General features: G+C 36.3%; 1 protein-coding gene and 2 non-coding genes across 3 annotated transcripts; 1 reads left to right on the forward strand and 2 right to left on the reverse strand.

Moving 5' to 3' along the window:
- Positions 1-31,745: 31,745 nt before the first annotated feature.
- Trnaq-cug (transfer RNA glutamine (anticodon CUG)) lies at positions 31,746-31,817 on the reverse strand. Its single transcript has one exon. It is a non-coding gene; the product is annotated as a tRNA-Gln (tRNA).
- An 8,001-nt stretch (positions 31,818-39,818) lies between these two features.
- On the reverse strand, positions 39,819-39,891 carry Trnav-cac (transfer RNA valine (anticodon CAC)). The gene has a single exon. It is a non-coding gene; the product is annotated as a tRNA-Val (tRNA).
- A 3,250-nt stretch (positions 39,892-43,141) lies between these two features.
- Positions 43,142-60,527, forward strand: LOC120428627 (uncharacterized). The gene is made up of 7 exons (XM_052711164.1): positions 43,142-43,304; positions 45,410-45,726; positions 50,128-50,367; positions 51,313-51,552; positions 54,958-56,267; positions 56,334-56,475; positions 60,361-60,527. The coding sequence occupies exons 1-6, from the start codon at positions 43,142-43,144 to the stop codon at positions 56,359-56,361; spliced, it is 2,298 nt and encodes a 765-aa protein (XP_052567124.1). The 3' UTR covers positions 56,362-56,475; positions 60,361-60,527.
- The last annotated feature ends 11,562 nt before the right edge of the window (positions 60,528-72,089 follow it).

The following is a 72,089-nucleotide window of genomic DNA, read 5'->3' on the forward strand; positions in this document are numbered from 1 at the left end:
ATCACTGAATATGTTTTTGAAAAATTAAATCAGAAGTGCCTACCATCTTGCCCACATGACATATAAGGCTTGGTCTTATATCTGATTCGAACAAAGGCTCTAAAATTTTAAATCATTAAATTTTACAGATCTTTGTATTTGTTGAATATGTAGAATAGTTGAAAAGCATAAACGACTGCACACGAAACATAAGAAACAGCAAAAAAAAATCACATTCACTCGATTGATATTTACGACCGCTAGACAAAAATGACAAAAATGACAAAAATGAAAAAAATGACAAAAATGACAAAAATGAAAAAATGAAAAAATGAAAAAATGACAAAAATGACAAAAATGACAAAAATGACAAAAATGACAAAAATGACAAAAATGACAAAAATGACAAAAATGACAAAAATGACAAAAAATGACAAAAATGACAAAAATGACAAAAATGACAAAAATGACAAAAATGACAAAAATGACAAAAATGACAAAAATGACAAAAATGACAAAAATGACAAAAATGACAAAAATGACAAAAATGACAAAAATGACAAAAATGACAAAAATGACAAAAATGACAAAAATGACAAAAATGACAAAAATGACAAAAATGACAAAAATGACAAAAATGACAAAAATGACAAAAAATGACAAAAATGACAAAAATGACAAAAATGACAAAAATGACAAAAATGACAAAAATGACAAAAATGACAAAAATGACAAAAATGACAAAAATGACAAAAATGACAAAAATGACAAAAATGACAAAAATGACAAAAATGACAAAAATGACAAAAATGACAAAAATGACAAAAATGACAAAAATGACAAAAATGACAAAAATGACAAAAATGACAAAAATGACAAAAATGACAAAAATGACAAAAATGACAAAAATGACAAAAATGACAAAAATGACAAAAATGACAAAAATGACAAAAATGACAAAAATGACAAAAATGACAAAAATGACAAAAATGACAAAAATGACAAAAATGACAAAAATGACAAAAATGACAAAAATGACAAAAATGACAAAAATGACAAAAATGACAAAAATGACAAAAATGACAAAAATGACAAAAATGACAAAAATGACAAAAATGACAAAAATGACAAAAATGACAAAAATGACAAAAATGACAAAAATGACAAAAATGACAAAAATGACAAAAATGACAAAAATGACAAAAATGACAAAAAATGACAAAAATGACAAAAATGACAAAAATGACAAAAATGACAAAAATGACAAAAATGACAAAAATGACAAAAATGACAAAAATGACAAAAATGACAAAAATGACAAAAATGACAAAAATGACAAAAATGACAAAAATGACAAAAATGACAAAAATGACAAAAATGACAAAAATGACAAAAATGACAAAAATGACAAAAATGACAAAAATGACAAAAATGACAAAAATGACAAAAATGACAAAAATGACAAAAATGACAAAAATGACAAAAATGACAAAAATGACAAAAATGACAAAAATGACAAAAATGACAAAAATGACAAAAATGACAAAAATGACAAAAATGACAAAAATGACAAAAATGACAAAAATGACAAAAATGACAAAAATGACAAAAATGACAAAAATGACAAAAATGACAAAAATGACAAAAATGACAAAAATGACAAAAATGACAAAAATGACAAAAATGACAAAAATGACAAAAATGACAAAAATGACAAAAATGACAAAAATGACAAAAATGACAAAAATGACAAAAATGAAAAAAAAAAATGAAAAAAATGACAAAAATGAAAAAAAAATGAAAAAAATGACAAAAATGACAAAAATGACAAAAATGACAAAAATGACAAAAATGACAAAAATGACAAAAATGACAAAAATGACAAAAATGACAAAAATGACAAAAATGACAAAAATGACAAAAATGACAAAAATGACAAAAATGACAAAAAATGACAAAAATGACAAAAATGACAAAAATGACAAAAATGACAAAAATGACAAAAATGACAAAAATGACAAAAATGACAAAAATGACAAAAATGACAAAAATGACAAAAATGACAAAAATGACAAAAATGACAAAAATGACAAAAATGACAAAAATGACAAAAATGACAAAAATGACAAAAATGACAAAAATGACAAAAATGACAAAAATGACAAAAATGACAAAAATGACAAAAATGACAAAAATGACAAAAATGACAAAAATGACAAAAATGACAAAAATGACAAAAAAATGACAAAAATGACAAAAATGACAAAAATGACAAAAATGACAAAAATGACAAAAATGACAAAAATGACAAAAATGACAAAAATGACAAAAATGACAAAAATGACAAAAATGACAAAAATGACAAAAATGACAAAAATGACAAAAATGACAAAAATGACAAAAATGACAAAAATGACAAAAATGACAAAAATGACAAAAATGACAAAAATGACAAAAATGACAAAAATGACAAAAATGACAAAAATGACAAAAATGACAAAAATGACAAAAATGACAAAAATGACAAAAATGACAAAAATGACAAAAATGACAAAAATGACAAAAATGACAAAAATGACAAAAATGACAAAAATGACAAAAATGACAAAAATGACAAAAATGACAAAAATGACAAAAATGACAAAAATGACAAAAATGACAAAAATGACAAAAATGACAAAAATGACAAAAATGACAAAAATGACAAAAATGACAAAAATGACAAAAATGACAAAAATGACAAAAATGACAAAAATGACAAAAATGACAAAAATGACAAAAATGACAAAAATGACAAAAATGACAAAAATGACAAAAATGACAAAAATGACAAAAATGACAAAAATGACAAAAATGACAAAAATGACAAAAATGACAAAAATGACAAAAATGACAAAAATGACAAAAATGACAAAAATGACAAAAATGACAAAAATGACAAAAATGACAAAAATGACAAAAATGAAAAAAATGAAAAAAATGACAAAAATGACAAAAATGACAAAAATGACAAAAATGACAAAAATGACAAAAATGACAAAAATGACAAAAATGACAAAAATGACAAAAATGACAAAAATGACAAAAATGACAAAAATGACAAAAATGACAAAAATGACAAAAATGACAAAAATGACAAAAATGACAAAAATGACAAAAATGACAAAAATGACAAAAATGACAAAAATGACAAAAATGACAAAAATGACAAAAATGACAAAAATGACAAAAATGACAAAAATGACAAAAATGACAAAAATGACAAAAATGACAAAAATGACAAAAATGACAAAAATGACAAAAATGACAAAAATGACAAAAATGACAAAAATGACAAAAATGACAAAAATGACAAAAATGACAAAAATGACAAAAATGACAAAAATGACAAAAATGACAAAAATGACAAAAATGACAAAAATGACAAAAATGACAAAAATGACAAAAATGACAAAAATGACAAAAATGACAAAAATGACAAAAATGACAAAAATGACAAAAATGACAAAAATGACAAAAATGACAAAAATGACAAAAATGACAAAAATGACAAAAATGACAAAAATGACAAAAATGACAAAAATGACAAAAATGACAAAAATGACAAAAATGACAAAAATGACAAAAATGACAAAAATGACAAAAATGACAAAAATGACAAAAATGACAAAAATGACAAAAATGACAAAAATGACAAAAATGACAAAAATGACAAAAATGACAAAAATGACAAAAATGACAAAAATGACAAAAATTTCAAGAATTATCAAAATTACCAAATCGAAAAAAATAATATGGAAATATTTTAGAGTTTGTTTTTTTGTTCAAAAATGACAAAAGTTACAAAAATGAGAGCCTCAAAAGTGTTTTGAAATAGTAACAATTAGAGCGTGACGAGCGGGAATTTCCGGGAAATCGATCATTTTTGGACCCCTCGATTTTCGGGAAATTTGGTCGAGACTCCCAGGAAATTTTATTCTCATAAATATGAAAGCCAAATTATATAAACTAATCAGAAAACCATTTGAAAAATCGAAATTGTCCAGAACATTGAGTGTTCAATGATCGATATTTAAGTTCGAATAAACTAATGTTTTTATAATCTTCTTATTTAGAAAGTGTAAATTTTAACTTCTCAAAAAATTCTTATAACTATAATTGAGTGTAAACAAAAGTTACATTGAAGCATACTTTGCAGGTACACCCCAGAAATGAAAAACTCAAGTTTTTTTTTTAAATATTATTTCAATTTCTAAGAAGGAAAAGCATTTTTAAAATAAGTTCATTTTCTATATCATCTCTCGAGCATAGCAAACCTTATAATTTTGTTTTTTTTTATTCTAAGTAAGTTAATTTCGCTGTATCAAGGTAAATTCCTTTTTGATGTCAACAGTAGTATTGGGTTTAGCATCAACCTCAATATGTATTAAATAACATTTTGCAAAAATAACTCTGCATCTCTTTGTAATGTTTAGGTCCGCCAATTGTTAAAATTCTGGTTTTCCGGATGACTGTTAATATTTCTTCATTTAATATTTACAGTTGGCCCAAGAAGGAAAAACAATTTTAAATTGTTGTTTTGAGTCGTTATTTATAAAATTGCAAAAATAAAGATACTGGGAAATTATATATTAGCTAATTTTAAATTTTTAAAAATCTAATAACAAGTTCACGCAAAAAGCTTCAGAATTCAGAAAAAATATATCAAAATTTAGAACTGTGAACTATAAAACGAGGCTACTTAAATTAACGTTTCATTGAATAATTTTGAATTAATTGTAACTGAATTAGTTTATAACATAACATGTTACTAAACAAATTTAATACATTTCTGTTAAATTATTGGCATTATTGCATAGTTTAAAAAGAACTCCCGGGTCCCGGGAATTCCCGGGAAATAGCAAAATACAACTCTCGATTCCCGGAAAATTGAAAATCTCGAGAATCGTCACCCTCTAGTAACAATGATTTAAAGATTGTTGTTTATTCTTGGGTGCAATTGATTCGTATGGACTTGAGCAAACAAAAATTCCAACAGTTCCGTTCTACTAACTATTTAACTTTTTAAACCATCCCATGGATGGTCAGTTCCCGTTTCATATGCTGCGTCCGATCGTCCACGGAAAGGTGATCATCTTTCTCATCTTTCCATGAAAAGACAGGCGCTCACCCTCTGCTTCCTTCATGTTAGTGTGTGGAGTGTGGGTCATCTCATTCATGGTCCAGCCAGAGAGACCCAGGAACCTGTCCAGGTACAGTAGTAGTGTTGGAGAGTTTAGAGAGATTTATGCTTGCTTTGAACGATCGATCTTGTGGTCGTAGTTGAGCGCACACGCCTCTTCTCCCAGATTTTGACCAGGAGGGTAGAACGTGGTTGGGGCCAGAGATGATGGGCTGAGAGAGTGATTTCACAGTTCGTGGTCGGTTGAAGAAATTAGAGGTACCGTTTTATGTTTGTTCCATAACCTTGATGGGATTAGAATGTGTTAAGTCGAAACGCGTTTTCGTCTAGGTTGTTTTTGGTTCTTTTTTTCTTCTGCTTCTAGGTCTTCGGCTTGAACTTGTCTTCTTTGGGCAGAGCTGGGATGGGGATCGCGGTTGTTTGGTGGGCAGTCAGTCAGTCATCTTCCGCGTTGCAGATGATGGTCATGAAGACTATGATGATGATGTTGGCTCGATGATTTGAAAGCGCGTAAGAAAGAAGGCACCGATTAGGGGCGCTCGCTTGGGGAGTCCATCTCACTTGGCTGATCTTGGACAGTAACTGAATACGAATGGACCCTCGCCGGCTACGGTGGATAAATGGACACAAACGGTCAACGTTTAGTGGAACAAGCGTGAGTGGGAGATTCCAAGGTGTTGGGAATGGAAATCAAGTTGTTTTGAAGGCGCGCGATCGCTGATCTGGGACGCTGACCCTTTTAATGCTCACAAGAATAATAAAAAGAAATTCTAACTAAGATGCCATCTGGTATCTCAAATCGAAAATTAAAATAATAAAAACCTTTCGCTAAATTGGTCACAGAGATTGCCGTTCCAATCTTTCAACCGAGTCCAAAAATCATTCAACAGCTTACAGTCTAATCCCACGAAAGGAGTCGTTTAGCCATAATAAATTTGTTTTGATAGTTTATAATGAAAACCACGGGATTTTAGTCCGCCTTCCTCCTCCACTCAGGAGCAATGGTTCTGTTTTGTTTTCTTGGTCACCACCGAATAGCCAACAACGAACGGAATGGTGTTCGAGCATTCTTCCCGCGATTCGGATTCTAACCCACACGATGATTATGATGCCAAGAGGACGGAGAGAGAGAGAGATGCTGATGATTTAGTGGTGGCGGCCTTCCCAGATCGTCGTCGTTGCGGCCATCGATCCTCGTGGGTTTCGCCCGCCCCGCGTGGTTGAGGGTGACCATTTTTGACGAGTAGTGACCACATATAAAAAAATTGTGTCTGCTCTCTGTCCACTTCTGGAGGTTGGCCCGCGAATGGTGATGTCTTCTTTGGCGTGGAGATTTGTCGGTGCTCTTCGAAGAAGAAGATTTGTACCGGAGTGCGACATTTAAATTATTCGGTGGAAGTTTAGAGGCTTGCCAGCAAACCAGCCAGCCAACGTCCAGTTCACAGCCGCGACTACAACGGATGATGCCTGCCTTTCCATAAGTAGCGATGTTCTTCAACCAGTTTTTTTGTCGCCTAAATCCCACATACAGAGGCGAGCTGGTTGCTGCTCACACGGATGCTTTTCAGGTTATGAAATATCAATAATTAATCTATTAGGCTCAGCCGAGAGCGAGAATGATGTCATCCGTCAGAAACAGGCGTTAACGCTTTGGCACCTGTCTATGCAATAGCAACAGAAGTAGTAGTGGTAATAGTGATGGAGGATGGCAGAGATCTGCTTCTTTTTGGGTTTGGCAATTGACGAGTAAAACTTGAGCGGGCTTTAAGAAGCTATCGGTGACTTATTGAGGTTTCGGTGATGTGCACTGACATAATGAGGATGCTTGAAGGTCTACTACTGTGTAGGCCGAGCGAGATATTATAAATGACACCATAATGGCTTAATACAGGTGTGACTTCAAAAGAGATTAAATTTATTTTATGATTATGATTTGTATTTTAAAGTCACTTATTTCAAAACAATCTGAATGCCTAAATTTGAAAATATTAATACTATGAGAAAAATGCAAATCATTTCTAAAGCTACCAACTTTACGTGAATTAGCGTTTCAAAACATTTTTTACGTTTACGTATTTCATAAAACTTATATTCAAAGCAAAAAAAAAACATTTCAAAATATGTGTACCAGCCTAATGGTAATCGAAGAGAGAGTCATTTTTGGAACAATGCAACTCTGTCATGAATGATTTCTAGAGTTTTTTTTAATAGGTCCTATAAACATATGAAACATATAAACACATAAACACATAAACACATAAACAACATAAAAATATGAAACACATTTAGGACCTTTTAATAAAAAACTCTAGATTTGAAAAATAATTTATTTTGAATATCTTGTAACTTCGGTATTATCTACCCTTGGTTTGGATTTAAAACGAGAAAACCAGAAAAAATATCATCAACATTTACTAAATCCGGTAATCACCGCATAGGTATTGCCACCAAGCATCTTCACCAAGAAAAGGGGGAAGGAAGTAAACGTGTGCAAAAACAAAAATAAACTCACAACCGGACCTTTCAGCGGAGAAGGCACATTCAATGAAGGTGGAAAACAATGAAAGAGCGAAGGAAAGGAAAGAAAAGAGTGTGAATCAAAAAGATTTGGCGAAAACGAGTGTAATGGATAAATGGCGAGGAAGAGCCAAAACAGTGGAATTTTGGAATGGTTAGGAGAGACTATTTTTTCTGCCTCTGATGGCTGATGGAGAAGAATCAGGTGGGGGGAAGGGTTTCATTTGGGGCCAACTCTCGCAATAGATACAAAAAGGTAAACTTTTCGGTATTTGTGTGGCTGTGTGTGGAGGCAGAGAAGCCAAAGTTGAAGAAACTGTAAATTAATTTAAATTATAAAACCTACATGCGTTCGAGAGCTAATGCTGGCGTGTAGGAGATTTGTCTGTGCTACTTGTTTCGTCGAGTAAGATGAAATCCACCGATTGGTGTGGATGATTTGCGTGTAAATTAACTGAGAAACATCAACGGTTTCGTAGGAGTAGGTGAAACATTTTTTTTTTTTGCTTTTGCCTTCCTCACTGAGGTAAGGCTATAATCCTGCTCAAAAAATGAACTTTTGAAAAACAGCTCGTAGACCTATATTCATGTATACCTATCGACTCAGAATCGAAAACTGAACAAATGTCTGTGTGTGTGTGTGTGTATGTGTGTGCGTATTCCCCTTGGTGCTCAAAATTCTTGCCAAGTTTTCTCGGCACTGGCTGATCCGATTTGAGCCAATCTAGTTGCATTCGATCCGGTTTGGTGCCCCATACTGCACTATTGAATTGTTTGAAGATCCGATAAGTAGTTCAAAAGTTACGTATAAAAAAGTGCCAGAGTTGCGAATCGGATCTCACATAAATGTATGTAAACTATGTCCAGACCCATCACCCGACCCATCGTTGTTTAGATTATCAAAAAAGCTATCCAACGAGTCCAAAATATTGAAGTTCTGGCAACCCTGTCTCAAGTTATGACCACTTAAGTGATATTTATGTACTTTTTTGATGCCGGATCTCACTTAAATGTATGTAAACTATGTCCGGATCCATCATCACACCCATCGTTGGATAGGTAATCGAAAGACCTTTCCAATGAGTCCAAAACATTGAAGATCTGACAACCCTGTCTCGAGTTATGACCACTTAAGTGATATTTATGTACTTTTTTGAAGCCGGATCTCACTTAAATGTATGTAAACTATGTCCGGATCCATCATTCAACCCATCGTTGGATAGGTAATCAAAAGACCTTTCCAATGAGTCCAAAACATTGAAGATCTGGCAACCCTGTCTCAAGTTATGACCACTTAAGTGATATTTATGTATTTTTTTGATGCCGGATCTCACTTAAATGTATGTAAACTATGTCCGGATCCATCATCCAGCCCATCGTTGGATAGATCATCAAAAGACCTTTCCAATGAGTCCAATTCATTGAAGATCTGGCGACCCTGTCTCATGTTATGACCACTTAAGTGATATTTATGTACTTTTTTGAAGCCGGATCTCACTTAAATGTATGTAAACTATGTCCGGATCCATCATCCAACCCATCGTTGGATAGGTAATCGAAAGACCTTTCCAATGAGTCCAAAACATTGAAGATCTGGCAACCCTGTCTCGAGTTATGACCACTTAAGTGATATTTATGTACTTTTTTGATGCCGGATCTCACTTAAATGTATGTAAACTATGTCCGGATCCATCATCCAACCCATCGTTGGATAGATCATCAAAAGACCTTTCCAATGAGTCCAAAACATTGAAGATCTGGCAACCCTGTCTCGAGTTATGACCACTTAAGTGATATTTATGTACTTTTTTGATGCCGGATCTCACTTAAATGCATGTAAACAATGTCCGGATCCATCATCCGACCCATCGTTGGTTAGGTAATCCAAAGAACTTTCTAATGAGTCCAAAACATTGAAGATCTGACAACGCTCAGTCTTAACCCAAGCAACACACTTTGTCAGATAAACGTATTTCCTAACTGGTTGTATAACCAATCCGCCTTGTTGTCACAACTTGTTCTACAACTCCTGTGAACTGGAAAAAGCGCACTTTTTTTGTTGTATAACTTGCCAGAAAAAGATGCAAGTTATCAGAGTAAGTTGTACAAATGTATTTGACAACACTGTGCCATCTAACAAGAGATTCAACGAAAAAAAGGGGCGTGGTTTACGGCTGTGCTGTCAAATCAAAGCGCACACTGGAAAGGAAAGTTAGATTGAAAACAGCTATCTAACCAGCGACTAACTTACATGTAAACAAACGTTTCTTATTAGAATTGTAGTCAACGACGAAGCTAATTAAAAAAGTACGCTTGTTTCTGCAAGATTCATTTAAAATAATTCGAAATTGAATTAAAAAAAAGAAAAACAATCATGGCGCGCATGTGATTAGTGTGAAAATCCCTGCATGGAGAACTTTTAGATTTTTCTTTTTTGATGAACTTCCTCTGTCCCAAGATTCGATCCGATGACTTCGACGATTTGTTGTTATCTCCACGGCAGGTCCAGGCGCGCTTCCACATCTCTCCACGGGGCTTCATAGTAAACAAGCTGGCCCAAGCGTCAATAAGAAGGCTGCTGTCTGTTTTGTTAGCTAAAGAACTTAATTCCAACGAAGGCTGTCATTGGAATTGAAGTTATATAAGTTTGTTTCAAATCAGTTTTTATAACTCCACTATATAACTTTGTTATAACAAACCGTTTCAACTGTCATTTCGATGACCGTACCACGGAGCAACATTGAAAATCGGTGTCATTTCAATTTGTTGTTTTCTCTATCATGAACTCCATAAGCTGATAATTTTTGTAGCTTTTACCAGCGATATGTTCACAAATGAATCGGTCAACAATTAAAACTATTGCAATCTTCAATACATAAACATTTTTGAAACTCTAAATTCCTCATGTACAAATTTACACCTCCTAACAACACGCAATGTCAAGTTGAATATGTATGTTGAGCATCAGTTATATAATCTATTCTCCGATAACATTTGTGTAACAAAGCGAAAAAACCTAAGGTTATTTATAGAATGGTTGGCCACGCCCATTTTTTAGAAGATGCCGTCACATGACAATGTTAGATAAGCAGTGAAACAAACAGTGCAATATTGTTTTTATTCAACAAACTGTTTTCGAGTAAAACATTGCAGATGAAACAGTATCTTGGCATATCAGCACTTTGACGTTCAATTACAGCTCATAAAAAAGTGTTTTCAAGTGAAATAAAGTGATAAATAGCTCAATAGGAAGTGAGCAAGTAAGTTTCTATCAAAAGTGTTCCAAAATAAATTGTTTTAATAGTGAAAATCAGCAAATTCGATGGAGTTAGGAGCGAGTGCATATTGCCTATGTTGTGTGTAAAAGTTAGAAAAGAGTGAAGTTGACTGTGTTTTAACACTTGTATAGCACACATCTCATGAGTTACATAAGTCAGTTATACAAGTAGTGAAACAAACTGATATGTAACTAACGTTGACATTTTTTCTCGTATGTTGATCCAAAACAGCTGTCTAACTATTATTCAACAGTCGACAAGTTATGAGTGCTACTTGGGAAGTTATGACCGCTTAAGTGACATTTGTGTATTTCTTTATTGAGAAACAAGTCTTACCCGACAAACTTCGTTCTGCCTTTTTTTCGTATGTTGACGTTTTTAACGTTTTTGCTTCTTCAGCCTCCTGTGATCTAAATTTAATTTTACGTAACTTTCTCCATATAATCTGCAGATTTTCCGGAATCGGTTCCAGAGTGACAAAAGTTATAACTTTTTGGCGTAAGAACCTTCCTTGGACTTATACGAACCCAACGCCACAAATATCACCTTGATTCGACGTTCCATGTTGAATTGATTCGCGTTCGAACAAAACCGTCGAAATTTTATATATCGACGTCGTCGTGCTATCTTGTCGCACCCGCCATTTTGACGTTCCGAGAAAAACGCGTTTTAATGTTTGACCTTGAATATTCAAAAACGAGAGCACGCAATGTAAACAATAACAAACACGTTTTGTTTGGCTCACCATTCTGTGCATTGTCCCAAAGTTTGGTTGAAGTTTGTTGCTGGAGTCCCGAGTTATAATTACAAATGTTTACGGTAGTCTAGCTTGTACGTGCGACAAACGCATCCTGACTTTCCTGGCCTGAAATCCCTTTGGCCTTTTGTCGCACTTACATCAATTTTCATGGAGTGACAAGATAGCACGACAAGATTGAAACTACTTTCATATGTAAAGTGACAAAAATGCACGGAGTTTTTTCGGTTTTTGTTGAATATCTCAGGATTGAAATCGAATTTTGGGGATCTGTGAAGGTCAAAAGGTGAGGCATTGTGAGCTGCACAAAATGGCGTTCTTAACTCAATTTGGCCCAAAATGCACGTACGACAAGTTAGCACGATGGCGACGATATATAGATAGAAGATAGATAGAAATTGTGTCCAAACCCATCATATCACCAAATGTTGGTGAAAAGTGAGGAAGGCAACAACCACATAGGTGGATTAAGTTAGTTTTTTCAAAATGATCCGTCGTTTTTAAAGTTTTTTTTTATTTTCTTTGGCTGGATATGGTTTACTTTTTATAATGCAATCCTAGATGTCTTCTTCAATATTCTTTTTGTTGTAGATAAACTGATTCTTTTCAATTTCCATGTTGACTTTTTTGCTTAAACCGAATATTTTTTAGCATTTTTCCTTGACTCTGGAAAAACACAAATCAAAATGATTTGCAAGTTATTGACAACTTTACCTTCAATTTAAATGTCATTTGAGGAATACATATTTAGTTTGAATGTTTTTGGGTAAAATATGAGTGTCAAATTTCTGTAAAAATCATGTAAAGCTAAATGAGCAGTTCTTTCATTCCTGATAGACTCATATAAATTCAATGTTTTAATATATAATTCAAGATGTATTGGTAATCATAATCATTTTTACTTGAACAATAATCTTCTAGTTGTGATTTCACTTCCTTTAAATTTATTTTCCTTGTGAATCAATCAAAACGCTACCTTGAAATTTTCCGCCTAAACCACGGCTTAAATTTTTGTTTTCGGCGCGGTCTCAAATTTCTCATCATTATTCGTGGTTGAACTCACCCCTCCCCCTTTGCAAGCAAAACCAAGAAAAAACACAAAAAAGAGAATGTCCACACCATTGGAATCAGAAACAACAACAACAACCACAAAAACAACAAAGTCAGTGCTTGGGGCCAACCAACACCAACATACACACACACGCCGGTCCAGGCCCCAGCACAAGGTAACGACAGCTTTCGTTCTTCTTCGTTTTCCTTTTCTTCAAACTTTTTGACAGGCACGTAACTTTTTTGTTGTCTTATTAGTCGCTGAAAACCGAGGCTGCGCTTGGATTAGGAAATTGTACCTCGGCCAAATTTGAATGTCGATTTTTTCTCATCTGCGTAACTCTTGGCGAGGTTTCTGGCATGTTGTTGTTGCTGTTTGTTGGTCAGATTGTTTCACGCAAAATCACCTCTCACTATTTTGTCATTTTATTACCGAACAAACAGCTCTCTTTGGACGGGGCCGCGCGCGACCCAAAACGTGCCTGTTGTTTGCCTCTGTGTGTGAGTTGGGCCCCCAAAAAGACCTCCCAAAGGAATGATACGCTGGAGGTTGTAGGGTGGCATTTAAATTTTAGTGATCAGTTTTGTTAAGGATGTTCCATTTCATTACCAAACTTAAGCAATTGATTCTTTATGAAAAGATCAGATAAGCTTATTATACATTTTTAATATTTGCTTGGTTACAGTTGAATATTTAATATTTTCGAATGATTTATAAAGTCAGCTGACAGCTTACAAACTTAGTTCAACATTTGAGAAAAAAATAGCAAAAAATCAGGCACACTATCCAAGTGTGAAAATAACCAATAAAGTGAATTTAAAACATTTATTTAATGTACCCAAAGCTCCATCAATGTAAAAAAAAACAGATTGGGTTATGGATACTTAGAAAATTTTCGAACATTTTTTTTTCTTGGGAATTAAACAATAATTTTAAAATCAATTTTCAAAGTTTGAACTGGTTATAACCAGCTTTGGTATGAAGACCATATTGCATGGGCAAAATAAAATCCTTGAAAAATAGTAAAAACTTTCCCATCGTTCGCTATAGAAAAGGGCAATAGAAAGTTGGTCAAAATTTTCCCTTAGTTATAAAACTTAAAGTCACAAGAGAATTATTTATATTTAATTAAAAAAAATATTGGATTCACATTATTAAAAAAAGGGTACTCAGTCTTCAATGTTAGTCTATGATTAACTTAAAAAATATGTATCGATATTTTACTTTGTCGATCTATTATGAGAAGACAGAAAAAAACACTTTCACGTGCAGAGTAAAACGCGCAAGCGTAAATGTGCTGGCGTTTATGATTCTACTTGACGACATGCCGGGACTTCGAATTTGATGTTCAGTGTATGATTCTGCATAAAATCAAAAAAATTATAGGAAAACTAGGACAAAAATAAGACGTGAGACACTAATATGGCTATACTGCCCATGTTCGCATAAATGTCCCATATGCAAAAACAGCAAGCTGAGAAAAACGCTAAACAAGTTTGTCCCACTCATAAGGCTACGTGTTAAGTTTTCACGAAAAAACTGGAATTCCTCCTGATTTCTAGAACAAAGTACTGGATGTTATAGGCTCTTTTGAAAGAGCACACGATTTTGAACCAAACTGCATCAATAACTCAAAAGTGACGAAAATGCATATGGGACATTTATGCGATCATGGGCAGTATATCTCTGAAAATACATTTTGGAAAAGCTTCAAATTTTGGGCACAAGCAGTTTCTGGTGCATGTTTTCGAATGAGTTTTTCTTTGAAATTGAATTCTTTTAATTTGAAAGTGTTATCTGTAAAATAGTCCAAAAAATATCTTTAAAAATGGCTTTGACCACATTTACTTCTCCTAAATTGTGAATCGAAAAATAGAATGCTCGTCTCCGACCCCACGGCTACAAATCTGAAATATAAAAGTTGTGGGGTTTACGAGCAGTTTAACAATGATAAAAGACACGAATTTTTAAGAGCAGATACAGACATCGCAAAAGTATTTCCGAAATAGAGCTCTCAAAAATCAGGCTTTGAGTTCCGGATTTTGGGCAAAAATTTAATAGAAAAAGTGCATCAAAACCTTCAAATTAGTAACAGGTTTTTTTTGGGATGATTTCCCGCCGTGCACGTTTTTTTTTTAAAGATTTCTGAGGTACGCGTTTTTTTTAAAGCAAATCTTAAACCTTTCTTTCGTAAGAAAGACAAAAAGGCTAAATCTGTATTAAAAAATATTTTGCCGTAAACAAAACTAAAGTTGAATAACGTAATTTATGTCAGTTTAGTAAAATACCCTAGAAACTGATGAGCGGAAAGTTGTTGTACTGTTGGCTACTTGGTATTGTGTATTCGAAAAATGCTAGTTTTGATACAAAATTATTTGCAATATAGGTGTTTGAAGTTCAGATTCATGTTTGTCCGGTTCAAAAGAGGAGGCTGCTGCCGCTGTGCGATGATCGTGGACCGTTGATATCGGGAGCGTGTAAAAAGGCAAAAGTCGAAAAATCGAAAACCAAACCGTTGACGATAAGGAGGGTTTAAAGAAGCTAAAATAATTTGTTTCCAAAAAAAACAACAACGACGCAAAAAAGCTGAGAAAAAAAGGCCAGGAGCCAGGCAGGGCAGCTCGCCAGTTGAAGCGTAAGAAACAATAAAAGCGACGAATAGTGTGGCCTGGCCTGGCCAGCCGATCCAGCAGAAGGGCGGTACGTCCGGCCAGTCAAGATCCACAAGAGACAAGGTGCTTCTTTCTGGGGTCCCAAGGGCAGCCTAGCGGCACAGGGGAAAGGTAGCAGCGTTGAGGGCCAAGTCGGCAGAGGCGAAAAAATCCCCCACAGACCTTGGGTGGCTCTTTGTTTGACTCGTTAAAGATTGATTTGATTTTATTTATACAGATGATGATGCTGGCTGCCGCCACTTTTTCAAGACGGTTCTGTCCGTTAGTCCACGCGGGGTTTTCAGTCCTCTCTCGAGTTTATATATATTTTTTTTGTTTTGCTTCTGGAATCGGACCGTTGTCGGTCGACTGGTAGACGTTCTTTTTCGGTGTTATTAAGTAACGAAAAAAATCTGGGGTATATCCAGCCACAAAATGCGTCTCCTGCTCTTTCTATACTCATCTTTGAGCGACTTTTTCTTATCCTCGTTTGTGGACGGACAGATCAAAGTGCAGTCAAACCGAACGTGGTATCATAAGAGGGTCTGCAAAGTGATTCGGGGAACAATTTTTGAAACTTGTTTTTTTTTTATGCTAAACTCGTTGGGTGTTTCAAAACTGCTACAAATATTTGAAAATTTACCTCAATTTACCAACTTGAATTTTGTCGTTGTCTGAACAGTATAAACATCTAAATTTATTCTCACTTCCAGACAACCAAAAAAAGAAGGTAGAAAGTTTATTTTCATCTCCATTTACAGCTGTTTAACCAATAAGTATTATAGTAATGATTGTTATGCTTGTACACATATTTATGTTTATTAACTGCATACTGTGAGTGTCGACGACGACGACTGCCGGAATTTTCCCCCTGCTGCTTTCCTCATTTCTTCCATTCCAAGTTCTCACCACAAAAACGTGAGCTACTTCTGCTGGTTGGGTCTTGGGATATTCCACTCTCCAAGAGAGTGTAGTGCGATCTTCCGATGCTTTCCACACCAGAGGATTCACCGAGAGAAAAGGGGAAAAGATCTACCCAAGGGTTGAGCATTGCACATGCGTTTCATTCATTTTTCCCTCGCGCCCTGTACCGTCCTTCGAAGAATCTCTTGCTCTGCAGGTCACATCGTCATACCGTACGCCAAAGGGATCCTCGCGGTTCAACTGGCAGCTCCGTTGAAATCTACCTGGTGATCGTACTATGTGTTACATGCAGTTCCTAGAAAAGAGAAAGATTCTGGAAGATGATCGCACGAAGCACTTCCAAGGACCCTGAGGTTGGTTGTAGGGGGATCGGCTAACGTACTGTTCAGCCATAAATGGAAGTGGGTACAAATATGCGAACGACTCGACTCGAACTGTCTAGAGAGAAATGGAGAGAAACGAGTGCAACACGACGACGTCGATGGCAGTCGATTTGTTGTGATTTGAATTTTGCTTTGCTTTGCGTTGAACCGGAAACGGAGCTACAAGTCACGCGGCATCGTGTGAGGAAGCGGATTGGTAGAGGTTGGGGACATAAGAATGCTTGAAAACTTGAAGAAGTTAAGAAGAAGTTGAACTTTGTGTGTTCGAGTTATGATTTCATGGTTGATTTATGAATGATTATTTATTTGTGAATAGCATACAAAATAAAATAGAAAACAAATATTTTCTCAAAATTCGAGGGTTCTAGATAGACGAGTTCTGTCAAGGTGAATCGATAGAGCGTCAAAAATCGGTGCAGTGTGATTTTTTCGCGATTTTTCGGATTAAAATTCATGCTGAATCGACATATTTACGAAGCTGGAAATGACGTCCTGGCTTAAAGTAAAACCTATACCTTTCTTTTGTAAGAAAGGCAAAAAAAGGAAATACAAATCAATTGGATATTTTTAAACGTAAATGCGACTAGAGTTTTGAAATGTTTGACCAAAATTACAAAAATAGCCAGTTGCCAAACAGCAATTTAAATGTAGTATTAAATTGAAGAATCATTCAAACATAATATAAATTGAAACACAACAACAGCTGTTTATTATTCATTACATTTAATGTGTGTAGTGCATATTGAAACGACACATTTAATTCAATATTTCATTGGATGAAACTTCCGAATTCTAATTAAGAGCGAGTTTTTCACCAATGTGTAACAGGTCGTATCGAGGTACTCAGATTTGAATGAAACTTTCAGCGTTCGTTTATCTATACATGAGATGAACTCATGCCAAATATGAGCCCTCTACGACAAAGGGAAGTGGGGTAAAACGGGCTTTGAAGTTTGAGGTCGAAAAAGCATAAAAAATCTTAAAATTGCTCGCATTTCTGTAAAACTACATCAATTCCAACTCTCTTAGATGCATTCGAAAGGTCTTTTGAAGCACTTCAAAATGTGCCATAGACATCCAGGATTGGTTTAACTTTTTCTCTTAGCTTTTGCAAATTACTGTTAAAAATGGATTTTTTTAAAACCTTAATATCTTTTTGCAACAGCCTCCAACACCCATACTCCCATAGGTCAAAAGATAGGTAATTTCATGCACTATAAGCCTACGGTGTTAACTTTTTGGCCAATCGCAGTTTTTCTCATAGTTTTTCGATTTTTATATAACAAACATTTTTTAACGTTAGTTTTTGCCCTATAGGCCGTCATAGCGGCACTTTTTGGTCTTAATTTTGTCATATTCGGAATCCTCGGACAATTTCACGTAAGTAAGAAGTATTGGAGTTGTAAATTTGATTGGAAAAATTGCCATTTAGTATGAATTAAAATATTGTTTAACAATTTGTCGGATTAGGGGTAAAACAGGTTTTCGCCTACTTGATACAGCATTTGACGTATTGATCACAGGGTAAATAAGATCTATTTCTTTTTTCAAAAATGTTTTATTTAATTATTTTTTAAATCAAAATTACAACTCCAATACTTCTAACTTACGTGAAATTGTCCGAGGATTCCGAATATGACAAAATTGAGACCAAAAAGTGCCGTCTTCTTGGCCTACAGGGCAAAAACTAACGTTGTAAAATGTTTGTTCTAGAAAAATCGAAAAACTATGAGAAAAACTGCGATTGGCCAAAAAGTTAATACCGTAGGCTTATAGTCCATGAAATTACCTATCTTTTGACCTATGGGAGTATGGGTGTTGGAGGCTGTTGCCAAAAGTTATTAAGGTTTTAAAAAAATCCATTTTTAACAGTAATTTGCAAAAGCTATGAGAAAAAGTCAAACCAATCCTGGATGTCTATGGCACATTTTGAAGGGCTTCAAAAGACCATTCGAATGCATCTAAGAGAGTTGGAATTGATGAAGTTTTACGGAAATGCGAGCAATTTTAAGATTTTTTATGTTTTTTGGACCTCAAACTTCAATGCCCGTTTTAACCCACTTCCCTTTGTCGTAGAGGGCTCATATTTGACATGAGTTCATCTAATGTATAGAAAAACAAACCCTGAAAGTTTCATCCAAATCGGATCACTTCGATACGACCTCTAGAACAAACCGAGCAGAATCTACAAATACTGCCTCTTAATTAGAATAAAATATTTTTTATCAACACTAATAAATACTAAATATTGTGCCTTCCACTGCACAAACTTTTTAAACAAGAGTGTATCCCTCTCACACCTTATTTGAACAGTCACTTGAGTGTATACAAATGTTATGCGCCATAATGAAATGTTAGGTTCCATTAATATACAGCAGTTCCATATGAAAATTAAAGAAAAAAATAACAGTGTTGCGATTTGGCTCAAAACTGCAAGATGGGTTCTTTGGCCAAATTAATCAGATACGGATTTTTTTTCTTTGCCATCAGGGTGACCTACACTGTGTTAGGGTGGTTCGGAAATCTAAAAATCGTAACTTCGCTCCATTTCAACCGACTTTAGCTGTCTTTGACGCAAATGAAAGGTTATTAATGGGCCTTTTAAGGAAAAATAGATTGGAGTTTCAAAAGTCTAGCCTAACAATAGAAAAACTCATATGAATACACTAAATGCCGTTTTGACGGTGTCTGGACCAAAGAGCCTATGTCTGAACGTATTTTTGTCGGATTCCTCGAATACGGCATATTTTGGGTTTTTTTCTAAAGAGCACTCGATTTTGAACCGATCTGCACCATTAAATCAAAAATTATGAAAATGCAAATCTATGAATTTAAAATCATTTACAGTGGACTCTCTCGTTGTCGATATTGAAGGGACCGTCGAGAGCGGGAGTTATCAAATTATAGAATAAAAAATCAAAGCAATCTATTTGAAGGAACTGAAAAAATTAAAAATGAAAAGGGTCGTACCGCTTCTCTATCACGAGATATCGAAATATGGTTTCTGGATTCATGATCAAAATTATACCTTAAAATAAAATTTGACGAAAATGGAAGATGGTCGGGGCATTTTTTTCCGATTTTTCATCTTTTATTTAATTAATTTTAAATTAAATATTTGAATTAAAATATGGTCCCAGTTGAAAACATTAGCGATATTGAATGAGAGTTTATTATACTATGCCATGAACTATGCAAATAGTTTTATGTTGTAGCATACAAACAAGCAAAACAAAACAGGTATGAAGAACCCCACAAAATACAATAAATAAAAATAAGATTTATAACAATACAAAACAATGAAACTTTAGTTTATAAGAACTAATAATATATAACATCCACCAAAAATTGTGTTGGTACTTTTGACAGTGTGCAATAACCAAGATGAACCAAACCATCGCTTCAAACATCCAAGCAAGAAGCAACTCAATCCAATATTACGTAAATTATCACAGCTCAGCTCGCACTCTCGGGTTTAAAGGTCTTAATTTTGACTTTCAAAAGGCATTAAACCTAATCCGCTGTCCTCCGTCATCGATCAATCGGGGGTGCTTTTTTTTGTGTGCGCTGTTGCTTTGTTTCACTTTGCTCAACTCAACTCACTTTAAACTCCCCGGTGGTGGCTGTCGTTCCGTGAAAGGTAATCCGTCACACAGACGACCCCTAGAGGAGTCTTTGGAGGGTCTTTGGATTACGATCACGGTTTTTTTGTTGTTGTTTTGGTTTCGTCGGCTCGGTGGTTGGTGTTGAAAGCCGACATGATTAACCAAGTTCCCCCTTATTAAGATCTGGGCTCAAAGACAAATGCTTCCCATACAGCTCGTTGACTCTTCATCGAACGAAGACCGAAACTCCAAAAGAACCCAGCCAGCAGCCGTAGCTCATAAAATATAAATGTGGTACGATCTAAGGCCGATGATGCTGGCTGAGGGCATTCAATGCGTTTTTAAAAGCTTGGTGACAAAGGCTCGTGCCCACGAGTGATGAGCTGTTAGAGCTACCTTGTGTGCTGTGGAAACTATTTTTCTTGTAAAAGGTCCTTTTTGTGTCCTTTTGAGCCATTGAATGCGTGTGTGGTTGCATCTGAATGATTGAAAGTGCAGATGTGTCGTGTAGCAGCTGTCGATGAGCTTCTAGCCCAATTTATTAATCAAAGTACTAATGTAAAAGTAACATTTATGTTAGATTTGGTTCGCACGATCTGGCCAAGAGATATCTGAACGCTCGATGGAGACGCGTGGTGGTGGTCTGAAATGATTCCATTAAAAGTTTTTGATACAGGTCTTCATTGCCGTGGTCACACGGTTGTTATCTCCGTCGAGTGGCCGGCGTAAACCGAAGAGAACCACCACGGCGCGGCAGCACGGGTGAAGATGGAAATGAGAGAAGCACAGTTGAGCAAAAGAATGTCCAATTCAAAGAGTGTGTCTTGGAGATTTTTTATTGCCACCTTACTCCACCACCATGCCTGCCTCCGTGCGACCGGCGGCGACCTGCCAAGGTTGGATATTCGGTTGGGGCCCATGTTCCAGAAGACATCGGGAGCAACCTTGCCACCAGTCCTCGTTGGTTCGGTCGTTCAACATCACAACAACACCAGTCCCCTTTGCTGGTTCAGCTTCAGCCCAAGAGGATCGCCGAGGTTTGAACTTTATGTACTGCTTTTCATAATAATTTATTTATACATATATTTGTGTTCAACACATATAGTTTAGTTTAACTTCATCGCCGTTTTAGCTCTGTTTTGCCGTTTTACGCTTTTCTTCTTCGTTTCGCTTTGTGAGCTTTTTCTTGTTCTTTTGGCTGTTGCTCTTTCTTGGCATTTTCTTCTTACTGCGTCGTTTGACCATCGTTTTCATTATAAGCATAGTCTTCTTACTTATTTTCATGCCTTCACTGTGCGCTGCTCCCAAAGCTTTCCCGTTGGCCGCCACCACCACCCTCCGCACGTCCCCTCTTGTCTCTCTTGACCCACTCGTTTTATCACTTGGCTTTTGCCGCCAACCGCTCTCCTTCGAAGGGTTCTTGGTTCCAGAGCCTGGTGCTGGTGCTGCTGCTGTTGCCTGTTATTTTTATTATTATTATTTTGAATTCAATTTTTTCCCATTTATCCGCCTGGGTTAATATTCTCATTTCGATTCTTGATGTACATGTACCATCTCTCAGTTGCTTTGCCTTGCCTTGACTTGGCTGGTGGGACTCGCTGGCTCTGGCTCAGTCTTCGTTAGTTTCTGCTGCTGCTGCTGCAACCATTACCGACTGGAGAAAGAAGCGCGGGCAAAAATTCTACCACTCCACAACTCGTCTTATATTTTTCTCATTTGCTTGCTTGCTCGCATGTGCTCACACACCGACTCTCTTCAACTTCATATTCCTCTTCGTTTTGTCCGAGGGATTTTCACCCCTTATCTCCCGGTTTACCCAACAGTGATTCCCATATGTCCATCGATCCGAACAGAATCACACACACACACAAACAATGATCTCTTTCCGTTCTCTGCTTCGATATTTGTCTTCGTCTTCTCAAGACTGCAACCTCGAGCGAATGAAACCCAAAAGAATGACATCTTGGCTTGTGTGTGTGTGTGTGTGTGTGTGTGTGTGTGTGTGTGTGTGTGTGTGTGTTGTGGTTGGAACTCCCCCATAATTGTCTAGGTTAAATTTGTACCCAAATTTTTGATGGAAAATTTTCATTCATGGTGAAAAGAACAAACACAATAAATAGTTTTTTTGCAATTCCGTCGTGAAACTACTTACTTTTCCTGTCATTCTTGAACGACGAAATAGCCTACTTTTCTGTACCAAAAATAACAGAATCGAATAGCAACACTTTTCAAAATAAATGCTGAAAAGTTCTACTTTTGTACGACTCGTGCTGAAAAAATCCTCTTTTTGCAACTTGTTGCATAAACTACTATTACGAGTTTATATTTATTTTAGGGAACGAATCGAATGTTTTTGTTTTTGTTTTTGTTTTTGTTTTTGTTTTTGTTTTTGTTTTTGTTTTTGTTTTTGTTTTTGTTTTTGTTTTTGTTTTTGTTTTTGTTTTTGTTTTTGTTTTTGTTTTTGTTTTTGTTTTTGTTTTTGTTTTTGTTTTTGTTTTTGTTTTTGTTTTTGTTTTTGTTTTTGTTTTTGTTTTTGTTTTTGTTTTTGTTTTTGTTTTTGTTTTTGTTTTTGTTTTTGTTTTTGTTTTTGTTTTTGTTTTTGTTTTTGTTTTTGTTTTTGTTTTTGTTTTTGTTTTTGTTTTTGTTTTTGTTTTTGTTTTTGTTTTTGTTTTTGTTTTTGTTTTTGTTTTTGTAAGTTGGAATATGCAGTGAACATATAATTCAAAAATGGCAAAAAATCTGAAGCGGTCTTTCTTGACTGTTAGCTCACAACATTTTTCAGAAAAGGTTATAAATTTGTAATAATTCTAAAACCGTAAAAAATCATGTTGGCTTTGCTGCAACACATCATTCTGCCTTTTTCCTAGTACGCAAACATATTTATTCTAATAACATTGATTGAAAGCGTACCATTTGATATAGTTTATTAATAATCCCTCCTGATAGTGTACACATTTTCACCAACTATCTTAAATGAAGACACACTTGCCGCAAACGAACCTGCTACACTGGAACATGGTGTGGTGGTGAGGCCAGGTCAGTGGCGCGGCAAGGTAGTTCCCCCGGCAAACAGAACCGAATCCGTTTCGAGCTTTTGTTGAGAGTTATAATTTAAATTTATATACATTTAATATATTCATATCAACTTATTATATTATATGCATAAGCAAAGCGCGTACAGAAAAGAGGGAATGAAGCAAACCGAGGAAAAATTAAGTGCAAAGCAAGAAAAGAGCAAAAAAGTGCGCCGATGCGGAAGGTAAAAGAGTGGAAAATACGAAAGAATGTGAAAAAAGGCACTAAAATCTGCCACGGGAATCGACTTGGAACCGGGTCTGAGTCTGGGGTGGTGACGTTGGCGTTGGCGACGGTGGGAAGCCACCAAGTTCTGGCCCGTGAACTGCGCGAACTGCGAATTGTTTTCCTCTTTTTATCGGCCAGGGGCTCGGCCCAGCCCGGGCCGGGCAGGGCCAAGAAGAGGTAACTGTTTGGTTTGCCTTGTGCTGCCTGTTATTATAATTAGGAATTTTATTTGAAAATGAATTGCGACCCGAGCGGAATACGGCAACACCGGAAGGGAGGCCAAGATGGCCTCGGCGAGGAGATCTTTTCAAGTGGAGCATAATTTGCCTGTGATTGCTTTCTCGGAAGTTTATTATCGCACTCGGGCCAAGTACGAGGAGCAATGTTTGCCCAATTCCGGACAGCCGTGGTACATAACTTTTGGACGTTCATTATGGACTCTAACGTGGAGCAGCAGCAAACACTTGGGCCACTTTGAACCAAGCCCCACAAATTATATCTTCATTACCACGGTGTTCCAGCAACGAAAACCGTCACTCGTCAGCAAACAGTGTTGAGTTGGGTTGAGTCGCCAAAGTCAGTCTTGTCACGTTCGACGAATATCAGTCGCCACTGCCGCCGTCGCCGCCGCCGGTGTTGACCTTGAACACGCGGAGGTGGCGACCAGAAACAGCAGAAAAAATTGAATATTTATTTCCAAAAGTGTCAATAATGTGAAACGAGCTGCGCTGGAACCATATGGGAGCGTTATAACCGGCAGACGACAGACTTAAACCTAACTGAGACTGATGATAAGTCAAATGGCGACGATTTCTTACCGTTTGGACAAAGCAGCGCGTTAAAGTTGATTTGAGCGTGTTTTGCATACAATAGCAGCGCGTATTGTTGACTCAAAAATACAGAAATCTTAGCTAAATTACTTCAATGTCGAGCATTGAATGACGAATGGTTGACGATTCAAGCGCAAGAGAAAAATTTCGGATTTTTTTTAACAGAGATTTCAAAGAACTAGACCGTTTGAGATCAATGATTATATTGAACTGAAAAAAAATATACCTACGATTTTTTGTTTTCGTCGATGACATTCTCAAAGAATTTAATGATCATATCAAAACTACGCAAAATAAACTCCTAGTTTCAGGAATTTGATAAACACACAAACCGAAAAAATATCATAATTTGGTATCCAATCGTCAAAACTGTTTGCAATTTTGCATTTTCGCAATATCAAAACAATAACCCCTGCTCGAGTAAAAAGCTGGTGCGTAGCATTAGGGAATGTAAAATTGGTTTTGCTCGCTTGAAAAGTATTTAAAACACCATATTAAGTTATTCATACAAACATTTGAAACATAACTAAAATAGAAATTTGCATTGCAAAAATTTTTAAAATCGATTATAAACTATTTAGAATTCATTTCATAATGCTTATTTATGAATTTTAAATCAAATAAAAACTTTTTAAATTTATTACAAATTTTGAATTTTGGGACCGTAGACGAATAAGCCTTAGATTTTTTTTCATAAAATCATAGAGCGTCAAATTTCCCGTCCCGGGAAAAAAATTCCCGGGATTTCCCGGAAAAAAATATTCCCCGTTTCCCGGGAAATTTGTAAATTTCCCGGGATTTCCCGAAATTCAAGCGGAAGCATACATTTTTTTAACTTTTTGAAACCAATATTTGGATAATGCTCTGAAAAAAGATAAATGAAAAAACTCAACTTTATTTTGTTCAATTATATTCATTGTTTAGTTCATTTATCAGATTATCAGAAATTATGATACCAACATTAATTTCTGATGATATAAATTTCTGAAGCAACTAGAAAAAGATCTTGCTTCTAGAAAATGATTTACTACAATGAAGGTATACATTTTATAGAATTACTGGTGTCATTCTGTTTAAAAATATATGAACCCCTTACTGCCAAGGTAATATAGAGTGTTTGTTTAATATTTTTTGTTTACTATGATCAAATGCGATGTACGTAGAATTTGAATTATGCCACTTGATTTTTTGTAATTTGAAAAAAATATTAATTTTCTGACAGCTGTATGATTTTTTAACATGTAGTCAAGCAATGAATTGATCTTCACACTTATTTTATTTATTGAAGTCGCTGTCATATACAATTTTATTGCATAATATAAATCAGATCTCCTGGAATCAGATTTCCCGGAAAATTTGTTGAAAATTTTCCGTTTCCCGGGAACTTTGTAACCCCGGGAAATTAGACGCTCTATAAAATCATTGATATTTTGCAATTTGTTGATGGTACCATGACTGTGATGGTATATAAAGCATTTTGTGATACTTTTCACCTAAAATTTACAAACAAAAATATTTTTTTGCAAACGACCTTGACCAGAGCCGAGTGACTGAAAAACTTTGAATAAAATTTGTACCAGCGTTAGGGTTTAATATATGAGATAAAAAAAAACGTTGGTTTTGTTCATTCAAAAGCCACCAACAACCCAACCCAAAAGTTTTTCTTTGACCTATAATTCAGTTCAACATTCGGTGACATTTCGTTACCACATTGCCAAACTCCACATCGACTGGCGTTTCTTTCTGTCACCGGAGATATCGATTCGAGGAAAGTTTTCCCCCAACTTTTGTCTCCTTTAGCCTCCCCTTCTCCCCTCCCCGTCTCACCATTTCCATTCTTTCCTCAAGCCACACCATGCTCTTTGGTTGCTCTCATAAAATTGCTCCCCTGCTGGGAGAAAATGGGTGGCTAACCTTGATCAGTCACGTTATGAAAGAGCAACCGAAGGGGCCAACCAGGCTTGGTTGTGTGTGTGTGAATGTTGTGCGATGGTGGGTGGTAAGGACGAGGTCCTCCAACCCCGATTTAAGGTTAGGTCGGAAAAGTGGCGCGCAAGGTGGCAGTTGACCTGCTTATCGTTCACCCGTGTTGCTTCATTATTTATTTTTTCCTACGCTGCTGCTGCTGCTTGAACTTTTCTTATTCTTTTTTACCACCACCACCACTTTGACGTCCTTTTCCACGCTCGGGACGAGGGTTTTTACTCGTACCGCGCTGCTCAAGGATTCTGGTTTGTGCGGTGGTGGTGTTTGTTTGTCCTTTCGGTTCTGTTTTAATCACTTGTGGAACGTAGTTTTCGTTTCTTTCAATTTGTGAACGTATCCTTTAGGGGACGCACAGTCGTGGCTGGATGTACATGTATATCCTTCGAAGCCAAACAGCCAGAATGATTTTTTTAGAAATTATTAAATCAGCAACAATATTTAGATCAAACTCAAATATTTCAATTTCATCAAATTAGTTAACTTAACCATTTCGAAGACTGAAGTCGCATGCTGGCAGTGGTAATTTGGATTTTCTTTTTTCTATACCTTATAGAACGACTTTGTTTATCGTTTAACCATTTCTGTTTGCCGCAGTCATAACCCACCTTTTGCACGATTTTCGCGCGACAATTGCAATAGAGCGCGACTCGCTAATTGAATATTTACTCACGCACTTATCGCATAAATTATCGATCGATTGATGTCCACTCCCCGCCCAAGCCCTCTCGGTCTATCAAACTCATCCATCAGTCAGCAGTCAATTTGCAGATTTCTTTCCGTGATTTCAAGTGCTTTGGAGCTGCCGCCTGCCGTGGCACTGGCTACAAAGTGTGTTCCTAGAAATGCTGTCACGTCGCGTGCGTTGCGGATTGATTTTGATGTCTCTATTGAAAACTGTACAAAATTAAGACACGATGAGACAATTTGAAGAATGTTGGTGTGAAATTTAAAGAAACTGCCTTCTAGCTTCACAATTTAAACGGTTTTCAAGTCTTGCTTCTTTTAGCTAATAGATTCGTCGGAAATGGACCGTTATAGAAAAAATATACAAGAGAAAACGTATGTTGTCATTGCACTTTCAGCACCACGAAAAAATGCCTCCATCAAAATATTCGTCGCGCATGTGAAATTTGAATATCTCAGGTAGATGAAGCCACGCGGAAGAAAACAATCACCGGCGTCCATCTACGGCTGTTTTCTTCGGCGATCCAACCATCAAGGGGCTTTTTCGAGACAGAATTATAGACCACGTACCAAGAGGCGTGACCAAAAAGTGTCTCGATTTCACCTCAACATCAGCATCGCGAACCGGAAGCGGTTGGCTCGAAAGTTTGCCAGTTTGTCGAAGCAACAAATAACACCGATACTGGATCGTGGTACAAACTGAAGAACCTGAAACCCCGAACCCGATTCGTTCTAATCAAAATCCATTTAGCAGCGATCGTGCTGCTGTTGCCTACTAATTGCCATTTGGTTGCAAACCCAATAAATCTTCAACCACTTCGAAGGAGCGTCGAAGGTACGACACAAAATCGACCAAGAGGTGCCAAAAAACTCTTGACGCAAATTGTTTCCTAATAAACCCTCTAAACATACAACAACTGCTACTACTGCTGCTGCTTCCTTGCTAGGGTGTCCATCAAAACTAAAAGTCTTTCTAAATAATTAAACATTGTTTATTTTTGAAAGCAAAAAGAATTTATGATGATGACCGAAGCAGTTTAAGGTATTTAACAAATTCGATCCTTTTTGCATTTTCTCTTATTTTTGTTCTATGTTTCTATAATAGTATACAGTCAACCCTCTGTTTGTCGATCTCCTCAATCTTAATATTGCTTCATATACCGATGAATTCTTGTGATTGGCCAAGCACATCCAGATTCCATATTTCTGGAACAACATTTGAAAAGGGTATATAATCATTTTGACAGCTGGAACTTTTTTGCTGATTCAGAGACAACAGGTAACTATTTTACAAAACCTGCAGTGTTGAGAGGTAGCTTGAGAGGCAAGCTTTTGTTAAACACTCCGAGTTTTGAGAAAAAGTTTAAGTTTACTTGAGAATAAGCAAATCTCTTCAAACTGTCAAAATGCTTATCCACCCTTTTCTCGTGTTGCTCGAGATTTCATGTCAAACTTCATGACAGAGCGGAGGAGCATCCTGCTAGTATTCAAAGAGTAAACAAAATATTTCTAACCAACTGCGATCGGTTTTCGGCATCGAGTTTCGATCGAAACTCATTGATCACCAACAGTAGGCTACTTCGCTCTTTCATAATTTTGCCCACCGGAACAAGCCTGTGTGGTGCGAGCTCTGTCGCCGTTTTCACACCAGCTAAAACTGTCAAAATTGCACCAGCGTTTCAAGGCTTTCAACGCTCATGGTATGGCAGATTTTCAAATGAAAATATATTTTTTCAAAGTTTTTTTTTTAATTTTATAAGGCTTTTAATGAAGCTTCGTGTGTGTTCCGGGTTCGAGTTAGCTTTGAGCTATTCAGTTTGACAATTCTAAACCGATCAAAGAGATTGTTTGAAAAAATCGTTGCTTTGTGAGTTATTTTAATTTTGTTTAGTCTTTTGTAATTTGTGGATTTGTTTCAGATTATTGATGACCGTGATCTGCGTTAAATATGGTTTCAATTTTGCGAAATTCAATCAGTTGGAAATGGTGGAGAAAAACAACAACTTTGTGAAAACATTTAAATATGATCATAAATAAGTTCATAGTTAATAAATTCAGCCCCTTTAAAAAACATAAAAATATATGATAAAATTTACATGATATCACTTCAATATCTGGCATACCATAATTTTGTATGTACCTTGATCATAACTGACATCTCGCACGACCTAGGGAACAAGCGCCTGAAATCCCGCAAATTTATTTCTTTAGCTTTATTTTTAGTATTTTTTCTTATTACAGACTAAACTAGGGGTAAGTTTTGCAAACAACCTGAATGTGATATTTTTTCTAAAATGCTTAAAAATTAAGTAGAATTTAAAGATAGACGAATAAAAGAAAAAAAAACACTCTTTTCAGGACACCCTACGGCATACCATTACTGACTGCTGGCCGTCCCAGGATGCCCGCCCTGCCACCTCGACTTCATACCAAACCAAGCCAAAAAGGAGGGGGGAGGGACGCCGGGTCCAACCTCGGGAGAAGAAACCCGAATAAATTTATTACGTTCCGCCACGATCTTTCACCGGCCATTTATCACAAGCCCTCCTCCCATCCGCTGGGCAGTGTTGGTTGCCAGTCCCGCACAACTGGCGTTCAGGTTCGGACCCGGAGTGTCGTCGTTTTTATTTTGGCAAATTTAAATCATTTCAGGCCACTCGCGATGCGACACGATCATCGCGCACCCGCGAGTCGTGTTGAGTCGTGAAAGATATGAACGGAATGTATAATTATCGACGGTTGGCCACATGATTTATTGGCGGGGGCCCGAGTCGAGTCAGTTGGGCATTCGGTGTGAATTATGCAAAATCTGGGGACCCCGGCGAGACGACACGTGGTGTGGCGTTGCAGCACGCGTGATTTCTGTCAAACGAGCGTAACAAATGCGTAACGAATTAGGAGCGCCAATTTGTTTACTTTTGCGGCGCGCACTCAAAGACCCTGTTGTAGCTCCGGGCTATAATGCTAAGCTCTTATATGGTAAAGTTTTGTAATAGTCCGTCGACTGTTTTGCTTTCGTTTACGACCCAATGAATGTCACACAAGAAGTTGTTGTTGACGAGTGGCCTGTTTCTTTTCTCGCAACTATGCTCCATTGCGCATACATAACCTCATTTCTGGCGCCAAGTGCTAAACAATAGTTTGAACAGCATTTTTTTGCGTCCATTTTTTCAACAAAATGATAATATATATTTAATTTGTTTGTTTTCAATTCTACCATATTTTGTAAAGCAGTTTCAAATGAAACCCGTTTGTATTGATTATAAATATGCTGAACACTTGGTCCCTCAAAAACAGCGGTTGATAAAAATTTTGAGTTTCTTTCCAGTGAACAAGTTAGGCACACGACCCTGTTTGAACAACGGTGATATCCGGATAATATACCTACTAAAATGTGTGTAAAGTAAAACAGACAGGCAAATAAGCAGCGCGAGGAACCAACAAACATCGAACAAAACGGCCAACCCAAAGAGAGGTGAGCAATGTTGAATGAAACAAAAAATTAAATATATAATAATGATAATGAAAATATGTGTGTGAAAAAGAAGAAGAAAGAGTGAAAAAAACATACACACAAACACCAACACATTGATAAAGTGCGAGTGGAACAAACTAAAATATAAAAAAAAAAATGCTGAGAAAACAAAAATAAATCCATTAAAATGTTCAGGAGGGCATGAATTTGAATTGAATATCAATGAACACTAATGTGGCAAAACGCTCCGATGGTTCCTCTGGATGCTACGTTTATGCTCGGGTTTTTTTTTCACAGCGCTTCTTGTCTGTTTAGTGGCTATTGTTGCTATACTTTTGCCCGCTAGCTAGTTGCATGCGGAGGAGGGGGTGTACGAGAGTGCCGCGGTGTTGATGGCTGAGAACCGAGCAGAGTTCTGGAGACGAATGGAAACTAGGTTGGCTGGCGCTCCTGAGGCGGTTGAACTACTCATGGGAGGCACGATGAACCTGAGGCCTTTTGTTGCTTCGCGGAAATGTGCCCTCGCGCGACCATTCGTCATTTAGCTGTGGAAGAAAAGTATTTTAATCCAAAGATAAATAAAATTTATACAAAACTCTCTGTCAAAGTTTACAGATTATTTATGTAGAAGTGAATCCGTCAAATTAAAGTAAGTATAAATAAGAAATAGGTTTGAAAAATTAAATCCACAAAAATTCGTCAAATCGAGCTTATACGACCTTTTTTATTGCTCATATCCTTAAAGTAAAAACAAATCAGTGTATAAATTATTTTTCATTGAAACCAATAATTGAATAGGTTACATAGTCCAAATTTAAACATTTTTATAAGGTCCAATAGGCAAAGGTAAACATTTATTTTTAAAGATATTTCTTCCTATTTGAAAAATACAAGATTTTTAATTCATATAAGACCGGACGTCCTTTTGAAATTGTCTCTTCTTATATGGACATTTTTGCATCAAGAATCTTATTATCTTATCTTATTAGAGTTATTAGAACCTCTAATCAAGTTTTAACATATTTTGTTTTGTACTACACCTAAATGTCTTTTGAAAAAAAACTTTTCAAGCCACTTCACTCGAGTTGTTAACAAATGCACATAAATCGAACACAATCAATAAAAAAAGAAAAATTCACCAGGTTCTACCGAGATTTGAACTCGGATCGTTGGATTCAGAGTCCAAAGTGCTAACCATTACACCATAGAACCAGTTGAAAGTGTGCCCACAAACAACTGGTTTGCAGACCAGCAGTGACCGGTTGTTTGCAGCACCAAAATTATCTGTTATCAATACAAAACAATCGCTTCGAGTTACGTCCCTGACGAACGGAGATTGCCGTCCAAACGGGGTCGTTCGTACCTATATGTTGGACTAATACAGACATTGTGGCTCAGCAAGAGCACACGGCAACAACAGCACACACAAAAAAGAAGCAGTCTCAGCGCTAAAGTGATTTTAATGCGGAACGAGACTCCCACCGGCCCCGCCCCAGGCTCCTCGTTCCTTGGAGAACCCAACAAGCCCGGGATGCTATCTCAACTTGTGTCTGAAGAAGCTATGTGGCAGCGGCTATAAGGTCGGAGTCACACAAAACTATGCTAAGCCGCGTCAATATCTCCTCCGGTTCTTTTGCGACCTCCCATCTCTCCTCTCCTAAAACCCACGAATTGCTCACCGATCGTCAAAGTTTGTTGCCATTTATCTTCTTCGTCTTTTTGTTTTCTTCTTGCCCATCGTCTTGTCTGTTCCCTTTAGTCTCGTTCAGAGTGCTTGTACTTTATTAAATGTCCTCTTTTTTCATAGATATATTCCTCCACGTCATTGAGGCCACAAGCGGTGAACTTCTGCCTAATAGAGACCCAATCACTTGGTTTTCTTCGATGATGCTCCTCGCTCTGCGTTTGGTGAACGGCGCTGGAAAATTGTTTAGAGCGCGGGGTGTCTCATCGAATGTGTGTGTGTGACGGAATCTGCTGACTGGGTAGATGAGCTATGTAGACCATATATTGATACTCTAACTTGAATGAAGCAAAATCCTGTAACTAAAAACTAAAAACTAAAAACTAAAAACTAAAAACTAAAAACTAAAAACTAAAAACTAAAAACTAAAAACTAAAAACTAAAAACTAAAAACTAAAAACTAAAAACTAAAAACTAAAAACTAAAAACTAAAAACTAAAAACTAAAAACTAAAAACTAAAAACTAAAAACTAAAAACTAAAAACTAAAAACTAAAAACTAAAAACTAAAAACTAAAAACTAAAAACTAAAAACTAAAAACTAAAAACTAAAAACTAAAAACTAAAAACTAAAAACTAAAAACTAAAAACTAAAAACTAAAAACTAAAAACTAAAAACTAAAAACTAAAAACTAAAAACTAAAAACTAAAAACTAAAACTAAAAACTAAAAACTAAAAACTAAAAACTAAAAAACTAAAAACTAAAAACTAAAAACTAAAAACTAAAAACTAAAAACTAAAAACTAAAAACTAAAAACTAAAAACTAAAAACTAAAAACTAAAAACTAAAAACTAAAAACTAAAAACTAAAAACTAAAAACTAAAAACTAAAAACTAAAAACTAAAAACTAAAACTAAAAACTAAAAACTAAAAACTAAAAACTAAAAACTAAAAACTAAAAACTAAAAACTAAAAACTAAAAACTAAAAAATAAAAACTAAAAACTAAAAACTAAAAACTAAAAACTAAAAACTAAAAACTAAAAACTAAAAACTAAAAACTAAAAACTAAAAACTAAAAACTAAAAACTAAAAACTAAAAACTAAAAACTAAAAACTAAAAACTCAAAACTAAAAACTAAAAACTAAAAACTAAAAACTAAAAACTAAAAACTAAAAACTAAAAACTAAAAACTAAAAACTAAAAACTAAAAACTAAAAACTAAAAACTAAAAACTAAAAACTAAAAACTAAAAACTAAAAACTAAAAACTAAAAACTAAAAACTAAAAACTAAAAACTAAAAACTAAAAACTAAAAACTAAAAACTAAAAACTAAAAACTAAAAACTAAAAACTAAAAACTAAAAACTAAAAACTAAAAACTAAAAACTAAAAAAAAAAAATTTTAGGGTTGGAAGTTTGACTTGTTTTATGTGACTTTGCCAATGTTTTTAAAAATGTATTTTTTTTAGGGGTCAACTTTGGCTGTGTTTTTTACTAACATTTCCTATATTTTAAGTAAAAAGAAGTATGCAGTAATTTGTCTAGTGCCCCAGACTATGCCTCTAAGCATTTATTTACAATTTAAATGATAATGGTTCCATTTTATAGCAGAAAATGTGAAAAACATGCAAAAAATTGAAAAAGTTACTGTAAAAACATGAAAAAATTAGATAGGCAAAATGTAATGATAGGAGGTGGTAGAGTAGGCCAAATACTACCAAAAACAAACATAAACAAAACAAGATAAATGCAAATTAAAATACTAAAAATGAAACAAGAAAAACATAAAACAAGAGAAGTAAAGTTTTTCGTAGAACAAAAGTTGCTCAAAATGACCTCCTAAACACGGGAAAAAATTTTTTTTTCGAAAAAAAAAATTTGGGCAGTAGAGGTTTTAATTGAAATAAATGAAATAATTATTTTCTTCTTTTTGTACAAAATCTTTTCGTAACGAACCCTCAGAGGTCGTGAAAATCATGTTTTTAAAGGGACAGTTATTCAGTTTGTTCTAATTTCTGATAACAAGAATGCGGATGGCATATTTGTTTTGTTTGGCATATTAAAACAATTTAACATAAAATTTGTACATTTTTACAAAACCTTTAATTTTGCGCAAATTTTAAGAACCAGCATTTGAACTGACTTGGTCAAAACACTATGTAATTATGAATGAATGGATGTCATTATGGAGTCTCAAATAAATTTCAAAAAATCATATAAAGTGTATACGGAACACTCCAAATTGAAATAAGTTTGCAAATTTTCATGGGATCATTCACCTCAAACACCATCCATAAAAGTATTTTGCTGCCCGTCACAGCGACCGATGCTGGGCCCATTTTCCCCTCCGGCTCAGCTAGGCTAGAAAATAAAGATATTGTGGGCAATCAGTTCGTAGGATCTCTGTGCCCGTGAAGCAAACGCCAACGGAATGATGAAAGGGTGACGAACCAGTCAGCCTGCCCGTCATCGGTCTTGCGAGAGGAGTGGATCGAGCTTTCTGGCAGAAGAAAAAAAATGACGATATTGGAGCGGTTTAGCACGCCACAAACATAAACGTATAATGTTTTGTGTCTTTTGCTTGTTCGTTTTCCAGTCTCTTATTTTCTCTGTTTTCCACCTATTTTCTTCTACTATCCCTTTTCCGCTTAGGTTTATCTTGGGTGTTGTTGCTTGGTGCATAAGTCGATGATAAACGGCCACGTTGATCCACTTTGAATGTTCCAAGGAACTTGTTGAAACAATTCGAAGGTTTCTCCGAAGGGGAGAAAATATCACCATTTCTCCACAAATAATACAATTATGACGCTGTCAACAACCAATTCGGCCCTCGTCGACGACTGTGGTTTGGTTGAAACACTTCGAAGAGAGTTCATCTCGTTCCATCTGTAAATGTGGAACGCATATCGAAAGTGTATAAGATAAACACTCATAAATAAGAAATTTATTTTTGGGAAGCCAAAACACCGAAAGAGAACCTCTTTTTTTTTCGTAGAGTAGAACGCGTCGAACAAGAAAGTGCTTCGGCCGTTCATGAAAATGAAAACATGAAACGAACAGAAAAAATATAGTCCAATTCAAAAGGGGCAAAAGAAAGAAGACGGAAGGTCACTCCGGTGGTGGTGTCAATACAGTGTGAAACAAAGACGGCCCGAAGAATTTCGGTCGGGGTTTCTTCTTCGTGCGGACCGAACTCGAAACTCAGACTCATTTTTATATACAAAGTAGGGAAAAAAGGGGGAAATTAAACCTACATTTCTCCCGGTCCGTTAGTGCTCGAAAGTGGTTTTGAATGAGAGTTCACACGATCAAGCACTCATTCGGTCATTCGATGGTGGCTTTACAGAGTTTCCTCTAGGGAAAAAGTTTGGATAAGATAAACATCGTTTGGATAAGTACGAATTTGAATGGTCATTTATCCATAGTATAAATTACGCAAAAGAATAAAAAAAATCATTCTAAAAACGCCAATTCTACGCACCAACAAAATTCACAACGTTTGAAAAAACAAGCAATAACATCCACCCATTTCATCGTATGGATGGCACTCCCTTTTTTTAGGACGCGCATCACACCCGACATCCCGGTGGCACATTCTCTCCCCCGCACGCCGGTCGGTTTAATTACAGCGGATTTATAAATTTAAATTGGAAACGTACCGGAGTTGGGTTTAGGTGCGATCCTTTTTTTTGCTCAATTTTTTGCCGGATTGTCAGAAAAAGGAGACGCCGTAATGGAAAACTGCCGTGGAAAACTTTTTGTGGTCGAGGTAACTTTTCCGACATTTTCCCATTCTTTGACGCAAAAGTTTTGCTCGCTCTCTGGAGGACAGTTTCAGATGGAGTGGTAAAACCAACGACTTAAAATGTGCACACAAAAAACCAACAATGTAGATTCCTTTACAAATCATTAGGCCGGGTTGGCAGGTTGCATGCATTTTTTTCCACTCGATTAGTCCCAAGGCACGCGTGTGATCGCAACATCTACCTAAACCATCAACAACTACAGCAAAACAAAAAAAAACTATAAATATAAACCGGGCTCAGTGCAATCATCGCAATTAGGTAGCATTTGATTCGTGTGCCACCAATCCACCACCGTCAGCAGCAGCAGCTCCCTCAATCATCGTACCATACGGAACCAATCAGGTCGGGCAATGGCGTTTTGGCACGTGATTAAATATTAACAATCTTATCGGCTGATGTTTATTGCCGTGGTTCAGTGCAACGTAAACTTATAAATATGTGTGTAGGTACGTTTGGAGTTCAGTGTAAATTCATCGAACTTCCCCCGTTGGGCAAATCGGCAGGAGATTGGTGTGATTGTACTACATTCTATTAATTACGCTATCGATTGCGTCTTGTGCAGTTTTGCTTAAAAATAATTGTTTTGGAATGATGGGCATGGAATATTTTTTTAATAATATAAAAATGTAATAAAAAAAACTTGTGAAAGCCCGCAATTGTTATCAAAACGTAGTTATTAATTCATAATCAAGCGCCTTGACCACTTGTCGTTAAAACTTGTTGTATAAATGTACCATTTGCAATGAAAAAAATCGTTTTTAAGTTAGTTACAAAAACTGCATAAATGGTTTTGACTGCATTCAACGCTCTACAGCATTCTCTACATTTTTGGCATGTTTGCTCCGTTTGATTCCCATGTACTGAGAATTATGAGAAATTAATAATAAAAAAATACAAAACATATTTAATAAATCAAAAAATCTATAGTTTTAAGCTTTCCTCTCTCCCTATCTTCTTTCCTCAGCAAGTTCAGATAGTTTTTTGAATTTTGTTATCATTAGCTAAGTCCTTAGTAAAAAGCAATTAGAGTTTCCAAATGAACTATGAAATACAGTCATCCCACATATTCGGAACACCCACAAATTCGGAACACTTTTGTGGTAATTTGTCTATAGAATGCAAAATGCAACTTTTCTGCTGACCCTGCTTTTTTGAGGGCCTTTATTTGAACATTCTTTTGCTATTTCACTAGTAAACGTAATGCTTTTTAAACAAAAACTGCATTTCAAGACTATATTATCCAGAGCACCAAAACACTGCCTCCAAATTGCCTGTTCCATGATTGTGGGATGTTATTGTGCCTCCCACAATTATGGAACACCTGTATTTAACTGATATTTTCACAAAAAAGTTATCAGACCATTCATAAAACATTACTAAGCATGAGTTTTATTGGTTTCGGAGTGCGAAGTCATTATTTTGTAAAAAATATGTACTCCTGGAGAGAATAAAAAGTTTGTTTACATCGTAAGAAAAAAGTGTTCCGAATTTGTGGATTTCTAGGGTCAATGTTTTTCTTTGAAAACTTGATATAAAACGTAAAAATGTACAGCCGGTCTATACATCAATCGAAAGATCGCAAGAAAAGCTTTCACATGATGGTAAAAGCAATTCATTATGTTCAATTATCGATTTTATATGATTTGTTGAACATTGGCCGATCTGTAAACTGTTCCGAATATGAGGGATGAGTGTAACTCACAGCTGAAAGGAACCCCAAAACTTTGTTATGTACTAACATAAACTAATTGTACCTTGATTATTTACCAATAAAACCTGAATTAAATTGAATTGAATAAAAAATATCGCTTAGCTTGATACCCATTAGCAAATTATTAAAATTTGAGTATCTTCGTAAAAATACGTAAAAATCATTTTATGAAAATTTTACAAATTAAAAAAAATCTCTAATAAGGTGAAAATGCACACCAAATACCCATAATGAAAATTAAAAAATATTATTTTCAAAAATATAATATGTGAGTTATTAAAAAAAATGCATGCTTCATTTGATACCCATTTAGTAAATTCTTAAAATTTGTGCACATACGGTATTTTATGAAAATTGTATTATTTTACAAACAAAATTATCTAATTAGGTAAAAATGCACACAAAATTTTGCTTTGTTTTATATCCATATTTAAACACATTAATTTTTTGCGAAAATTATTTGAGTAATAAAAAAATAATAAATAAGAAAATGATATCAAATTTCGCTTCGTTCGATACCTATATTAATCATAATCAATATTGGAGTACTTAAAAAAATACGATAATTTAATGAAAATTTTAATATTTTCGAAACAGTTGTTTGTGAAAATTTCAGTATATTCCAAAACAACTCTAATAATGTAAAAATGCATACCAAAACTAAATAATCATAATCAAATTATTCCGACCGACCACTTGAGCTGCCATCAGACTTCGGAACAAGCAAGTTAATCGCTAGACATCTTTCATGCCCAAAGCCGATCAGGGAAAACCACGAGATGGTTCCCCATGATGGTGGCGAAAACGCGTCTACCGTAGTTCACATGCAGTAGTACATAAGTGTTAATGTGTTTTGTTATTTATGGAGAAATCTCACACCGCCACAACTTGATGGTTTTTCCTGATGCCTCTTAATTTGCCTCGTGAGTTTAATTTATTTATAGACGTTAATCTATATATTCCCGAGATCATTGGAACAAAAGAAATCTCCATCATTCTTATGAGTGGTGTCTCAGATCTGCATCTATTCTGTTGTTATTTGCATGATACGAGTTCACTCTCGGCGAAGGACGCTGCATTTTCGTCAACCAAAGTGAAATATTGAAGTATTCTATATTAAATTTTATGCTGCACATAATTAAGGCTCTGAAAGGCATCATTCCCGATCGATTTTGGCGAAAAAACATTTAAATCTTGATTCAGAATGTATCAATCAAAAAATGGCTTTCTTTGTGTTGTTTGTAGAAGCATTTTACATATCGTGATTATTTTTTCATTCAAACTTACAATTTCTAGACCCTGAATTCAAAACCACCATTGACAGTCATTGCCCCAAAAGTAAAGGAGAAGGTGTCCTTAAACGTGACTGTCCCCCTTAAACGTGACTTGTTATCCCTCCGCATGCATAATGATGGTGAAATTTAGTATAAACCCATCAAAGTTGTAAAAAAAACAGGACGACTTAGCTTGCAATCAATTTATAAGTAAAACGAGTATCGTAACCACCATATCCTCACATTGGCTCAATGAACATGTTTGCACAAAAAAAAAAGAACCAAAGCACACGGGAAAACATTGTGATTTAAATAGAAATTTATTAATTTACTGTAAACTACGCTTCATGGGCAACGTTAACCACTCATCTCATTGCAGTTATTTTTAATTTAGAAACACTCACTCATTCGTCTTGAACACGGACGCGCGCGCTCGCGTTCTTTTCTCCTCTTCCTCCCGTCACAGTTTGTCAGCACTGCCCTTTCCCCCACCCAAAGCAAGCTGTGAACAAATCGCAGTTGGAAACGGGAGGGTCATGCTCACTGCCCGCGTTAGGCCCACCAACCACACCCCACTTATCGCCGGCTCAGCGCGCTCTCAGTCATAAACTCATTCTCCTTTTCACTCACACTGGCCGTGTTTACCCACTTTTCTTCAATAAATCATTGTTTTGTGCGTACCAGAGCACATTGCTTTTAGCCTCCTTGAAAAAAGGCCCGTTAAAAAAAGACTCTGTTTCCGCCCGGGTTCGAACCGGGGACCTTCTGCGTGTGAAGCAGACGTGATAACCGCTACACTACGGAAACTCGATATACTGAGGGTCCAGAGTTCCAAACAGTAGGCGATTCGAACACGGTTTCTTAGAAGAGCCTCGGTAATGCAACTTCTCTATGGTAAAGAGTGATCGAGAGTATTGTGTGGTATAATTATATATAGTCAATTAAACAATAGATCGAAATTGATTTGACTTCAACACTCTATACAGACGGGCTTTAATTTACCAAAAATCTGGTTATCCATCATTTTTATTCTTCAAATAGCATTTAATAACAGAACTTTTAATTCTTTATTTCATCTTTATTCCATACTTCTATATGAAATGCGGCCAAAGGCAAACTATCGGGAAATAGGACATAGGCTTTTCGGTAAAAATATGACCGAGACTGAAAAATCAAGTCTTGAGCAGTTCTCTACGGAATAGGTCTTTTTTCTTTAATTTTATTTTTTGTATTTTTTAATCCGGCTGAAACTTTTTTGGTGCCTTCGGTATGCCCAAAGAAGCCATTTTGCATCATTAGTTTGTCCATATAATTTTGCATACAAATTTGGCAGCTGTCCATACAAAAATGATATTGAAAGAATTTTTTGATCGATTTGGTGTCATGGGCAAAGTTGTAGGTATGGATATGGACTACACTGAAAAAATGATACACGGTAAAAAAAATTGGTGATTTTTAATTTCACTTTTTGTCACTAAAACTTGATTTGCAAAAAAACACTATTTTTATTTTTTTTTTATTTTTTGATATGTTTTAGAGGACATCAAATGCCAACTTTTCAGAACTTTCCAGAATGGGCAAAAAATCTTTGACCGAGTTATGCTTTTTTGAATCAATACAATTTTTTTCGAAAAAATCGAAATATTGGTCACAAAAAATTTTCAATTTCATTTTTCGATGTAAAATTGTATTTGAAATGAAAAAGTACTTTAGTGAAATTTTGATAAAATGCACCGTTTTCAAGTCATAGCCATTTTTATGTAATTTTTTTTCAAAATAGTTGCAGTTATTGATTTTTTAAAAAAAGTGCCCATGTTCGAGCACTTTTGAAAAAAAAAATATTTTTGAAAAGCTGAGGAAATTCTATATATTTTGCTTTTTCGGACTTTGTTGATAAGACCCTTAGTTGCTGAGATATTACCATACAAAAGTTTAAAAACAAGAAAATTGATGTTTTCTAAGTCTCACCCAAACAACCCACCATTTTCTAGTGTCGATATCTCAGCAACTAATGGTCCGATTTTCAATGTTAAAATATGAAACATTCGTGAAATTTTCCGATCTTTTCGGAAAAAATATTTTCAAAAATTTAAAATCAAGACTAACATTTTAAAAGGGCGTAATATTGAATGTTTGGCCCGTTTGAAATGTTAGTCTTGATTTTAAATTTTTGAAACTATTTTTTTTCGAAAAGATCGGAAAATTTCACGAATGTTTCATATTTTAACATTGTAAATCGGACCATTAATTGCTGAGATATCGACATTAGAAAATGGTGGGTTGTTTGTGTGAGACTTAGAAAACACCAATTTTCCTATTTTTAAACACTTGCATAGCAATATCTCAGCAACTAAGGGTCGTATCAACAAAGTCCGAAAAAGCAAAATATATAGAATTTCCTCAGCTTTTCAAAAATATTTTTTTCAAAAGTGCTCAATCATGGGCACTATTTTTAAATATCAATAACTGCAATTATTTTGAAAAAAAATTACATCAAAATGGCTATAACTTGAAAACGATGCACTTTATCAAAATTTCACTAAAGTACTTTTTCATTGCAAATACAATTTTACATCGAAAAATGAAATTGAAAAATTTTAGCGACCAATATTTCGATTTTTTGAAAAAATTGTATTGATTCAAAAAATTATAACTCGGTCAAAGATTTTTTGCCCATTCTGGAAATTTCTGAAAAGTTGGCATTTGATGTCCTCTAAAACATATTTGAAAGTAAAAAAATAAAAGTAGTGTTTTTTTTGCAAATCAAGTTTTAGTGACAAAAAGTGAAATTTAAAATCACCAAAATTTTTTTTACCTTGTATCATTTTTTCAGTGTAGTCCATATCCATACCTACAACTTTGCCCATGACACCAAATCGATTAAAACATTCCTTCAAAAGATACAGATTTTTGAATTTTCACATATCATTTTTGTATGGACATGGATGGAAATTTATAAGGACAAACTAATGATGCAAAATGGCTTCTTTGGGCATACTGAAGGCACCAAAAAAGTTTCAGCCGGATTAAAAAATACAAAAAAACATCGAATGACCGAAATCTCAGAGAATTGCTCCAATGTCAAAGTAACTGTTAAATACCAAGTGCCCTGGTAACCCTGACAACTAACCCTAGACAATAATAAGTGTACTTACCCTAGTTACCTTACGCACCTGTAAAACACACACAAATTACATGCAAACACACAACATACCAACTTGTGAACCCAACACAAAACATGTAAATACCTACAGACAAAACAACACAAATTGTACAGACATACACAAACCCCAAAACCAGCACCACTGCTACGCGAGATCTGTCATCGCGGCGCAGCATAACAGTAATTGTAATAGTAATTGATTGTTTATTTGTGACGAGAGCCTGTTAGTTTACAACTTTTTATCAGGTTAAGGAGGTAACTTTAAGATAGAAAACGGAGATAAAAAAGCCAACCAAATGGTGTAAACAACGCGAGTTTTAACTAACTAATCCGAATGTCGCGCGAAAGTGATTAGTGGAAGATTTAAGCTACAAGGATAGTGGATTCGGGAAAGGCCGAAACTTGTGTCCAGTGCGTGGACATAATTTGGTCCTTCGAGCCGGATCGAAGAGACTACCGGTGCCGGTGTGGAACCAAGTCCGCCGGAGTGTGCAAACCCCGTCGTCGCACGGGTATCAAAAGTTTCCCCGAAGAACAAAGTGCCCCAGAACAAAATGGGTGAAAAGTGCGCGGAACCGAAGCGTTCCTCAGTGACTATTTTGTGCCCGAAAGAAAATGGTGGAAATCGGGACAAGATTTCTCCGCCATCAGCAACAAAAGTGCCCGTGAATGAGAGTGTGTGGTGACGACGACAAACAGCAGTGCGATCACCAACACTCGTTCGGTTTGTTTTGGTTGCACACAAGAAAAGCACCCACGGTGGGTCAAATAGGAGAATTTTGTGAAAAATAAAAATGCTTAAAAGTTTTCGCAAAATATTTTGCTAAATTCCGGGAGCAATTCCCGGAAGTTTGTGTGGGCGTGTGTGACCGGAAGTGACGTCACGAAGACAAAATGGCTGAAGAATTGGTGCAGCTGAAGTCGATCTTGCTCGACTTTCTGGCCATACTGGAGCGTTCTGCAGTTTGCGGACCGGAAGTGATCCTGACGGAGCAACCGGAAGTGAAGTTGGGGACACAGGCCGTCGGTGATCCGGGACGGCCGAAACTTGTGTCCAGTGCGTGGACAGTAGCAGTGCTGCTGATTTTATTATTATTATTTTTCAGGGAAACGTCAGTTCGATCGTTTTGACATTTCGAGTCAACGTTGCCAGATTATTTTGAGGGAGATCTGTATTTTCTTAAAAATAAATCTGTATTTTATCTGTATCTTGTCGAATTCGAAGCCATAGAAGACATTTTGAAACTTTTAACAACAGATCAAAGCTTTTTAATCATATTCAAGCATAAATTATTAACTAAATTGTTGAAACTTTCAAATATAATCGTTTTAAAAAAAATCTGTATATACAGATTTTTGTGATTTTTAGGATCGAAAAATCTGTAAAATACAGATTTATTTGTATATTTGGCAAGTCTGATTCCAAGGTTACAGGTTACAAGCACATATAGACAATTCCAGCTCAAATCAGGAATTTTTCTGGTACTTTTGTACCCGACCCTCTCCGATTTCAATGAAACTTTGTAGACATGTTATCCTAGGCCTATATAAGCCATTTTTGTGTATATGGAGCCAATAGTACTCGAAAATAACATTTGAGAAGGGCGTAAGGTATTTAAATATTTTTGTATTTTGCAATTTAAAAATTACTGTATCTCGAAGCCGTTGCGTCGTATCAAAAAGTGGTCAAAGACAAACTTGTAGGAAATTGGACGAGCTTTCTGAAAAAAATAAACTGAAACAAAAATACACGCCACTTATATGAGATTTTTTGATTTTTGAGTCTAAAACTTAAATTTAAAGGTGATGTTACGATTTTTACTCGTTCAAAATTTTTGAGGAAGTAGCCTAAGATGTTACCAAAAGATTGACGAAAAATGCAGGATGGTATGTGTCTCCTAAAAAAATACAAAAATCATTTTCTAAAACTGTTTTTTTGAAAAGTGGCCTAAACGTCGAAATTTTCAAAAACCGGTAAAGGGAATCGATTCCCCAGACAATTTTACATAAAAGTCACCATATTGACCATTGTCCTATGTCCAATCCTTGGAAAAATACAACGGTTTTAAAAATAAAAATGTTGAAAAATGGGGTTTTTGATGGTTTTTGGTAATATCTATATGACAGACTTGGTTTTTCAGTCTCGTAAATATTTTTACCGGAAAGCACGTCCAATTTCCCATAAGTTTGCCTTTGACACCATTTCAATTGGATGTAAGGGCTTACAGATATAAGCTTAATTACATTGCTAATAACTGAAAATATAATATTTTTTTCAGTGTGGTAGAAACCTTGATACGTAAATATCAAAACGAGTCAAATCAAAAAGCTGTCACAGGAAAACTTATGAGAAATTGGACGAGCTTTCCGGTAAAAATATTTACGAGACTGAAAAACCAAGTCTGTCATATAGAAATTACCAAAAACCACCAAAAACCCATTTTTTCAACATTTTTATTTTTAAAACCGCTGTATCTTCCCAAGGATTGGACATAGGACAATGGTCAATATGGAGACTTTTATGTAAAATTGTCTGGGGAATCGATTCCCACTACCGGTTTTTGAAAATTTCGACGTTTAGACCACTTAAAAAAACAGTTTTAGTAAATGATTTTTGTATTTTTTTAGGAGAGACATACCATCCTGCATTTTTCGTCAATCTTTTGGTAACATCTTAGGCTATATCCTCAAAAATTTTGAACGAAAAAAAATTGTGACATCACCCTTAAAATTAAGTTTTAGACTCAAAAATAAAAAAATATCATATAAGTGGCGTGTATTTTTGTTTCAGTGTATTTTTTTCAAAAAGCTCGTCCAATTTCCTACAAGTTTGTCTTTGACCACTTTTTGATACGACGCAACGGCTTCGAGATACACTTATTTTTAAATTGCAAAATACAACAATATTTAAATACCTTACGCCCTTCTCAATTGTTATTTTCGAGTACTATTGGCTCCATATACACAAAAATGGCTTATATAGGCCTAGGATAACATGTCTACAAAGTTTCATTGAAATCGGAGAGGGTCGGGTACAAAAGTACCAGAAAAATTCCTGATTTGAGCTGGAATTGCTCTATAAACAAACCGATTTGCCATCCCCTCGTAATTTGCGCCACGAACCTTCAATCAATCGTGCTAATTTTTCAACGAAAATCACAGCCATGCCGCAGAAAAAAAAGGCGAATAAATCGGCCCGGATCCGGATTATACCGTTGGACCTCGGCTCGGTCGAAGCGGTCGAATCGATGCACTCCGAGGGCTCGGAGTTTGCGCAGATGCGATCGGCGATGGTCATGAGGCAGCTCGATGAAATGAGACCGGTTCCGGGTGGTGGTCCGTTCTCCCAGAGCACGGCGGAGGTGCTCACGGCGCTGGAACCGACCCAACAGGTGGAATCGTTGGTTCCGCCGGAAGATCCGTTGGTACCGTCGGAGGAAGTTTTGGTTACACCTGCAGATCCGCTGGTCGAAGCACGGGTGAGTGATTGATTGAAAATAGATTTAGACATTTTGAAACTGTCAATATCAAAATACTCATAAATGGTTTTATAAATTTAATAAAAATGTCAGAAAATTAAAGGGCGGGTTATCTGGCCACTTTGGCCAGTTCCGGTGAATCCTGAATTCCGGTCCAAGCCGAGGGTTTTTCCCAAATGTTCAAATATGTCAAGCGGCATATCAAAATACTCGTAAATGGTTTTATAAATTCAATTAAAATATCATAAAATTAAAGGGGTGGCCCAGCAAAATCAAATGGCGTCACGGGCGTCGCGCATATCATTTTTGTCAGGGCCGATTTTTCGAAAAAATGCCATACTTTGAAGGTCTGTGCCGTGCTCCAGAGTGCTCCAAACTACAATGTTATATTTTTTTTTGTTCGATACCACTATCCACTGTGACCAGGAATTAGATTTATTGCGGACTTGCGGTTCTATTTATAGAATCACAAAGACTTCATCTGTTATTAGGCAAATGGGACACGCACACACGCTATTGTTGAGCTAGTGTGTCGAGCGATTCACTGCCGTAACTCTGCCGCCGAAGAGGTTTGAATGTTTTTTCCTTCCTCTTTGGCTTATATATACCAAAACATGTGCAAGGATCTGGCCTACACGCCAGTGATGTTGAAAATAAACGCTTCAGTGACCAAAGTGCCTCAAATGTTGACATTTTTGAAAAAAAAAAATCTCTTTTTTACGGGTTTAATCCCATTTAAAATTCAAATGCATAGCGCCAGCTCCTGTTAAGTCCAATCAAGCTCATATTTGGGATTTGGGCTCAGTATGGCCACCGGAACAAACCCCTGAATGCCCGCCAAAAAGTAATTTGTGTTACATCCTAGTGTATAGAGTTTTTTTACGTGCGCATGTATTGCGTGTACGTACAAGAAAAAAAGTGAGGTTAAATTTTGTCCGGCCAACATCAAATGGTGCGCTAGTGTGCATTCGCGAAACATCATAAAGCTCTATTGTGTTAGTTAAAGTGACAGCAGATGGATTCTGCTGCTGTTTTCTAGAGATCCATCTTCTGAAATTTGGAGTGTGATTTTTGAACTGTTCCAAATTTTTGCGCTTGCAGACTTTTAAAAATGCAAATTTGTTGATACTATCAAAACATGCAAGAAACCCGAATTTCATCCAAATCGGACCACCCCCTTGCATTTTTAAACCTCCCCAAAAAATCGTCTTTTTGGTAATTTTTGAGCAAAACTCCTAGTTTCAAACGACGTTAGCTCAGAAACCACCAATCTCAGAAGGTCGGTCTTCGACTCAATCTTGATTTTGATTTTTTTTTTCTACCTGAGCAATTCTCTACGAAATCGGTCTTTTTTTAATTTTAATTTTTGAATTTTTAATCTGCTGAAACAGGCTGAAACTTTTATGGTGCTTCCGGTATGCCCAAAGAAGCCATTTTGCATCATCAGTTGAACCTTGTTGATTCGACCCTTAGTTGCTGAGATATTGGTATGCAAAGGTTTAAAAACAGGAAAATTGATGTTTTCTAAGTCTCACCCAAACAACCCACCATTTTTTAACGTCGATATCTCAGCAACTAATGGTTCGATTTACAATGTTAAAACATGAAACATTCGTGAAATTTTCCGATCTTTTCGAAAACAATATTTTCATTTTTTTTAAATCAAGACCAACATTTCAAAAGGGCGTAATATTGAAAGTCGAGAACAAAACACTGATGATGTTTGCAAGTAGTAGATGAAATACGTATCTGTCAAGATATTAAAATATATAGCGGAATTAAAAGGAACAACTCGTCTCTTTGTATTCATAGTAATGCATTCTAAAATCTAAATCTAAAAAAATAAAGATAGTTTTTTTTTTGCAAATCAAGTTTTAGTGACAAATAGTTAAATTAAAAATCACCATTTTTTTCACCGTGCATCATTTTTTTCAGTGTAGTCCTTATCCATACTTACAACTTTGCCGAAGACACCAAATCAATCAAAAAAATTTTTCAAAAGATTCAGATTTTTTAATTTTCATACATCATTTTTGTATGGACAGCTACCAAATTTGTATGGAAAATTATATAGACAAACTAATGATGCAAAATGGGCACCAAAAACGTTTCAGCCGGATTAAAAATTACAAAAAAAAAATCGAATGACCGAAATCTGAGAGAATTGCTCACCTGTATTACGCAATTGAAAACTTAAAATGGCCGTATCTCAAAACACCCCAACTTTTTTTTATTATTTGACCCCACCATCGTATTCCCTGGCCAATTTTACATAAGAATCACTTATTGACAGAAATGAATACGTTTCGTTCCAGAGATATCGTATTTTAAAATTGTGAGTATTTGAGATTACCTACATACATCAGCTTCATTCGCCGCATCTGCTTGAAGAATACAGGCGTGCTGTTCAATAATTACTACCTGGTATTCTAGAAGATGATAATATGTTTTTTATTTTTAAAATTTTACGCTATTTTCAAGGAAGCCGGTTGTCTGTAGATTAGCAGCTAGTTCGTTCGTCAACGCGCTCTCGAATTTTCGTCGATTTTTGTTGTAAAAGTGCTTTAAATGTGTTGAATTTGTGCTCAAAAGTTTGATATGGAAGTTTCTGATTTTTATTGAAAAAAAAACCCTGTTTTCAATTATTTTAAATCGGAATATTTTTCTTTTTTGTTCCGGCCATGATGAAGAGCTTTTATCGTTTTGCTCGTTTTGGTTTGATTCGAAAGAAGCAAAGTTGTGTATTTCAGAAGTCAGTGAAAAAAATGTAGCGGGAGTTCAGTCGGAGTGTTTTCGGTTTGGTGCCCAATTGTTCGGGAAGAGGGGTTCGGGTTCCCTTAACGTGGACCGAGTGTGTGGAGGTGGGGTTTGAAAGAGCAGCGGCCAAGGACGGGGCACGAGCTTTTCGCTTGTGTGTGTGCCCAAGTAACCGCGGGACACTAAAACGCAAAATTAAATCAACTCTATATCAATATATAAAGTAGGGGAAGGTGCGGCAAGACGACCATATGGGGCAAGAGGAATAATCGCTCGTACGGCCGTATTTTTTACAATTTTGAATATTTCCAGTATGAGGATTTGTTGCTAGCGATGCAATTAGCTGATTCTACTAGCACATAACCGCCAAAACGACGTAAACGCCACTGTGAATAAGATTTAATGATGTTTTTTTTCAAAACCTTGGTTTTCTTATAATATTTGTAAAGTACAAAATAAGGCCTAGGGTTCGTTTTAAGGCTCATTTATCAAAATGCTATTTTTCCTAGATCAGTAGTGTCCCTACCAATGACTTGCACCTATTACAAAGTATGATTAAACTTTTGGTAATTTTTGTTGAGAGCTTTAAAAAAATCTTGATCAGGTGGGGCAAGTGTACTTTATGGATTTTCAGTATGAAAAAAAAAATACGAATTGCTGCAACAAAATATTTTATTGAGAAATAAATACAAAAAAGTACTTAAAAACTGATAAACAATTGTTAAAAAAAATTGTCCACACAAAATATAGTAATATTATGAAAATTTAGTATTTATCATCTAAGTATTTTTTTTTCTTAAAAACGATCAATATAGAGTCAAATATGATTATTTAATCTAAAAATGAAAGAAACGTTTCAAATATATTCTAATCTGATGTATCTAAGTGATAACAGTTCAATTGTTAGCAAATTAACATGTTGTTTCATGCATTGTTCCTCTTGCCCCACTAGTTGAGTAGAACGTACGGAAAATCAAAAATTTTAAAATCAATTTTTTACATTAAAAACAGATTTTTTTTAAACTTGTTCTACAAAAGTCTTAGTCAAGACCTGGAATAAGATGATTATAAAAAAATCCGACAGATTTTTTAAACGTTTTTAATGGGTTATAACGAGCATTTCCTTAGCTTGTTACACTTGCCCCACTTTCCCCTAAGCCTTTTAGAGCCCCATTACTCTATATCTCCTTGTAAAGTGAGATTAAATCCAAAAGTGGCGACTGGAACGGTGGATATAGAGTTATGTGCATTGAAAAAGTACCTTAAAATGTAAAAAATTAAAAAAAAAACTTTTTACAACGCCATCTGTTGTTTATTTGAACGATTCTAACACAGATGGCGCGGAATTAAGCTTGTGGGGGTTGTTTTTTGCTCCAAATTTTCCAGTCCAGTTTACGATGCTGTTGAAGGGAAAATCCACGATTATGATGCCGTGCGCCTGCTGACTACTCTGTAAAGAAGATGCTTTTCTAAGAGGATAGTTGTTGATGGTGTCTTCCCTGTCATTTTAAGAGATAGCTGGGATAGATTTCTTAAAATCATTTTCTGAGATTTTTATTTAATTCACGATTGATCAAACTATCAACACACAGTTCCACTTCACTAAACATTTTTTTTTTTTATTTCTTTCTTACATTTTTCCAGCGTAATGACGAATCCAAGCAAGCAAAGGCGGCAGCAGCGAATCGTCCGCCGGAACCACCACAAATGGATCCGCTTCTGGACGCGCTGACAAACCGTGGCCCGTTTTACCAGAGCACGGCGGAGGTGCTCACGGCGCAGGAACCGACCCAACAGGTGGAGTCGTTGGAGCCGCCGGAAGTTCCGTTGGTGCCGTCGGAGGACGCTTTAGTTGCACCTGTAGATCCGCTGGTCGAAGCACAGGTGAGTGATTGATTGAAAATAGCGTATATAACATGCCTTATAACGTTGTTTAGTGCAATTACTTGATATGGCCAAGGCCTTCGGGGACCCTGGAACCGGTTCCAAGTGACCATCTGATGACTAGGGCTAGTGATTGTTCGCAATTTCGCGGAAGCCGCGTAATCCGTGAAATTTGCCCTCGGCTGTAAAATTTGGTACAGTCATCCCACATATTCGGAACACCCACAAATTCGGAACACTTTTGTGGTAATTTGTCAATAACATGCCAAATGCAGCTTTTCTGTCGACCCTACTATTTTTAGGACCTTCATTTGGACATTCTCTTGCTATTTCACTGGTAAAAGTAGTACTTTTTGAACAAAAAACTTCTTTTCAAGACTATTTTATCCAGAGCAGCAAAACAATGCCTCCAAATTGCCTGTTTCATAATTGTGGGATGTTATTGTGCCTCCCACAATTGTGGAACACCTGAATTTAACTGATATTTTTACAAAAAAAGTTATCAGACCTTTCATAAAACATAACTAAGCATGAGTTTCGTTGGTTTCAGTGCCTGAAGTCATTATTTTGTAAAAATTATGTTCTCATGGAGAGAACCAAAGTTTGTTTACATCCGTAAGAAAAAAGTGTTCCGAATTTGTGGATTTCAAGGGTCAAAGTTTTTCTTCAAAAACTTGATATAAAAGTTAAAATTTGCAGTTGTTCGATACAGCATTCGAAAGATCGCAAGAAAAGCTTTCAAATGAAGGTAAAAGCGAATCATTAAGTTCAATCAATGATTTTCTATGATTTTTTGAACATTGGCCGATCTGTAAACTGTTCCGAATATGAGGGATGACTGTACATACCGCGAAATTCGAAATAATTTAGTGTCAGATTGCTCCACAGTGTAATTTTACACTTCACTAAACATATTTTTTTTATTTCTTTCTTACATCTTTCCAGTGTAATGACGAACCCAAGCAAGCAAAGGCGGCAGCAGCGAAACGTCCGCCGGAACCACCACAAATGGATCCGCTTCTGGACGCGCTGACAAACCGTGGCCCGTTTTACCAGAGCACGGCGGAGGTGCTCACGGCGCAGGAACCGACCCAACAGGTGGAGTCGTTGGAGCCACCGGAAGTTCCGTTGGTGCCGTCGGAGGACGCTTTAGTTGCACCTGTAGATCCGCTGGTCGAAGCACAGGTGAGTGATTGATTGAAAATAGCGTATATAACATGCCTTATAACGTTGTTTAGTGCAATTACTTGATATGGCCAAGGCCTTCGGGGACCCTGGAACCGGTTCCAAGTGGCCATCTGATGACTAGGGCTAGTGATTTTTCGCAATTTCGCGGAAGCCGCGTAATCCGTGAAATTTGCCCTTGGCCGTAAAATTTGGTAAATACCGCGAAATGTCGCGAAATTCGAAATAATTTAGTGTACAATTTGCCGATGTTCCAGAATCGGTTCCAGAGTGGCCAAAATGTCAATTAGTTAGCGTATAAACCTTCCTTGGGCTTTTACGAACCCAAGCTTTAACGAACCTCCCCATATATATATAGATGTTAGTGAAGAACACAGCCAAAATTGACCCTTTAAAAAATACATTTTTAATAACATTGGCAAAGTCACATAAAACAAGTCAAACTTCCAACCCAAGAATTTTCTAAAATTTTATGAGTTTCCAATGCTTTTGCCTTCCTAACCTTACTGAGGAAAGGCTATAAAATCACTCGAAAAATGAACTTCTTAATTTGACCACCTAGACCCCCCTTCACGTATACATATCGACTCAGAATCATGTTCTGAGCAAATGACTGTGTGGATGTGTGTAGGTGGGTGAACAAAAAATTGTCACTCAATTATCTCCGGTCTGGATGAATGGATTTTGACCGTATTAGTATCATTCGATCTGTCTTGGAGTCCCATAAGTCTCTATTTAAAATCAGCAAGTTTAGTTAAGTACTTCAAAAGTTATGCTAAAAAAACGATCTTGACTACATTTCAGTAGATTGTAAAAAGGGTGGTTTTTGTTAGAAACCCCATCTTGTTATACATAGAAAGGTATTGAAAAGACCTTTCCAACGAGCCCATAACATTGAAGATCTGACAACCCTATCAAAAGTTTTAGGCACTTAAGTGTGCTTATCCACTTTTTTGAGGCCGTGTTATTTGCAATTAAGTTTTCATAATACTGTTTGTTAAAGCCTGATCTCGAATATTTTGGTTAAAATGGTGGACGGATTCATTATGCGACCCGTCATTGGGTTATTACAAAAACATCATCACCGTCATTGTCGGCCTGGATTTCTATCGTTTTCCCCAAATTGACCTCATGCACGGGCTGATTCTCTCAGATGTTTTCTCGCAAACCACATTTTCTTTGAACAAAAAGGAAACTCAGAATTACTAGGTTGCTTTTTTCAGAATGAAGTTTATTTCGTGCTTGCCATTTCATTAGGGCACAAAACTTTTGTAAACAAGAGTGTATCCCTCTCACACCTTATGCAAACTGTCATTTGAGTGAAAGGGATACACAATTGTTTACAAAAGTATTGTGCCCTTTTGAAATGTTAGGCTCCATTTCTTAATGTTGATCTCTTCCGGGAGTTTCATCAATCAATCTTTCTTGAAAACCGTTAGTTTGAGAACTGGAATAATCTGAGTCAATCCGGGCCAACAACGACGACGACGGTGGTGATCTACTGCCAAGAACCCTTGCCATCTGGAACAAGTTCCTGAGAACATGCACCGGTAACGGTCGATGGCTTAAACAGCAGCCGCCAGTGGGCACCGGGGCCGCACAGCTTCGTGAGTGACATCGCTCCTGCAAAAAGTGTAGCACAAAACCTGAAAGAGGAAGAAAATAGGAAAATTGAGTGATCCCTTTTTCCAACCAAATAACTCTCAAAACTCACCCAAAAACAGCGGGCAATCAGATCCAGCTGGTCACGCACTCGGGAACCAGAAGCAATCAGCTATTATGCACCACGGTCCAGAAATTCATAAAATGAGAAAAAATCACTTTATTTAATCGAGACATGACCAACATGACGAACTGCTGGAGTGCGAAGATTGTTTTGACAGTTTTCTGATGGAGAAAACAAACAACACTCGGCGAGGGGAGCATGGATGGAAAATAGGTTGGTAGGATGTGTAACCGGGTGATCCGTCGGACCGCAGCCATGCCAGATATGCAGATAAATCTGTATTATAAAGATTTTTCGAACCCAAAAATCTGTATTTACAGATTTTTTTTAAAATGATTTTATTTCAACAATTTACTAATTGTTTCAAATCTGAAAATATTTTTATCGTAAAGATCAGACAATTTTACATAAGAATGACGATTTGCACTTGATAGTTTAACACATTTATGTTGATAAAAATAAAAATTATGTATCTTTTTATTTAGTTTAATTTCTATACCAACACAAATGTGTCAAACAATCAAGTGCAAATCGTCATTCTTATGTAAAATTGTCTGATCTTTACGATAAAAATATTTTCAGATTTTGAAAATCTGACCTAACAATTGAAAATGGCCAAAAATGCTTTTATAGCGGAATTGGGGTTAAATGAACCCTAGATTATTTTTGCGGTGCAAGTGGTTATTTTTACTGAGTTCCTGGGACATTTTCACACAAGTGAAGTGCATTTTGGATGGTCGCATAAAGCCTCCGCTCTAAAAACAGACCAATTTTCAAGATTTTTTTTTTAAAATGGGAATTGGGGCAAAATGGACCCTTTGCCGTTTCGTGCGGTAGATGAAACCATCACCAATCGATTACCCGATTTTTTTTACATAAGAAACACTATTTTTCATACCAGGTAACCAGCCGCATTCAATTAAGTTCGATTTTGGGTTCCATTTCGCCCACTGTGCATTTCTTCTAATACAACGTTGAATGGTGATAAGAAATAACTTTCCAACATAGTTTTCATGAAATTTGATCACTTATATAAAAAATGTTACTTAACAAAACAAACATTTTTGAAAATAGTGTAAATATGTTATATATTCCGCCCCCAAGTGGATTTTTATTAAATACTTCCACCACCAAGCCTCTAAATGATTTGAAGTTTCCGTTGTTGTTTGATTACCTTCGTAATAGCTCCTGGTACCATTCTAAACATTGAAATTTTTTTTGAGGCAATCTGCCTTTTGAGAAAGCTTATTTAAGAACCTTGAAATACTACGAGATACTACGAATTTTTATACTAGTTTAACTTACCTGCAAATAACATAAGTACCAATAGTTGACTACCTGCAAAGCGCTGCATTTTTCTTTTGTTTAATACCTTGTAAGTAGGACACGATTAGGCAAATTAGTGACGGTTTTTCTTTTCTTATTACACGACGCCTGTCCAACTTGTAATCAATTTTTTGTGTATTTAAAGCACGTCAGGAATTTATCTCATTGGCGCGCCGATGTGGGAATGGGAAGTAATTTGTGATTGTTGAAGGTATTGTTTTGATTCGCAGCATATTGAACGAACTGTTGCGGATGTGGAACATCGCAGAACGGATTTTCTCTTCTATCCTTATTCTGCTACTATCTATCTTCTGTTTTATTTTGTTTAACTAATATTCTGAACCTATTTTCAGGATGCTAACCAACTTGACAACGACGTCGCCGATGCTCCCGAGGATCACCAATTATTCCTGTTGACGCCAGAACAACAGGAAGTAATTATAATTTCCGACGACGAAGATGACGACCACCAAGTGAACCCGAAGGTGTGTTTCTGGGCTGATCTGGAGAACGTAAGGCGCTACACTAATATAACTGAGTACGTCGCTAGTGGCTTGAAGCAACATTATAAGAACGACCCGAAAAAAGCCGAGCGAGCCTTGGCAGATTTGGAAGATGTTGTACTGTTTTATTTCATGTTAAACATTGATCTGTTCCGGCGAAACCAGTTTCCTGAGGGAGTAGTTGAGCTGACGGGGCGAGCTCGTCAGGAACGCGAAGCCGTTTCTCAACCCGTTGGCCCACGGATGTCATTGCCAACTCCGGCTCCGCAAGCAGCACAAACGCCAGAACAACAGGAAGTAATTATAATTTCCGACGACGAAGATGACGACCACCAAGTGAACCCGAAGGTGTGTTTCTGGGCTGATCTGGAGAACGTAAGGCGCTACACAAATATCGATGAGCACGTCGCTAGTGGCTTGAAGCAACATTTTAAGAACGACCCGAAAAAAGCCGAGCGAGCCTTGGCAGATTTGGAAGATGTTGTACTGTTTTATTTCATGTTAAACATTGATCTGTTCCGGCGAAACCAGTTTCCTGAGGGAGTAGTTGAGCTGACGGGGCGAGCTCGTCAGGAACGCGAAGCCGTTTCTCAACCCGTTGGCCCACGGATGTCATTGCCAACTCCGGCTCCGCAAGCAGCACAAACGCAAGCTGCTACAGTTTCTGCCACGTTGCCGATGCAGACTCCGTCGGCGGTCTCCACGACGGCGGCATTGGAGACGCCTCGGCAACCATTGAGCGCCAAACTTCGCCAGATTGCCTACGAGGAATGTCCTCCTTCTGTGCCAGCGACGCCCGAAACTCCCGACGACACGATGTCCATACCCGATTCGGCAAACTTCCAGCCGGAATTTAACTCGACGCAGAACACGTCCGGTGGATCGACGATTGGCGCCGCCCCCGGAACGCCACGGCCCTCTCCGCCGTTAGAAATCGAGCGAGACAATGCAGGCGATGGCGAGGAAGTACCCATGGACAACGGGCCCGTCGTGCTGGAAGACACGATGAGTCAAAGCCAGATCGATCTGATGGAGCTCATCGACGGGTTGTTCCGGGAAGAGCCACAGCCGGACGCAACGCAGCTGTCGCAAACGTCGGAAAAAAATGGCGACGGCCAGCGGCTATCTCAGAACCGGCAGTCGATGGGGTTTCGCAGCAGGTAGATGTTAGCTCGTTTCATCCTCATTCTCTGAACTTAAGTTGCCCCATCTCCTCCCCCACACAGTCAATCGCCACGTGTACGTTCAGACTAGTGGCGCCACCATTCAAACCGCAATCCGGCTTTTCACCAGCGCACGCACCATCTGCAGGTCACCCTGAACCACAAACGGAACGACCTCTTTCGGTTGGACGTAACGGACCACGAGGTGCGTAAACTGTTCGGCCTACGATAGCTTTAGGCCGCGGCCCGATCGGTACCAGAGCAATTCCATGTCAAATAGGGAAACGGTTGTACCGGACCCCAAAGGCGTACTAAGGTCGGGTGTCACCCGGGACGGGCTGCCCGGTGTCACCCCAAACACCCCCCCCCCCCTTCCTTTACACCCCCCTTCTAGGTTAAATCCCAGAAAACTTGTGTCACACGAAACTCTTCTTACAAACTGGAATTCTTAATAATACTCTCTCTACTCTCTACAATTAACTTTTTTTTTTTGCAATATACATGAAACAAATATTTAAAATAATGAAATTTAAAGTATTCAATTTGATTTTTTTTTTCATATGCAAAATACATGTACCATAATCATCGAAATAATTATATCAGATAACTAGTTGAAAAACGAAGATATCATTCAGCTCAGCGAATTTCCTTTAAGGGGTTACATACATGTAGAAAATCACAAAATTTAATATTTCAGAAAATTCACTAAAAAGATGATTTTCAATCACTCCTGAAAGTTTCATGAAGATATTTCGTGACTAAACTGAGTAAGAGCCTATTTAAGTTTACAATTTTGCCATGCGCAAAGCTAACTGTCAAAAATTGAGAACGTTTTTCTCTAAACACCGAGTTGATTTACGGGTGCCACGATATCTCGAGATGGGATAGACCAAATTGGCTGAAATTTGGGGTGAAGACTCCTAAGACATATCCCGTGTGCATGACGAAGCTTGATTTTGAAATTTCGCTTTTTAAAAAAATACAAAAATCAAAAAATGACGATTTTTAATATGCAAAACTAAAAAAATAATTTTTATCTTTTTTTTAAATTAAGTTTTTGAAAATCGGTCATCGTCATGCACACAGGACCGGTTCAATGAGTCTTCACCAAAATGTTGAGCCAATTTGTTCAAAGCAGTGTTGAGATATCGCGGCACCCGTTTTTTTGAATCTGCTAACTTAAAATAGCTATATCTCGGCAATGGTACGTCCAAATGTCTTCATATTTATTTTGTTTATAGATGAAAATGTATATGTTAATGCCCTGCAAAAAGATTTTAAAAAAAGTTTAATTGTGTGCTCTTCCAACCTCTGACATTTTTGACGGTTTACATGTATGTAACCCCTTAAGGTCACTGATTTTTTTATTGAAAAATATGCCAAAAAAATCTTTATCTGCAACTTAGATTTTGTTTATCGTTTTTTTAGTGTTCTTTTCTTTGAAAGCATTTATTTTTCTTATAGCTTAAAAATCGATTAAAAGTTTGACATGCTTAGTGAAAAAATTTGAATTTCATTTAATTTTTTCAAGTAAAATCGTTATCGTAATCATTGATAATGAATGATGAATATATTTTCAGAAAATTCTTCAATTCGAGATTGAAGAATACGTAAATTTGAATCAGAATTCAAGATTAAACATTTGTTTAGAAAAAAAATCCACGGTATAAGTATTCTCTAGAAATTTTATTCAGATTTAGCTGGAAATCAAAACTGGAAAAGTAAAGTCATTGATTAGATTATTATTTTTTAAATATACAATGTAAACTGGAAAAAAAAAAATTTCCATAACATAACATAAAAAATGCAGTTTGCTTTAGATCCATTCTCTGAGATTTCGGTCATTCGATTTTTTTTGTATTTTTTTATCCGGCTGAAACTTTTTCGGTGCCTTTGGTATACCCAAAGAAGCCATTTTGCATCATTAGTTTGTCCATATAATTTTCCAAACAAATTTGGCAGCTGTCCATACAAAAATGATGTACAAAAATTCAAAAATCTGTAAATTTTGAAGGAATTTTTTGATTGATTTGGTGTCTTCAATAAAGTTGTAGGTTGTAGGTATGGATAAGGACAGCTTCCAAATGTGTTTTGAAATTTACATGGACAAAATAAAGATGCAAAACGGCTGCTTTGGGCATACCGGAGGCAACAAAATAGTTTCAGCCGAATTAAAAAATACAGAAATTAAAAAATAGATCTATTTCGTTGTGAATTTCTCTTTTAAAATAATGCCTTTAAGTTCATTTCGGAAAACTTCAAAACAATAAATAAATATAAAATTAAGTATTATGTACTTTTAAATTAATTAAATATAATTAAAAATGCTTTTAGCATTGCTATAGGTACATTCCAATACTTAAAAAAAATCGCATTTTGTATCATACCGCCATGACATTTGTTGTCTTTACCTTTCAAAATACCAAAGTTTGCGTTTTTGATTCTCTTAAACAGTGGTCCTAAGCCATCTGAATGTCGCGGGCCACTTTTGAAATTTGCCGTGGTATCACGGGCCGCACGCAACTTGTAAATTTCAACATTCGAAAGCTGATTTTTGATAAACTAACATTAAGCAAAACTTTTCCATAAGATTTTTAAATGTAATTAAATGTTATATAATTATAAAATTTTACCAAAATATACTTCCGCATCAATCCTTTCCCTTTTTTAAGATTTTTTTTTTAATTTGAAAGAATTTTGAAACATTCATTTTCACTTTTCAGAATATTATATTTTTAAAGCACTCAATTTTTCAACTTCACTTAAAATGACACCATAGAATTTACTTTTAGCTGAAAAATAAAAATAATGCTTTGAAAAAAAGTGTGCTATTGGTAAAAAGAGTTCAAATATTTTTTTTTCTTTGTCTCTACGACCTGGCTGAAAAAAAAAACAAACGCTTTTACAATAAATAAATATTCCATCGTAATCTTTACTTAACAATAGTGAGAGATATGATGATAACTTTTAAAAAATAATTAGAAATATTCTTTTACATGGCCGTTGCAAATATTTTTCAATGTTTAAGTCACCTCCCTTTCAAAATTTGTCCGAAAAATCAGAGGGCAATTTTTTTTTTTTCAAAAAACTTCTAAATTTCAATGAAAACAGAAGTTCAATCAACTGAAAACAATCTAAAATGCATTTTTCTGCATTGATAATCATATTTAGCATGTTTGGGCTGGATTCAAAATATTTTGAATTTTTATGAAATTCCAATGCACAAAACCGCAAAAACTTTTTTTCGGCGAAAAAAAATTTTTCGTCAATACTTAGATATTTTGGAAACTAATGTTTGCAAAACAACTGGACAGGTGTATAATGCATTTAAAAACACCTTTTTCATTAAAATGTTGAAACCATGGCTCGTAAATTCAATTCAGAGCCGAGGGACATAAACTTTAAAAAATATTTGCAACGGCCTAAATATATTGACATTAAAACAGAAAATATATAATTGAAAATTTAGTTTTTTATTTGATTTTTATTGTGCCATTTTTTTTCTTTTCAAAATCAAAGATACAGGAAGAAAAAAAATCATATGGAATTGCTCGGAAAATAAAATTTTAATTGAAAATATTGCTTAAAAATCCATAATTATTTTTTTATAATTTTTTTTTATATATAAAAAATTTCGACGGTTTTGTTCGAACGCGAATCAATTCAACACGGAATGTCGGATCGAGGTGCTCTTTGTTGCGTTGGGTTCGTGTAAGCCCAAGGAAGGTTTATATGCTAAAAAAAATGCCACTTTGGCCACTCTGGAACCGATTTCGGAGGATCTCCAGATTGTATGGGAAAATTTACGTAAAATCAAATTTTGATCACAGGAGGCTGAATAAGCAAACAAGCTAAAAAACGTCAAGAAAATAAAAGACAAGACGAAGTTTGTCGGGTTAGGCTTGTATTTTCAACGTTCTCGAATGTCATTATCGAGTGAAACTGGCTCCATGTACACAAAAATGGCTTATAGAAGTGTAGGAGAACATGTCTACAAAGTTTCATTGAAAATTTCCTGAAAAAATCATGGAATTGCTCACCAGTGGTACCGAATGATCTTAACCGAGCATGTGTTGTATCTGTTTTTCAGCACGGCGTCGCGGTGTTCCGCCGGGTGGATGTTCCGGGTGCGGAACGGAGCAAGTGGAGGCGGGTTCGCCGAGGAGGAGGAGTTTAACTGTTATTTGCATTCCGGAGGAGGCGGAGGAGGAGCTGAGAAGACCAGTGAGGGGGACTTTGGTGACCTGAGTGAAGGAGTGGGTGATTTTGGGTGGGATAAGTTTGTTTGAGTTTTGATTTATGTATGTTTTTGGAGGAAAAATGTCAATGTCAGTTTTTTTTAAATTATGTTTTATAAAATTGTACAAAAACTCACAATATTCTCTCTCTCGATATCGATTAATTCACACCTAAAATTCCAGTGATCTGTAAGAATTGTAGTTTCGTTGAGCGTTTTGGTAGAACTTCAGCAGTATTCACAGCTGGCAGAATTTTCCAATAGGTCAGGTTTAGTCTTTGCCTTCTCACCTTTTTGAGGAAAGGCATTTAAATGAACTTCTTAATTCGACCTCGTAGACCCACCAACTTCACGTATACCTATCGACTCAGAATCAAATTCTGAGCAAATGACTGTGCGTGTGTTTGAATGTGGATGTGTGCACCGAATTTATCTCACTCAATGGAGTATTTCCATTCGAGCAGTTTTTGCTTTTTTCTACAATGTATTCCATATGGGAGAACTGTCATTTCTACCACTCGAATCGGGTGCTCCATTATCTCAGCACTAGCTGAACCGATTTGGACCGTATTGGTTTCATTCGATCCGTCTTGGAGCCCCACAAGACCCTAGTTAATATTATGAAGCTTTGCAAAGTATTTCAAAAGTTATGCTAAAAAAAAGATTCTGGCTAAAGTTCGAAAGATTGTAAAAAGGGAGGTTTTTGTAAAAATAAAAAAAAACCCATCTTGTTATACATTTTTTATGAAAGGTATTTGAAAGACCTTAATGAGCTTAAAACATTGAAGATCTGATAATCCTATCAAAAGTTATGAGCACTTAAGTGTTATTTACACACTTTCTGGAGACCTATAGGCAGCTTGAAGTTCTATCTTTTTTTTTCACAGAATCTGTAGTCAAATCAGGCCAAACCTGAACGGATGTGAAAACTCAAGATATCAACAAAAAAGTCTAAATGGGAGCGTTCGTTTATTACGTAAAGCGGTTGAGGGGAACGTGGTCCACCTATTAAAATCAGATTGACATCAACTTCAGTGGGTCATACAAATTTCTGCATTATTGTTTTTTGACCCAATTTCACTCCAGATGACGGTATTTGAATACTTGAATATTATTCGAAGGCTGAATGCAGTTATTAATAGAACATTTTTTGGATAGGATAAGTTTACTATATAAATGAGAGGAAGGCACCACCCACATAGGTGGATTAAGCAACGTTTTTATGTTAGCCACGGAACTTTTGATAACACCGACCCACAAAATTTCTGCGCAGGCTCAACTCAAGGGGAAGCATCCCCAGAAACAAGTACATTTTGAATTTTTCAGAAATAGTTAGACTGGGTCGAATGGTTTTTTTGCAAAGTTTGTATGGAGAATAAGTGCTGTTCGCTACTCCCACAAATTGCATGTAATTTTCTTTCTGGAGACCCCAAACTTCATGTTTCCCTTCGAGTTGAGCCTGCGCCGTAATTTTTGTCAATTTTTGTAAGTCAGTGTAATCTTACTGGAAATACAGCGCACAAAACCAAGTTCCGACAAATCATCATTAGTAAATCGTTTCGACCCCACGGTTCAGTGCTACATTCCAAACCCGAAATCATTTGTTTACTCAATTCCTAGGTCAAATTCCATCGCGCTTTGACGTAGTTCTGAATCTGCTTCAGCACATCACCCAGCCTGCGAGAGCACAACAGAAACAGTCTTTCGATTTCTTTTCGGGCCTCTCAAAACAGAAATATCCAAAAATATGACGAAGATATTACAATTCATTGCTCGGCAGCTAATAAACAGATTCGCTTGGAGTAAAAATAAACAAACCAACCATCCACCTACTTTTCAAGCACTGACTGGCACGGACTGCCGGCAGGTTCTCCTGCACCCTCTGGTTCTCTACGTCAAAGACGACGACGTGCCAAAGGATGGTCCGTTTTGCACCTCAAAAAGCCGGGACCACGTTTATATGATTTACAGATTATTAATAGACAATCATTTCTGGTCGTCCCAATCGCCACCGCGTTTCAAAACCCGCACCCAGTCATTCGTTCTACTTGGCCACGCCACGATTCTTGACGGGGGCAAAGTAAGACAAAGACCAAGACGCGGCACATTTGCAAAACATCATCATCACCAGTCAGCCGGTGGCGTCGTCGTCGTCGGTCGAATTGGTCGGATACCTCGACACGTTTGCAACCATGTTGCTTATTAACCTGAAACTTTGAACCGCAACCGCGAACTCAGCCAAGCCAAGAGCTGCCGGGGGACTCTACTCCCGTCGGCCAAAACCGCCGCCGCCCAAAGTGACGATTGACGAGACCCGGCTTCACGCGAACGCTTGATCTCTCTTTTCTGGTGCGGCCAAACTGCGTCGTCCCTTTCACCCAGACACTGTGCACTTGGCGCAAGGATCGCGACGGCTTCTTCGTACGGGGCGGCCGTAAAGGGCAAGATGCAAGCATACCTTCGAACTACGACGCAGTGCACTGTCTGAAGACACGATGCGAGGAGTGCTCTTTTGGCGTCGACTTAACGGCTCGAAATCATGTTGAGTGGATGATTAGCTCCTGCTTCTGCTGCGAAGGGGTGAAGTTTTAGCTAGCTATAAAGGCTTTATGGCAAACTTTATTTTTCCGTACTTGTCAAGACTCACACCATAGTGTTTTCTACATTGAAGAATATGGCAAAATCTCAGATTAAAGGAAATTTTCTTTTGGTATGGTTCAGTGCGGAATTTTTAATCATCCAAATTTAGTCATGACTACCACCATTGAATCTTCCATATCCCAGAGAATTCATTTGCGAAGTCAATAAAAGTTCGTTAAATCTGTTTTACAAAACTACAAATAAACGTAAACTTTTTCAAACATGATAATTTCATAAATACTAACACTTCATCCCTGTCAAGGTATCAAATTTTAAACTTTTACACATGCAACGAGATTTTCCCTGGTCTCACTATAAATACTCAACTAAATCAACTGATCATCACGCGCACCAAGCTTCCGCACAATCGCCCCTCATTTTCCGCATGTTTTCCTCTTTCACCACCAATCAGCCTCATCGGCGTCGTCTAGAGAGAGGCGCTGAGGTTTCCCCGTTTTCCCTCATTCGAGAGCGCAGGTTCGCCGGCAAAACATACACTTTCCTTCAAACCGCGAACGTTGATGATGATCACCAGGACTCTGTGCTGCCTAGAGAGTGATCACCGTCTGTCTTGCCGCGCACGCACCTTTTCATCATCTATTATTAACGTTATTATGTTGAGTGTTTAAATTTAAAATATTATTTGCGCGAAAAACCAGAACCGGTAACACTCGAACGACTGCTGACGGATAAAGTGCACAGCCAGCAAAGTTTGTTGGGGGAAAAGTACTGACGGAAAGGTATTTGCGAAGATTTTTTTTATTAAATGATGGACAATAATTAAAGGAGTCAACCGTAGTAAAAGGCCCAATGTGAAACGCTAATTTCAACCAAAAAGTTGTACATATTTAAAAATCATCAGTTCAATAAAAAGAAGAATGAACGGAAGACCGATGGTAAGCAGCACGTGTGCCCATACTTAAACCTGCAGGTGTAAAATAATGAGCGCGCAGTATCAACAGGTGGATTAAGCTGCTGCGGCTGACCAAGTCAGATGATCGCTTGATCATCTGCTGCCAACTGTTTTTGCTTCACTGCTGTGTCCTTTTGGATTGTCACATGGAAATGTTTGCGTTTTTACTTGAACATGACTTTTTGTGCTTATAAGAATCAATCAACAAAAAAACAAAAACATTTTAAACTATAACACTAACAGAAGCGGAAATTAATGGATTTTAACAGCCAAACAGCTAATAAGTTTGGCGTCAAAACTGCCTGTAAACACAAAATTAACAAAAATGTTCAATGGTAATACAGTCGACTCTCTGGCTGTCGATCTTCCCGATTTCAACATTGCTCCATCTACCGATGAAATTTTCAGTCCCTTTAAAATGCATACTACGATTCTCTTTTCTCTCTTGCTTGAAGGATCTCTTCCTCGACGGTCCCTTGAATTCATTTTGCTCTAAAAATCTCTTCTGGTTGTCAATAATTTCACTTTCTCATGGCTTGCATAGACATTTTTCTTCGAGAAACCAAGCTTTGAAGGGTGTTTGACATTTGTTTGTTTTTGTTTATTGACGTTGCCACAGAGTAAGACAAAGTTCGCACTGCCTCTTGATTTTTGGTTCAACTTAGTGGTACATCGCACGCCTGCTACCAGCAAACCTTATGGAGCCAAACAATTCAATGACATTTCTTCGGACTGGGCACTCTGGGTTACTCTGTGACGTTGCCATCGTTCTCTCCCATAGCTGGGAATCAGGAAAACATATTTTCAATCGAGTCTTCATTTTGCATCGTTCTGTAAACTGATGATTCTCTTCCTCGACGGTCCCTTGGATATTGACAACCAGAGAGTCGACTGTAACTGAAAAAGTACTTTACATTATTTTATACAATTTAGGTCAAAGGGTGGTTAAACATTTTGTGGCTGAGGTCAATCGTAATTTAACAAGTAGGTATTATGAAAATGAAAAAAGTCATTTAAATTTATGCTTTTGTATTTTCATTAAAATTTCATTAAATTTCTTCAATGGTATGACAAAAAATTGCAAAATGCTGGCATGTTATTTTTAAATTAAGCGCAATTTTAATGATAAATCGTTGCAAAATGATTTTTCAACAGTTTATTTTTTAATCTTCATCAAATTGGCATACATTTTTATCTGTCTGAATCAATTGTTAGTCAATTAGGCTTATAATCCAAATGTCATGAGATCGAAGCCACAGAGTAATCCAGAGGACGCACTGCCCTTTAATTTATGGTTGCGTTACGCGGTACATCGTGGTACATCCCCCCTTCAGGAAAACTGTCTGTAGGACACCATTAAATCTCAGTTCACTGGATTCGAGGCGTTACGTTTCCAAGCTTCTTGACAGTTGTTGCCGTATCAACAAACTCAACAAGAAAATTTGAAATTTATAATTCTTGTTGCTGCCCTCGCACTGTTTCCAGAGTTTTTCAATCCGTTTTCATTGAACTTCTAAAGAAAGTAAGTTTCTTTTCATGAAAATATAACAGCTTGCATAGAATTTTCAAAGGTAGGTATGTTTGCGCTGGTTTTTTTTTCAACTTTGACTCTGGCTTTGTCATGTGGAGCAACAAAATAATAGTATTTATTTCCCAGTGCAAAGAATCAATATTTTTATTAAAAAAGTGGACGTCATCAGAAGCAAGATTGCGTTATCCGGTTATCCGTTTCGAATATTAACCAGCGGTGCAAAATTCTGACTGAGTATGAGGGGGCATTTGTGGGGGCACATGGAGGCAGTCTATCTCGCTAAGGGAAAGGGTCTAAATTTAGAAAGTGGGGGGGGGGGATGACAAGGTCCCGTGCCTCCACCGGAGTCGGGGCTTCGGATCTCAACACATTCTTTTAATTTAAATCTTTGAAATTAAACAATTTTTAGCACATGGACTTGCAGCCATGAAAGTCACATTCATATTTTATTTCCACTCTTAACATAAAGTGCCACTCATACCTCCCAAAAAAAAGGGGTCAAGAAATTGCTTTTCGAACAGCAGAACAAAAGAAAGGTAACCAATTTTTGGGCTTTTCTTCGTGCTCCTCTCTGGCTCGCTTCCGCTACCACTGCTGCAAATTTAAATTTTCTTGTCCCCCTTTCTTTAGGCAGCGTACACTCTTTACAAACAAATAAACATTTTTTTCTAGCGGAGCTTTTCCGGACTGTCGATCTTCGATTTGGCATTGCCACCATCAGAATCTCCGTTTAAAATGCAAAGGAGTCGCACAAATCACGATTATCATGTGTCCTAGAAAGATGAATTTGAATCAATTTAGAAAAAAATATATATTTACTGCAAAGCAACTCACCATCAGAGCTGGTTTCAAAAAGAAAATTGATTTTGTTTGTGTTGACAACGGAAACCTAAAAGTTGCTACTAGATCGTTTGGATTTTTTTCGTAACGCCTGCATCGAGAATAGAAACGCCTGCTACCGTTACGAAGTCCAACAACAACAACTGTAACGCAGCCACAAAATTTGATGACTTTAGTTCGGACTGGTCCCTCTGGATTACTCTGTGTCGAAGCCGTATTGTTAAACCTACATTTTGGAAGATCTGTTAGAAATGTATCAGGGTAATTCTCCGCCAACTCACACAGCAGTTGCCCCGACCCCTCTTCGATTTGCGTGAAACTTTGTCCTAAGGGGTAACTTTTGTCCCTGATCACGAATCCGAGGTCCGTTTTTTGATATCTCGTGACGGAGGGGCGGTACGACCCCTTCCATTTTTGAACATGCGAAAAAAGAGGTGTTTTTCAATAATTTGCAGCCTGAAACGGTGATGAGATAGAAATTTGGTGTCAAAGGGACTTTTATGTAAAATTAGACGCCCGATTTGATGGCGTACTCAGAATTCCGAAAAAACGTATTTTTCATCGAAAAAAACACTAAAAAAGTTTTAAAAATTCTCCCATTTTCCGTTACTCGACTGTAAAAAATTTTGGAACATGTCATTTTATGGGAAATTTAATGTACTTTTCGAATCTACATTGTCCCAGAAGGGTCATTTTTTCATTTAGAACAAAATTTTTCATTTTAAAATTTCGTGTTTTTTCTAACTTTGCAGGGTTATTTTTTAGAGTGTAACAATGTTCTACAAAATTGTAGAGCAGACAATTACAAAAATTTTGATATATGGACATAAGGGGTTTGCTTATAAACATCACGAGTTATCGCGATTTTACGAAAAAAAGTTTTGAAAAAGTTGGTCGTCATCGATCATGGCCGTTCATGGTCACCCGCGACAGACACGGACGACGAAACAAAGAGAAACGCAAAAAGTAACTTTTTCAAAACTTTTTTTCGTAAAATCGCGATAACTTGTGATGTTTATAAGCACACCCCTTATGTCTATATATCAAAATTTTTGTAATTGTCTGCTCTACAACTTTGTAGAACATTGTTACACTCTAAAAAATAACCCTGCAAAGTTAGAAAAAACACGAAATTTTAAAATGAAAAATTTTGTTCTAAATGAAAAAATGACCCTTCTGGGACAATGTAGATTCGAAAAGTACATTAAATTTCCCATAAAATGACATGTTCCAAAATTTTTTACAGTCGAGTAACGGAAAATGGGAGAATTTTTAAAACTTTTTTAGTGTTTTTTTCGATGAAAAATACGTTTTTTCGGAATTCTGAGTACGCCATCAAATCGGGCGTCTAATTTTACATAAAAGTCCCTTTGACACCAAATTTCTATCTCATCACCGTTTCAGGCTGCAAATTATTGAAAAACACCTCTTTTTTCGCATGTTCAAAAATGGAAGGGGTCGTACCGCCCCTCCGTCACGAGATATCAAAAAACGGACCTCGGATTCGTGATCAGGGACAAAAGTTACCCCTTAGGACAAAGTTTCACGCAAATCGAAGAGGGGTCGGGGCAACTTTTCCCGATTTCGTGTGAGTTGGTAGAGAATTACCCATCATCAAGGGTGATATCGGGTCTAGCGGGTGAGATTGGATCATACAAATTTCTGCATTTACCTTTATTTTTTTGCTTTTTTAACAGCTTTCTGCTTCAGTCAAATTTGAATGTTTTATATTTTGCATGATGAATGTTTTGACGGAATTTCATTTTTATCAACAAAATATGTATGTCGTAAAATAGAGATCAAATCATGGATAAACCAATACTTAAATATCATTAGAAATTAAAAGGTTCACAAAAAATCTTTGACTAAATCTTAAATTTAAGAATAATACTTAAATTTATAATTATTATAAAATCACTCTACAGACGAGTGGTCAAAGGGTCATTTTACATGATCTTTAAAATAATTACCTCGCGGGCCACGTTTAGCTCGCGGGTCATATTTGGTCACCCTTGGTTTAGGAAAAAAGGCAACTAAGGGAAGTGGAAATTCTGAGAAATAACATTCGGGATTTCATCAATTAGGAAAGTGAAAATTCAGTAAAGGGAAAACAGATTGAGTGAATTTGGGAGAATTGTTTTAAAGTTATTTTTTTTACATCATTTAAAAATAGAGTTCTTTTGAAAACTTATAGTGAAAAAAAATATATTTTCATCTGGGATGTGATGCTGGCTCAATTATAAAGTGAGAAAAATAGAGAGAACTAGGCTTTAAAGCATTGGTGCTCGTTGAAAACACACCACCGCACCAGTTGACACCAATTCCTCCTTCAACAAACCGACAGGCCATGGTCAATGTGTCGCTAAAGACCATTCAAAACTATGCATTTTTATTACGTTGCACCTCGCTGACGTGCACTCCGAGGACGCCACGTGCCGACAGTCACTTTGTGCACCTCGGACAGAAATGCCCACTCCCGGTCCGGTAGGTTACAAAGAGTGACGATGCGCCGTCAACTTGATCTTGGCGGTTGAATCCCGGTGGGAAAAAACGAATTAATTTACACAAAATTAAACTGACACACTTTCCGAGCTCTCGTCGTACCCATTTCTGCGCGAGGACCATTATTGAAACTGCACTGCACTCATATCGTGCTTCATACACATACAATCATACATGTAATGGGAGAAAGGAAAAAAAAACATACTATAAATCGAGTAATTCCGTCTCAATCGGGTCGAAAAATGGGACCATCCCCCGTTCTTTACTCCCTCCCTTGCGAAGTCCCTCCGTTGCTAAGCCCCCGTCGAAGAAAGTCGGAACCGTTCGTCAACGCAAACCCGGAGGCCAGCACGAAGTAGACACGCCGCCGCGTGGAGACTAGCCTCGTGTTGACGTCCACTTACTGGAGGGAGGAAACCAAGAATGGCAGGCGCAGTGAAAAAAAAAACTAACTTAATCCACCTACGTGGTTGGTCCCTTCCTTACTCCTTAGCATAAATGGGTCGCATCTAGCATCAAACATGGTTTTTGGTACGAAACCAACTAAAACCAAAGATCCGACTTCAAAAAAATACATGAATATCACTTAGGTGGTCATGACTTGAGACAGGGTTGCCAGATCTTCAAAATTTTAAACTCGTTTGAAAGGTCTATCAAACGATACATCACGTACAAATCATTTCTGAGAGCAGAATTATAGCCTTGCCTCAGTGAGGAAGGCAAAACGCGTGCGAATTTTCACTGCGCGCGCAAAACTTTCTCACGCGACTCAATTTACGGTCGACACTGCGCACCCAAATTTCTTCCTCTTTCGCTACATCGTCGTTTGTGTGTCATCTTGTGACAACGACCATTTTGGTCGAAAAAGGGTTAATTATGACGTTTTATTAAACTTAACAAACCCTACAAGATGCTTCGAACCAGATTTGCAAATTCGCTTCCGTTTCCTGGATATCACACTTGTGACGTATAAAAATTTCTATTCAAAATGATTTTACTATCTTGTGACACGTCACAAAAATTGTTGTTGAAAAAATCTAATTTTTCTCAAATTTATTTTGATGTACCGTAAACTGGGGTGACTTTGATAGCCCGGGGTGACTTTGATAGGTTTTTCAAATGCCCGTCAAATTAATATCTAAACATTTTTGAAAATTTTGAGCATGTATGCATTAAGGGATAGCTTATTATCGAACAAATATGCAAAAATGTGACTGTTACATTGAATGTATCAAAATTAGTGGCCAAATCAAATTTCTATCAATGTCACCCCGGGCTATCAAAGTCACCCCAGTTTACGGTACGATTTTTAAGGCAACGTCATCTTTTATTTTTGAAAATATATTAGTTAAGTAAGCAAAACTGTTGATTTATACTTATTTGACTTAGAATGGGTGTTTTCAGTACAGTTGAAATACCGTAAAACGGGGTGACTTTGATAGCCTTTGATTGGTTTGCGATTTTTCCGCAAAATGAAGAGTACAGTTAAAATACGTAAGGAATGGTTTAGAAACATACTGACCGTGGTAGAGAAGTGTTCAAAGTACCTCAAGAAGAACTTTTCATAAAATTTTGACAAGTTTAAAAAGTTAGTTAACTATAGTTAAGAAAATGTTGATGAAAGTCATTATTTTAAACTTCTCAAAGTGTCATGATTTTCTCAATGAACATGATTTTTAATCGAAAAATGGAATGCATTTTCGGATTCTTTGGACAATTTTCCACTAGGAAAAGGTTAAAAAAGTTTGTAAATAATAAATAATATGTGTTTTTGAAACACAATTAAAAAAAATCTCCAAATTTATAGGCAATTTCAGTTGAACAAATTTCATGTAAAATGTGAAAACTTGTGATTCGTGCTTCGAATTCAGTATAAAATGCAATATAAATCGATAATTTTACAAACAAAACTAGTTTTAACAAATTTCAGGCAAAATTCCGACTTTTTAACAATTTTATCTAAAATTTATATGTATTTTGCTAAAAAGCTTATACACTTAGTTAACTAAATATAAACATTGATTTTTTTCTTAAAAACTATATCAGCTACTTTAAGGATGGTACATTTAGCGTACAAATAAAATTTGAACATCTTAAATATGATTTTAACAAGAAAAACTATGACTATCAAAGTCACCCCGGAATTTGAACTAAGAATTTTTAACGTAACAATTTTTCTAAACATTATTGAAAAAACTTTTTTTTCCGAAATTGTGCATAGACTTTGTGTGCTCTACCCCAGTACATGTTTTAAAAATAATAATCTTGAGAAAAACCTTACCTGTTGGAAAATATTCTGAAAACAAATTGAAATCCTGTCAAAGTCACCCCGATTTACGGTACTTTAAACATCTTTGACTTTCCAAACACACTTGTGATACGTGATTTTCAAATTTTTGTTTATTTGTTTAGCGTTAGTATGCGAACTGATTGTTTAAAATAGCTTGACTCCATCATGCATGGTTTTGAAAATAAATTACCACCAAACTTTAAACATCGATTTTCTCGCAATAAATGGTCGTTGTCATACGATAAAACACAAGCGACGACATTGGACGCGATGGACGGCAAACAATTTTATCCAAAATATATGCTTTCCTTGAATTAAAAAAAAGAGAAAGGACGCATACACACAGACGAACGCACTTTGCTGGTGGAGAATCACCTCGGAAAGTATTTCCGCGGAAAATAGGTTGGAAAAACGGAAGAAAACAAGGAAAATCCAAACACACACGAGTGCCTCGTGCGCATTTCTTGGGCAGTGTAAATATTTAATATGGCTTAAAATAAATAATTTTTATTTTTAAACTGATTTGATCATTTTCATTGCTTTCAAGTGGACTCTGTAAAAAAAGAGATTGGAAAAATGACACAAATTTGCAATTTAAATATTACTTAATTTCAAGATTTCGTTCACAACCTAACAAAATGTAATGAACTAACAGACCGCGTCTTTAATATTGTTGTTAATTTTATTTAAAGAATTAAGTCATTCTTTTTACATTTCTTTTATTAAAATTGCATTGTTGGTTTATTCAACCAACCAACCTCAAAGATTTTGATAATCATTAAATTTAATTCTGACATTGCAACAGGAATACACCTCTTCTGAACATATGTTAAGAATTTACTTCTCAACGCAATAAACAAGACACT

This window comes from Culex pipiens, chromosome 3 (assembly GCF_016801865.2).
Source record: "Culex pipiens pallens isolate TS chromosome 3, TS_CPP_V2, whole genome shotgun sequence".
Lineage (NCBI taxonomy): Eukaryota > Metazoa > Arthropoda > Insecta > Diptera > Culicidae > Culex > Culex pipiens.

Bases quoted from the DNA above. Each gene is read 5' to 3' on its own strand.
- LOC120428627 (XM_052711164.1), top strand. From the start codon at position 43,142: ATGGCTGAAGAATTGGTGCAGCTGAAGTCGATCTTGCTCGACTTTCTG. The intron at 43,305-45,409 runs GTGCGTGGACAG...CGAAAATCACAG, and splicing joins ACGGCCGAAACTTGTGTCCA to CCATGCCGCAGAAAAAAAAG. The intron at 51,553-54,957 runs GTGAGTGATTGA...ACCTATTTTCAG, and splicing joins ATCCGCTGGTCGAAGCACAG to GATGCTAACCAACTTGACAA.